This window comes from Phoenix dactylifera, chromosome 4 (assembly GCF_009389715.1).
Source record: "Phoenix dactylifera cultivar Barhee BC4 chromosome 4, palm_55x_up_171113_PBpolish2nd_filt_p, whole genome shotgun sequence".
NCBI lineage: Eukaryota > Viridiplantae > Streptophyta > Magnoliopsida > Arecales > Arecaceae > Phoenix > Phoenix dactylifera.
The window spans coordinates 21,822,252-21,894,340 of NC_052395.1; the positions used below are offsets into that span (position 1 = coordinate 21,822,252).

Genomic DNA, 72,089 nt, shown 5'->3' on the forward strand with positions numbered 1-72,089 from the left:
ATTCTTTCATACTTTTCTCACATGCTAACCAGTTGTCTGCATCTCAAGGTGGAAGGAAATCAAGCTTAGTTTAGCATCCACTTGCATTGCACCTGTCCACATAGAAGCTGACCCAAAGCCCGTCATTTTCGTTTTTATTTTTTTTTTGTTTTCTCTATTGCTTGACTATAACATTACTGAAAAATTCGTACAAAAATTAAAGCCAAGCACAACCGAGCCTCTTTTAATTCCAAGTATCCATATCTATTCAGGCTCAAAAATTGTGTGGGCTCATTTTATTTTCCAACGAGCCGAAGCCTGTCTCAATTAAGCTGATTTGAAGCCATTCATAAGCAGATTGAATCATTTGCAACCTTGATGACTCGGGCATTTTCAAGGGCAAATGTATGTCAATTCCAGACAATAAATTTAACATTCATTAACAATTGTGTCACTTCCAATAAGTCTAATGGAATAATGTATGTGGAGAGAGATATTTTAAGGATAAGAGTATGGGATCAGTTAAGACCGGTCAAAGTATCGACGGCTCAGTCTATTGGGCCCCATCCCAGCTGTGATGGGACCCGAGACTGCTGGGCGTGCAGACCTCATAGTAAACTGGATTTGGACGATACTAATGTGGCCTATTAGTTGACGGGCTCGCCAAAGACCAGGTCGACCAGTCCGTTTCAACAATACTTGGCCCGAAGTGTAAAGTAAGTGCAGTTATAATGGTTTTTGGAGGCCTTTCTTAGTGTATTTATAACAACGAAGAATGTAAATAACAACCGTTTCTTGGCCGCTTCTGTCATGTACCAGCTAGATAAAGAAATATCTCTAAACTTCAAACTCAATACCAGCCATAAAAATATATTTTTAATGTCCCTAGTAGTGTCTTCAATAACATTGTTTTACCAAAAAAATGAATAACATTGTTGTATTTATATAGTAATCAATTATTATACATTAAAATGATTACTATTACTGTTCCAAGAAAAAATATATATAGCCTGCCGTTGAGCTAGGTAAATAACAACAATTGTTTCCTTTATAACTATTACTTTGGATATTAGAATGGTTTGATGCTTCTTCATAAAACTTTGCTGTTTTAAATGAGACCTGAGGGCTTTTATATGGAGGTTTGGTATTGGGTAAGTTCAGAAGGTGAAAAAATGAGCAGGGAGAGGGAGCAATGGATACGGTGTGCAGTATGGGCACTGTGGTTTGGTGAATAGCAAGGTTGTATAGGAGAATGTATCATGAGTGATATTGAAGCCTGGACCGGGTGTTAAAAGTTCCAGTCCACACGACTAGAAGTTGTAATCCAGTCTACCAAAGCGCGGGCTATCAATTTCTGCAAAATACTTACACTTGGAACTACATTGAGGCGACAACATACGGAAAGAGAGTTCGATAATGACATTTCCACTGTTAGAGTAGAGGAAGATGAACCGTCAGATCATGACCTTAATTTCAATCTGGGACAAGAACTGCTTTAAATGAGCCGTTGGTAGTACGGCCATGTCATCTTCCGGATCTGGAGCATGACATTTCACACCTAGCTATCATTGAACAGGAAGTTTTGCACCCTCGGAGAGCACAAACAAAAGATCTATCGTGGGGACGAACCAGCCATATATTTTGTGCGAACATGGGCAAGCCACAATTTGCATCATTTGGTATGTGTGCATTACTAGGATCTTCTTGAGGGCAATTAGCCACAAGTTAGGAATAATTGATTGTTCAGTTAGAGAATCTCTCTTCCTGCCTATTTTCTCTCTCTTTCTCTCTCCTCTCTCTACTTTTTCTCTTTATTTTCTCTCTCTAGAAAATCTAAGGAATCCAGAATTGGGTCCTGTCGACCTGACCAACGAACCCGAGTTTACTCTTGAAAAGAGGCCTTAAACTGTCCTAGTATTTTGGTTGCCTATTGGACCGATCATACGGTCTTGTCAAGTGTCCATAGAATCCACTAATAATGAACTATGTTAAATGACCTTAGCTGTGATCGAGTCCATGTCCTATAATTTATTGATCAAATCGCTCGGGCCTGACCCACTCAAAATTGTCGAACGCTCGTCCCTATTTCTTATCATTTTAATTCAATTAAAATTGTTAAACAGAAATTAATTTTCTCTTTAATATTTTTATAGGGTTAACTGGATTTTCTAGTAATGTATGATAATCTAAGACGAAAGAGATAAGTAATCTTATACTCCTTACTAGTTTTTGAACTTGCAAGCAAATCTTGCACTTCTTATTATCTTTCAGATGATCATGTTTTCTATGCATCACTAGAGTGTGTTTTGTACTGTAATCATTTTGGGCGTACTCACAACTGATGTAGTGAGTTGCCGGTACAACAAAAAAAAAGAAAAATATCATGCTTTTCTTAAAATTATGGATTAATATGTGTTATGAAAATCGTGCTTTTTTATGAAAAATAGATTCAGCAATGATTTGATGAACATAGCTTTGTTATGAAATATGAATCTGATCATGCCATTCAGTATTTTTTATGTATATGTATATGTGTATGTTTGAAAGAAAAAAATTATAAGTTTTCTAAAGGCTCTCAGATTGCTATGACCGCCCCTAGAAATGGGGGTCAATCGATACCCTAAGCTAGCATCCAATGAAAATGGCCCTCTGCCAACGAGTTAAAGTTGGTAACGAATACAAACTATGATATCTTGTGGATTACGAAGATGGCCCTATCACGAATTATAGTGACCATAGCAAGAATATTTGTGAGCAATGTTTTGATCCATGATAGGATTAAATGACATGAAGAACGATTTACGAATTTATTTGCAATAATAAACTTGGTACTATGTTTATGAAAGGCGGATGTTTTGTCCATGCATGATTTGCTTTGACTTGTACTATGAAATACTTATTTTGGCATATCTAATATTTTTCTTAAATGATGCATTGATATAAAAAAACTTATGCTTGATCCGGTATGGGGACTGTGGTTTGGTGAATAACAAGGTTGTATGGGAGAATGTATCATGGGTGATATTGAAGCCTGGACCGGGTGTTAAAGTTCCAGTCAACACGACTAGAAGTTGTAATCCTGTCTACCAAAGGGCGAGCTATCAATTTCTGCAAAATACTTACACATGGAACTACATTGAGGCGACAACATACAGAAAGGGAGTTCGATGATGACATTTCCACAAAAGCACAATGATGAACCGTCAGATCATGACCTTAATTTCAATCTGGGACGAGAACTGCTTTAAATGAGCCGTTAGTCTATGCACATGGAACAGGAAGTTTTGCAGCCTTGGAGAGCACAAGCAAAAGATCGATCGTGGCGACGAACCAGCCATATATTTTGTGTGAACATGGGCAAGCCACAATTTGCATTATTTTGTATTTGTGTATTACTAGGATCTTCTTGAGGGCAATTAGAAGCCACAAGTTAGGGATAATTTATTGTTCAGTTTACACACCTATAGCTGATAAAACAAAGACAGTCCCCTCTAGAATCTAGCCTTCGTGGTCTGGGACTCTTTTGTTAGAAATATTAAGGATCTTGGGTTTATCTTTATAAACCATAAATAATGTAAAATATCTTGAGCCATCGACAAAGCAAGTCAATGCTGACAAGAACCTCCAATCGTCAAACAAAAAACTTTTAATGATGAGTATAGAATCTACAATATTGAACTGAAACCTTAAGATCACGCATAAATAGTGCTACTTGATCTTCTCTCTCCTGCCTTTCTTTCTTTATGCTTATGGCTGTGATGGGAAACCTTACAAGCTTCTATCAAGTGGAGAGAGGAACCAAGAGCCTCCCTTTTTTTTATAGTACCTTAGGTGATTCTTTCCATCATAAGTCACAATGTTTGGCTCTTCATCTTCCTCTTAGATTCAATGTATTACATTGAATATCTTAATTGATTCCAATTAAAACCATTCTTTATATCACAAAAAACTCTTTATGTACCTCATAGAGTTTTGTGATGATATTAATGTGTGGTCATGAAGGCCACTAATTCTAATATTAAAATTATTCTTTATATCACAAAAAACTCTTCATATACCTTATAGAGTTTTATGATGACATTAATGTGTTGTCATAAAGGCCACTAATTCTAATATTAAAATTATTCTTTATATCACAAAAACTCTTCATGTATCTTATAGAGTTTTGTGATGACATTAATGTGTGGCCATGAAAGCCACTGATTCTAATATTAGAATTATTCTTTATATCACAAAAACTCTTCATGTAGCTTATAGAGTTTTGTAATGACATTAATGTGGTCATGAAGGCCACTAATTCTAATATTCTCCCATGTAGCCAAATGACCACTTGATGAGTCATTAACCTTCATTGGATTCAACAAGTGGCCACAAATAAACTTTACACACTCAATCTAAATAACTTACTAACATGGATCATGGCGGTATCACACCATTTGGCGGTATAATTCCTTCCATGCATCACAACATTAGCAACCTATAAAGATAAGTCTTAAATGAGGAAGATTATGGACTATAGAATTGCTAGCATGCCCATATGCAAAATAGTCTCACTGTATGTCAAATTGATGATTCGTTATGTCAAAATGATGATCTTTATGTTAAGTTGACGAAACTTGATGTCAATTAACAATCGGTACCGAATTTCTTTATCCTTCAAAAAATGTGCACATAGGATAAATAGAAAACAAAATACTAAAAGTATATTTATGTATATTCGTATACATCAATTACAATCACTCAAGCAATATTAGTAAGACCCATGGAAAATACATGATCCATATGTATCTTAGGCGCCAAAGTTTTAGTCATTGGGTTTGCAAGCATCACTTTAGCACTAATATATTCAATTGATACTTGGAGATTGTGAACTCTTTCTCTAACAGCAAGATACTTTAACTCAATATGCTTTGACTTACTTGAGTACTTGTTGTTCTTAGAGAAGAAAATAGCAGCAAAATTGTCGCAGTACACCTTTAATGGCTTAGATATAGAATCTACAAGTCCAAGCCCTAAAATAAAATTTCTTAACCAAATAACTTGTGAGGTAGCCTCATAGCATGCCACAAATTCTGCTTCTATAGTAGAAGAAGATGTGAGTGTCTGCTTTACACTATTTCATGATACAGCTCCTCCTGCTAGCAAGAAAATATAACCTGAAGTGAATTTCAGACTATCAACGCAACCCATGAAATCTGAATCCGAGTATCCGACAACCTCAAGGTGATCATTGTATTTATATGTGAGCATATAATCTTTGGTACCTTGAAGATACCTCATCACCTTTTTGGCTGCTTTCTAATGTTCCATACCCGGATTACTTTGATATCTCCCAAGCATTCCAATTGCAAAGCTAAAATAAGGTCATGTGCAAGTTTAAGCATACATTAAACTTCCAACAGTGGATGCATAAGGAACATTTTCCATTTCTTTCCTTTCAATGTCATTTTTAGGACATTGGTCTTTGCTAAATTTGTCACCCTTAACAATTGGGGTTGGACTTGGTGAACAATTCTGCATTTGAAATCTTTCAAGAACCTTGGTAATATAAGCCTCTTAAGATAAGCCTAGCAGCCTCTTATGCCTATCTCGATAAATTTCAATACCAAGAACAAAGGATGCTTCTCCCATTTCCTTCATTTCAAAGTTCTTGAAAAGAAAATCCTTAGTTTCATGCAATAGACTAAGAGCATTACTAGCAAATAAGATATCATCCACATATAGGACCAACAATATAAACTTGCTCTCACTAACCTTCAGATATATGCATTCATCAAAATTGTTTTCTACAAATCTGAAGGACTTAATGGTATCATGAAACTTGATATACCATTGTCTGAAAGCTTGTTTAAGCCCATATATGGATTTTCTTAATTTACATACTAGTTGCTCCTTGCCCTTTTCAATAAAACTTTCTAGTTGTTGCATATAAATCTTTTCATCTAGATTTTCATTCAAAAAAGCTGTTTTTACATCCATTTGATGCAACTCCAAGTCATAATGAGCTACTAATGCCATGAAAATCCGAAATGAGTCTTTCTTTGAAACTGAAGAGAAGGTTTCATTGTAATCAATTCCTTCCCTTTGGGTTAATCCTTTAGCAACGAGTCTAGCCTTATATCAGTCTATATTACCTTTCCCATTCCATTTGGTTTTATAAACCCATTTATCCTTAATCAGGATAACTCCTTTAGGTAGTTCAACCAATTCCCAAACATCATTTTTCTCATGGATGCCATTTCTTCTTTCATTGCATCCTTCCATTGTTGTAGACTCATGACTTTCCATGGCTTGTAAAAATGTTATTGGATCATTGTTTATTCCAATATCAAATTTTTGTTCCTGTAAGTACACAATATAGTCATCCGTAATAGAAGATTTTCTTTGTCTTTTAGATCTTCTTAAATCAACTATATTTCTCTCATGTGTACTTTCTTTATTGGAATCAACAAGTGCATGGTCATGTTCTTTATGAAGTGGTACCTCTTCACTAGATTGCTCCATTTTTGGAACCAATACCACCTCTTTTGTATCATGACTCGCACTATCAATTCCATTTTTAGAAACTTAGCCGTACCCGTTTCTATTATCCTAGTGTAATGATTAGGATAATAAAACTATATCCTTTGGATCTCTCTGAATAACCAACAAAGAAACAACTGATGATTCTTGGATCCAATTTTCTTTTATGTGGATTGTAAAGCCTTGCTTTAGCTGGACAATCCCATATATGTATACGATTTAAACTCGGTTTGCTTCCCACCCATAATTCATAAGGGGTTTTGGGAACAACCTTAATAGGAACTCGGTTTAAAATATATATCGCAGTCTTTATGGCTTCACCCCACAAGAATTCAGGCAATGTAGAGTCACTAATCATACACTTTGTCATATCTAATATAGTACGGTTATGCCTTTCAGCCACACCATTTTGCTAAGATATTCTAGGTATTGTATATTGAGCCACAATACCATGTTCCTGAAGGAATCTAGCAAATGGTCCCATGTTGCAGCCATTCTCATCATATTTTTCATAATATTCACCACCTCTATCTGACCTTACAACTTTTATTTGTTTATCTAGTTGTTTCTCAACCTCTGCTTTGAAAACCTTAAAAGCATCCAAGACTTGAGATTTTTTTCTTAATTAGATAAACATAACCATAATGTGAGCAGTCATCAATAAAGGTGATGAAATATTTGTCTTCGAATATGGATTGAGGGAAAAATGGTCCACATATATATGTATGTATCACTTCAAGTAGTCTTGAACTTCTTGTGGCATTTTTCTCGGTACTTTTAGTTTGCTTTCCCTTAATGCAATCTATACAAGTACCAAAGTACGCAAAGTTAAGAGTTTGTAAAACTCCATCCTTTACTAATCTTTCAAGCCTCTCTTTCAAGATATGGCCTAACCTTTTATGCCACAACCTCGATGAAGTTCCACTTTTATGACTACGCTTGGTGCCAATATTCATATTTACATGCAGGGTAAGAAGAAAATGAAAAAATGATGTATCAAGATTCATTTTGTACAAACCATCATATAAAATTCTATTGCCAATGGATACATTGTTTTTCATGATAGAGAAGGTTTTATTCTTGAATTCAAAAGTGTATCCTTCTACATCAAGGTGAGACAAGGAAATCAAGTTTCTAGAGATAGAAGGAATATAAAATATGTTTGGTAAATCTAAACAAAAACCAGAACAAGAACAAGTTTGTAGGTTCCAATAGCCTTTACTTTAGCTTCCAATTTATTCCCCATGAAAATGGTTTTCTCATTTCTATGTGGGCTATGGGTTGTTAGAAATCCCTGCATAGAATTACACATATGAATTGTGGCACCAGAATCTAACCACCAAGTATTAGAAGGAACGTCAGCTATATTGGCTTCAAAACACGCTAATGAAAGGAAATTATCTTTCTTTCCAAGCCATGCCATATGCTTTTGACAATCTTTCTCATATGTCCCTTCTTTTTACAAAAGAAACATACCACAGTTTTCTTATTTGCACTGTTAGATGCAGTAGACTATGTACCGTTATTTGGTGGCCCTTTTCTTTTAGATTTTCCTTTGCCAGGTCGTTTACCTTTATGACCTTGTGATACCATGTGGACAGATTGCAATCCTTCTCTTTTTAATCTCTTTTCCTCTTGCACACACATCGTAGTAAGTTCATTCATGGTCCACTTATCCTTTTGTGTGTTATAATTGATCTTAAATGGACCAAACTGTGGAGGAAGAGAGTTGAGAACGAATTGCACCAAAAAAGGCTCTGAAATAGTCATATTCATAGAATTAAGTTGTTCAGCCAAGTCATGTATTTCCATAATGTGCACATGCACACTACTTACCCCATCATACCTTTTAGTTATTAAGGTAGCCATAAGAGTCCTTGCAACTGCCTTGTCAGAAGCCTCGAATTGTTGCTCAATAGATGTCAAGAATCCACGAGCCTTAATATTAGCAGAAACTGATTTGCGAATATTCTTCGTAATTTTGCTTTTCATGATCATAAGGCTTAGGTGGTTGGAATGCTCCCAATTTTCATAAAGAGTTTTCTCTTCAGGAGAACTTTCTGCAGTGGGTTTGGTAGGCTCATCAATTCGTAGGCACAGGTCCAGATCTAAACATCCCAGTGTAATTAGTATTTGCTCATGTCATTTAGAAAAATTGGAACCATTCAACTCCAAAATGTTGGAAATGTTTCCTGAAAGTGCTTGAGCCACAACTGATATCACACAAAAATCATGCTATAATTTATCCTTAATTCAGACTTATTATATATAAAGCGCTATTGAGCAATCTAATGCATCATCGCATCCCACCTTTGGGTCAAGAAAACGACATGTGATCGATTCACTCTATAAGCAATCGTATAAGCAATCTATTGCATCGCCACATCCCACCTTTGGGTAAGAGATTATGACATGCTAGTGATTCACTTAATAAGTCTGATGAGTAATCTAGTGCATCGTCATATCCTACCTTTGGGTTAGGATAATGACCCGCTAGTGATTCACTCACTAAGTGATGTTCCTTTATTCACTTATATAGCCTTCATATTACTAATATTGAATGGACATCTACCTTTGGGTATAATGAACAATACAATATAGTAGCCTTTATTTTGAATACATCACCTTTGGGCTAATTTATCACCTTATGATGGCAAACCTTAATGCTTAATCAACTCTGCCATAATATCATCATGATTGGGCCACTTTGGTAACTACCAAATCAATTTGATATATATATATATATATATATATATATATATATATATATATATATATATATATATATATATCCTTTATAGTTCATAAGCAATAAGAATATTTCAATATCAAGCAATTCAAACAACATTAAATAATTGATATAACAGAGTCTCAAAATAATTTTAATCAATTCTTTAAATAAACCAATATGAAATGCTCAATAATTGAAAATTGGTATATAATGTTTAAGAAAGTTATCAACAATTAGTTAGTTTCAAGTAATCACCATATAAGCATATAACATGTCTCCATAAAAATCAATGGCAAACTTGATTGGTTTTATAAAAGTACACCAAAAATCTGGCTCTGTTACTGGATGTTAGAAATATTAAGGATCTTGGGTTTACCTTTATAAACCATAAATAATGTAACATATTGCCTTGAGCCATTGACAAAGCAAGTGAATGCTGACAAGAACCTCCAATCGTCAGACCAAAAACTTTTGTTGATGAGTATAGAATCTACAATATCGAACTAAAAAAAAACTTTTGATGATGAGTATAGAATCTACAATATTGAACTGAAACGTTGAGATCACGAATACATAGTGCAACTTGATCTTCTCTCTCCTGCCTTTTTTTCTTTATGCTTATGGTTGTGATGGGACACCTCACAAGCTCCTATCAAGTGGAGAGAGGGACCAAGAGCCCCCCTTTTTTTATAGTACCTTAGGTAACTCTTTCCATCATGAGTCACAATGTTTGGCTTTTCATCTTCCTCTTAGATTTAATGTGGTATATTGAATATCTTAATTGAATCCAATTAAAACCATTCTTTATATTACAAAAAACTCTTCATGTACTTTATAGAATTTTGTGATGACATTAATGTGTGGTCATGAAGGCCACTAATTCTAATATTAAAATTATTCTTTATATCACAAAAAACTCTTCATGTACTTTATAGGATTTTGTGATGACATTAATGTGTAGTCATAAAGGCCACTAATTCTAATATTAAAATAATTCTTTATATCACAAAAATTCTTCATGTACCTTATAGAGTTTTGTGATGACATTAATGTGTGGTCATGAAGGCCACTAATTCTAATATTAGAATTATTCTTTATATCACAAAAACTCTTCATGTACCTTATAGAGTTTTGTAATGACATTAATGTAGTCATGAAGGCCACTAATTCTAATATCTTTCGCTTACAAACTTGGCACGAACTCAAGGATTGGCATCACCCCTTCTTCAAAGGTACTAATAGTGTTTATACCTAATACACTGCAAAATCTCTGGGCCCAGGCTCAGTAAGGTGGGTTCTTACAATTAATGACCTCAATCAGTCCAATTAGCCGAAGTCACAAGCCTGAAGGCCTGTTTCTGCCATCCCTTAACCATTAGATTTGCCCAGTGGATACAAATAGGATGCAAGAACCAGATGCCGTGGGTACTGCACTCTCAATATTTAACAACACTGAAAAATGCAGCTGGTAACGAGAATGCTCCAGCACGGTTCGTCCCGTAGCCCGTAGGGATGCATCTTCAGTGCAAGGTTGCACACCTCTCATCCAGTGCGCAGCCATGCGTGCATGCTTGATGCCTGGGCTCCGAGCCTCGTGTCACAAAGCATACACAATCTTTTGTCCCATGTTTGGTTAGGGCCATGAGAGGGAGGATAGATCCATCCTCGCGGTAAGGAAGGATGGATGGAGCATGTGAGGAGTAGATTGCTACATTAACAAAATTATCCCTCATTAATTTCTTTTAACAAAACCCTATCACTTCTTCACTTTTTCATTATATATATATACACATGCGCGCAATACATACATATACATATATACATATACATACATGTATATACATATACACACACACATAACCTATACTATTAATCCTCTACTCTTAAATTTTATTACTATTTATTTTGATTTTAGAACATAATTTCCATAATTATAAGTAAATAATTATAATTATCTTATATTTTTTATTTATATTCAATTTTTTTAGTTAACTATTTTATATAAAATTAATTAAATATTTAAATGAAGTTAGAAAATAATTTATTGATTAAACTAAATATTTACATAATTTTTTATATAATTATAAGTTATAAAGATTATAAGTTTATATAAGATCCTACTTTTTTAGTATAAATAAGTGTTATAAATTGATAATTATAATACTTTTTTATTGAAAGATGGTTTAGTAAAAATGTCATCCAAATATCACCCATACTCTCTTTTATTTCTCCTACATCAAACAAGGGAGGGAATCATTCCCATTCATTCTTCCATGTTTCACCAAATAAATGGGAGGATAGATGGAAGACCATCCATCCTCTCTCTCATCCATCCTTCCTCCTTTATCCATCCTTCATCCAATCCATCCTTCATATCAACTAAAAGGGCTAACTCGGTTGCATAATACAGCTAATCTTTATCTAAAGATCTTCTTGAGGTGATTACAAACCACAGTAAAAGCCACAATCTCACCTTTCATCTTTCTAATGCCGGAAACAAAAAAGTCAACCCTGAGGACTGGATGTACTGGAAAATGCAAAACACCAATCGAAACTCTTCAAATGAGTATAAAAAATACCAAGAGTCCTAAAAAGTTCTGACAAGGTCATATTTATCGATCCTGGAATCAGCCCTTCTTGTTCTATATTCACCCAATTTTTACCAATGATTTATTCAAACACAAATAAACAATTTTTTTCTTTTGCTGTTTTCCTTTTTGCACTAGAATTACCTTAAGAAATCATCTTTCATGACTACAAGCAGCAAAGCGGCCGGGCAATTCCTTCATTGAACTACATATACCACGCATGGAGGATTTATTTTCGTTTTACACCATCTTAATTGATGCGCTAACATAAGGTCTCTAGTAGATACTCATTAATCATACTCCTATACAGAGGAAAGGTTCGTTCTAAACCATTACTCACCAATGAGAAGCAACTTGCCATATATGTACCTTGATCTGCAAAACGAGTGCTTATTACATAGTATCTACCAACCCTAGAGAAAAGGCCACTGTACCATGAATCCTACAAAAGAGAGAGTTCACCTCTACTCAACATTTCTGTAGGTTGATGAACTGGATGAATTTCCAGACAAGGAAAATCACTTGCAGATAGCTCTAGCAACCTCCAATTGTAACTGTTATTTTGTTGGTCAAAGGTCAATCTCCTCCAACTGAAGGACTTGCTACGCAGAAACCACGTCATTGAGGCCGAAGTAGCATTCCACCTTCCCGGCCTTGCTTGAGAACCACATCTGCCATTGCTGGTCTAAGACTGACTTCCTGCACGGACAACAGAAACAAAGATACTTTATGATACTCCAGACACAGCATATGAGCATCTCATTGCTTCATCAAGTAGCTCCAAGTATTTACTTTCCATCCACAGTCTCTATAACTAAAATGATTCATATACATGTCACGAAACATTGAATTAAAAATAGTTTTAGACAAATTTAATAGCATTCATTTGACTACCCACATGTCCTAATTTAAAGATTTAAGCAGAGTTCTGTTTGACTGACCATTCTAGTTTGTTGCAACTTTAAATTTCCAATACTAAAAGAACAAAGCTGAAGACTATCAGGTTGCACTGAAATGGCACCATTCATTGCATACTCTGGCTACATATGTACACTGCATGTATAGATATGCACGTATCTCTAACTAGAAGATATAAGTGGAACAATATTACAAGGTTCTAGAACATAAAATACAGATGGAAGAGGCCACTGTATTTGGAATTTTAAGACTTGACATTCAAGATGATTATAGAGAACATAATTACAAGTCACGAAACATCCGAGACAGCTCTTCCTCACATGATTTGCCACACACAAAAAATCACCCAGTCTATAGGTCCATTGGCATTTCTATAGATATGCTTTGCCGTGAGAGTAATGCCACGACTAGTCAAGATATTTGATGTCGCTACCATGCATGGAGCCTGCGGTTGGACGCACGCTTCAGAAGAATATGATATGATTGGAATATTCTTTCATACTTTTCTCAGTTTAAGGAAATCAAGCTTAGTTTAGTATGCATTTGCAGTGCACCTGTCCACATGGAAGCTGACCCAAAGCCCGTCTTTTTCCTTTTTATTTTCTTTTGTTTTCTCTATTGCTTGACTATAACATTAGGCTTTTCCCTTCAATTTTCCCACAAAAGAGTGAATGTATTCCAACACCAAACTCTTCTCTTGAGAATGCAAAGCATTATTAGAAAGATCACAAAGAATTATTCATGCATCAAACTAATTGTAGGTCATCCACATATAGAAAAAGATAATTCTGCTAATCAGCATTCATGCACTAGAACTTAGGAAACATTCTTGAAGGTTTCTTACGAAGTTTGTTGGTTTCAGAAGTTTCGGATAACTTGCTAATAAAAAATGTAGGTACCCAATTCCAAAGCAGTATGGATAGCTTCATCCAACATAAGCATTAGTGAATAAGCTAGTATTCTCTATGTGAACAAGTTGTGCATTCATGCACTAGAACTTAGGAAACATTCTTGAAGGTTTCTTACGAAGTTTGTTGGTTTCAGAAGTTTCGGATAACTTGCTAATAAAAAATGTAGGCACCCAATTCCAAAGCAGTATAGATAGCTTCATCCAACATAAGCATTAGTGAATAAGCTAGTATTCTCTATGTGAACAAGTTGTGGTTAGGAAAAAGGGGGGGAAAAATCTCAAGAGGTTTTTTATTTTTAAATATACCGTGAGATCTGGGCTGAGGGATTAGGTAGATTTGGTTTGGACACAACCAAATCTATCAGCCCACAAATTCGTGCAGGATCGAACCCAAACAGGTCTTAAAAATGACTTGAGGCAGATCCCTGTTTACCAGCGTAGATAATGTAAAGAAAACTCTTTTCTTTCTTCACCTTTTCTTGAGGAGTACCCCCTCTTTAGGACCCGAACCAGCGCTACGTTTACCGAATAGAAAGCTTTCCATGCGTGGCTAAGTGCTGTCAACTCTACATCATCCAAGCTCTGCAATTATTAGAATAAGGATTTCCGTCCAAAAAAAAAATTATTACAATAGCTATATGGATTACGTATTCAACTGATCTCCTTCGATTTTGAAGGATGGAACAAGGGGATACCACCATCAGGGCACAGACTGAAGGCCCAACTGAAGTTGTAAAGCCATCACCTGACCATGAAGATGAAGGATTATTTGAGAAGTAAACGAGGCATTACTTCAAGACAAAATCTATATTAAGGCATCTACTCCAAAAACAAAAGAAAAATCTATATTAGAGCAGAAATGCCTTAGGGTAATTGCTAAAAATTATTTTATATTTGTTCAAATGCTGTACTGGACAGTGTTGCAAAATCTATGTTTTCTGGTTCTTTCTGATCTTATGCATTTGCTACAGTGATCTCCTCAAGGGGTTCAACATTAAATTAAAAAATTAGTTGTTTTTCTATTGCAAAGTTTTGCGGTAATCAGCTGAGAAACTTCTGCTCCATCTAATTACCATAGTTCCTTGTTCTAATCAACCAAAGCTCCTCTATTTTGTAATTGGCACTGCTACAAATTTTAAGTTGCTTGATATGCCAAGATATTGGAATCCTTGGATTTCAAAGAACAAAAATAACTCTAATGCTTAAGAGTATTGCTATCTGGTCCAAGGCAGTTCCCCAATGTTTGTAAATCGCATGGATTCTCCTTTGAATTGCAGAAATCCCTTTCATGCCATATCAGATTGGAAACTAGGTTGGAAGCTGCCCTCTCTGCACGGCTATGCGCTCTTTTTGTTTATTATTATTGTTCAAGGGGTGGGGTAGTTGATGTAACAACAATCATATTGTAGAATTAAACTAGTAATAAGAATTAGTACCTGGCGACTTGGATAAACAAAGTCTATTTCTAATTCCTACCACTGTTATTAGTTATTAAAAGGTCTACTTCGGCTTCTTGTTAAAGATAGAGACCTTCTAGGCATTTGGGTATAAAAATTCCTAGCTAATCGGAAAACGATGTAAAGGTTCTGCAGCTTCTTATTGTTCCGTAGGAAAGCAGCTGGCTTATCACAAGACAAATGGTACAACTAGATGAGACTTTCTGGGTGCCAGGAAGCAAAAGAGAAATGGCGTTGGTGGAATGGGTTCTAGTGCTTGGAATCTCGGCAGCTGCAGTCCTGGTTCATGGCCAGCCAGGTATGAATGCTAGTGTGTATGCAGAGCTTACTGTTCCCCTGCTTCCTTTGATACAGAAAGCACAGTTTTTTTTCCCTTTTTTTTTTTGATGTAAAGAAAGCACAGTGTATACTGGTATGGCATCATGCCAACCGATCAATTTCTTTGGTTAGATGCTCCATATAGTTGATAGAACGATTTTCCAAGGGCAATAGATAAAAGTGCATCCGATGATGTATGTGCCCAATTATAGTTGCCTGTCTTACCTTTTCATTTATTCTTTCCTTCTTTCATCAATTCATTTTTAAATTCCCAGAGTAAGCCTGTTGAACGATTTTGAAAGCATTATTATTTGCATACAGTTATCTTTATGTGATCCACGAGAATCCTTACACTCAATATAGACCATTTTGGTTGCTACGGATAGGGTTGAACAGAATTTAGAAGCAACATCCACCATATCGAGAAACCAAATCGCAAGCTAAATTTCCGAAGATCATAAATTGATCATACGATGCCTGATTAAGATCTTTTTTATTTTAAATCGGATAACTTTTCAAGATCTATGACGTAATGCCCATCCTTTTAAGAGGTAGTGCCCTTAACTATTAAACCCAAATTCCATCATATAAACCTAAAATAGGTTGGTCAAACCAAAAGTTTTCTTTTCTGATAAGATTTTGATCGAGCATATTTCTCAATTCGAGAAAAATTAGGCAGAGCGACATAAGCAAAGATGATGTAAAAATCGAGATCTACCTTCTAAAAATTTAGCTTTTTTAAGTTTATTTCTACTAGTCATATATATTTTTAGGAAAGAGAGTCCAATTAGAACTAGAAAGAGAAATCCGATCCAAACTCTGCAAGAGCTAAAGCTGCAAATGGGTTTGGTTGACCCGTGACCCGACCCTACCCGACCCGAATTGGAGGACCTGCGGGGCTGAGTTGGGTCCTAAAATTGGACTTGTTCTATTTTTCGAGTCGGATCTAGATTTACTGAATCTCGACCCGACTCGGACAGGATCCGTTGTTTTTGGGGTCAATTTTGAATCGTTTACCTATCGACCCGACCGGAGCCCAAATTACCCATTTGGGCCTGCAGGCTCACAGGCTGCAGCCGCAGCAGGGGAACTGGATTACCCATTTGGCCATTCATCGCCTTGAGCTCGGCCTCACGTCCTCCGCTCTGTCCTTCGTCAAGGGGAACCTGCAACAGGGGATTACCCGTTCGTGTCCGATGGCTATCGGCATCACGTCCTCCACCGTTCTTCATCGGGACATTATCTAAAGGAAGAAGAATGGATCGAATGAATCAGAACGGTTGAATCCTCGCCAAGAAAAAGGAAATCGAAAGAGAATGAAGAGGAGAAGGACCAACTAGATTCCGAGGAGAGGAGCAGGGAGGTCTTTCCGAACGGCGAGGTGGTGATGGAGGTGAGGGCCCGGCTCTACTAGTATCTTGGGTAGAGCGGCGGGGGAGCTTGGGGACGGATCACCGCCATGGGGCCACGAGGGTTTGGAGGTGGGAAGTAGCCCTCCGTCACATCATCTCTCACCGCCGTCGTAGGAATTCTCAGGTCACTCCGTATGTATGCTCTCTTTCTCGCTCGCTCTCGGGGAGCGCTTTATGTCGACCAAGAAAGGGAGAGGCGTCGCCGATCTCACGAGAGGGGACCGAGGGGTTGAGGGTGTTTCTTTCGCACGAAAGAAATTTAGAGTGCTTCGAGGGCTACCAGCAAAGGACTTTTTTAGCCAAAAAAAAACATAAGAGTTCAGAGTTCTTGGAGATTTGTGCGGACTAAGATCCAACGGTCCATATCACAAAATGAGATCATCATTCTTTCATGCGATCCGGACCTGACCCGGACCGGAACCGTATTGGATTCGAATTTTTTGAATTGGGTCCATGTTATACATGGACCGATTCGACCCGAATGATCCGTTGGGTCAAAAATTGTAGCTATGGACCCGATCTTTAATCGGGTCAGGTCTAGGTCCAAAATTAGAATCCGAACAAGAAACTAGGTCGAATTGTGGTCACTTAAGATCCGACCCGACCCGACCCGTTTGCACCCCTAGCAAGAGCGGATCTCACTACTATAAATAAAGACTGTGTATCTCGGTTTTAGATCATCAATGAAAGAAAAGGGGATTTAAATCCTACTTTCACAATTCTTCTATCTTCTTCTCGTTTTTTTTTTTGTGAGATTCCAGTTGAGTAGATTAAGAAGATTTTTCCTTCTCCTCGATCGGATCATTGCAGAAAAATCATTATAAGCTGTTATAAAAATAATATAATCTAAAATACAATCGTAATTATTTAAGAGATGTTAATCATTTGCAGGATCCTTATTCCTTAGCTAGTGTTGAATGAAGTCCTGATTTTCAAGTCTTGGTGAAGAAATTCCTTATTCTCAAGGACTCCACAGTCACGGTAATTGAGTTGTGCTTCTCTGGCCATTTGGACTCCTTCGTTTTGTGGAGAGAAAAAAATCACTATAATATTTTTTTTTGAAAAAATAATTTCTAAGAATATAATGACTGAGAAAGTAGTTTTAGCATATTTAGTTAATCATAAAAAAGTAACACATTCCATAGTGGCTTATGTTTAGTTGAGTATCTACTTTTCTAAAAAAATTATATAAAATATTTATTATACTCTTAATAAAAAAAGAGACACTACCCATGAGTTTTGATGGCTTAAGAATACCTTTAGGAAGAAAAAAAAAACTCAATTCTTAACCCATGAGAAACTTGCTTCCTCCTGTCCTCTATGAATATTTCTTTTTCATAAAACATTAGAATCTTAGTTCCATAAAAATACTATTTTTTTCATTTTTTTTCTTTGAAAACTCCAATCAAATAAAACATATTTTTTTTATTTTCTCGTTGAACATACTTTTTTTTTTTTTCTCGCAAACCAAATGAGTCCTTTACATAAAATCTAAAGCAAATATGTTGAGGAACTAGACCCATTCGATTATTCTTTGAGGACTTTCTTAGCAACATTGGAGTCTTGGAGTCCTAGAGACTACAATTGTAACTAGAGATCAGGTTTCTTGAGCAAACTGCCTCAAGATCAGTCAAGTGATTAAACTCCTCTGTTTTAGTAAATGTAGCATCTTTTGGTAGATTACCAAGCCTCAAATACCCATATTTTCGTTCTGGTTTCATTTTCTAAATCACATGGTTAAATTTATCTTTTTATTTCTTTCCTTTAATCTCTTCACTGTGTCCATTGCAGGAGACACAATGACGCCGACCAAATCCATTGGAGATGGACAAACCTTAGTCTCGTCAGGTGGGACCTTCGAACTGGGCTTCTTCAGCCCTGGTGACTCGAAGAATCGGTACTTGGGGATATATTACACTCCAGATAAAATAGTTGTGTGGGTTGCCAATAGAATCTCTCCCCTCAGTGGCTCCACGGGGGTTCTCAATCTCACAGGTGATGGAACTCTGGAAATTGTAAATAGCACCGGATATATTTTTTGGTCCGCAGGCACATCAAATGCAATCAATCCCGTTGTACAGCTCCTGGACTCGGGAAATCTCGTCCTGCTTGAAGGAACTTCGAAGACTTTATTGTGGCAGAGCTTCGATCATCCAACTGACACACTTCTGCCAGGTATGAAGCTTGTACGAGACTTCAGAACCAATCTTGACACGTATCTCACATCATGGAAGAGCTCCTCCGACCCTTCACCAGGGGACTACTCCTACAAGATAAATAGCAATGCAGCACCAGAGCTTTTCTTATGGAGAGGATCTGACCTAATATATCGCACTGGACCCTGGAACGGACGTGGATTCAATGGCATTCCAGAGATGAAAATAACTAATCTGTTCAGGTTTCATCTAACTTCCAATAAGTCTGAGGCCACCTACAGCTTCGAAATACTGGACAATTCTATTCTATCTCGTCTTGTGTTGAACGAGACTGGAGTGGTTCAGCGTTTCGTACGGTCTAAACCAAACCTTGGATGGGACCCTTTCTGGTGGCATCCAAAAGACCCGTGCGACGAGCATGCTAACTGTGGAGCTAATGGCATATGCAGCACAAACTACTCACCCGACTGCGATTGTTTGAAGGGATTCAGTCCCAAGTCTCCTCAAAATTGGAGAGTGAGAGACAATGCTGATGGTTGTGTGCGCAGAACAGCTCTAAATTGTTCGTCAGGTGATGGTTTCTTCGGGCTGCAGCAAGTGAAGTTGCCAGATACATCAAATGCCACCGTGCACAGCAACGTAAGTCTGGAAGAGTGCAAAGACTGGTGCCTGAAGAACTGCTCTTGCAGTGCCTATGCCATCAATGAATGGAGTGGATGTATCACGTGGACCGGAGATCTGGTAGATATCAGAGTGTTCACTGAAGGAGGGAAGGATCTATACCTTCGGCTTGCATCTTCTGAATTAGGTAACGATTATTTCCTGAGAGGGGAATTTAAACCAGTAAATATATAGACCACAATTGCAACTCCTGAAGGACCTGGATTTGGCTGTTGGGTTGCATCGGATGACTAGAGAGAGTATCGCAGACCTCTTAACATCAATTTTCTTTTCGCAACTTTTCTCCTTTTTTAGCCCCATTTAGCTTAGCGTGCTTATCAGAGAACTGATGGTCCAGGTTCCAATTGTAGTACCTACATAAGCTTAGGTGGGAAACGATTAGAATAACAATGTGGCTTTTCTCTGTTCAAAATAGATGGAGTCCCAAACCAGAGTCATGTTGAGAAGTTCCTCCATTTTGCTTGAGTATTGCAGTCTTTCATGGTAAAATTTCCTCCCTTTTGCTGACGAGGTCATGATGAAGTTTATTTGCTTTAGATAAATATGTTGTACGTTACCAATTAATCAAAATAATATCTAAGTTATATAAGTGCAATGACAACTCCGTGATATTAAACTTTTCCTGTGATTGGCAGTAAGGTCCATGTCCTCCCTATTACTCATCTTATTCTTATGCAATGCTAGGACTTTCTACAATTGGTTTTAACACGCCAGTATTATGAACGCACTCTTTTCAATTAAAATTTATGGTAGCCTCCCTCTTTTTCCAAACAAACATCCAATATTTGTAAGGTAAAAGAAAGTAATTTTGCTAACATAATGTCTAATGAGGAGGATTTATCTTAAAATCATTGAAATAAACAATAAATTAATAGTTAATAACTAATCCTTTTGCCGAATCACATCCCTTTCTCACTGAAGGGAACACCAAGAGATACTTTTCTACATTTTTTGAGAGAACATATTTTTCTACAATTAATATTGCCGTACATTTCTTTGTTGCTTTATATGGTTCTAAGTGAACCTGACTTGGTGATATAGTTCTGTTAAGTTTGTAATTGTCCGCACATGCTGAATCTAGGAACATTTTCTCATGCAGAAATATAATTATATACCAGTTCTAACATACATGTCACAAAACACATTTATATGATAGGTTAGCGTAGAACAAAACATATAACTGATATTCCATATCATAAAAAATGTACCCAAGTCAAAGTCCTAATTCCAAAATATTGTTGTGCAGATCATATAAGCGGTAATTATGGTAAAAAGAAGCCTGTGATAGCCATAATCATTTCTTCATTGGTAGCGTTTCTTCTGTTTGTGTGCTTGCTTCAACTCCTGTGGAGGAAGAACAGAAAAAGAAAGCAAGGTACTTACCCCTTTACCTACACAAACAGACATGATCTATCACTTATACCAGCTATTATATAAAATGATGAATTGTACTTCTAGTATTAGCATTGATTTCTTTAACATTTCTCAGAACAGATTTCATCAACATTTGGCACTAAGAATCCATCAAATAATTTTATGCCTACTAGCAACATACAATAGTATTCAATGCTCAAGCTAACAAGTACTATGATTTCATTCAGGTTGTGCAATACATAGAATAATTAAGTTGACATCTCTCATGAGTCCATTAGAAGTGCAACGTATTGGTCCTGTGCACCAAATAGCATTCTTTAGATAACTTAAGGCACAAACGACCACTTCATCTATGTCAAAGAATTTTGGTCAAATTACAAGCATTTCACTCCTATCTTTATTCTCTAGTTTATTTCTATAGAGCTAGTTTGTGGATGCCTTGATACATCACAATCCTTCTTGGAATTGATGTCTAAGAAAAGCTAGACAAGGAATGAAAATTCTCTTCAGAACCAAAACATATGAGCAAATGTCAAGCTCATTGTAATTAGAGGTGGCAATCGGGCCGGATCAGCCCAATTACGGGTCTGGTCGGATACAAAATAGATCAAAAATCTGTCTATTCAAACCCGACTTATTTATTAAACAGGTCAAAAATCCAGACCCATGCTTAACCGTTTTATTAAACAAGTAATCCAAGCCAACCTACAACAGATTGAATCAAGTTAGATAGGTTAAGGATTGCCACCACTAATATTTGCAATGGAAGTGTTTTTTAATGTTCTACAAAAAGGTTCAGTTGAGCATTTCCCTTCTAGAAAAAGTTGTGGCCAAGAAATAACAATCAGTGAACATATTGATTAGTAAATGATCCCTAGGGATGAAAAATGATGCAATAAAGACCAATATGGTGGAAAGATGCTAATTCTCTTGTTCTCTTCCTCCATCCATTTAACACCTTAATGTTGAGTCTGACTTGGCTCAATTTTAGTTAAATAAGGACTAATTTCTCCCATGATTCTCCATCTACATTTACATTCTGTAGATATTTTTTTTGGTTTAGCTTTTGTGTTTATTGTGTCTCAAGGGGAGAAAGCTGTAGCTGCGAATGGTCGTTGGGTATCCTCTAACATGTTTTTGGTATCCAAAAGCTTGTCTAAGACAAGTCGTGTGCATATCGCTTTCTAGAGCTGCCAAAGCTCTATGGCCATTACGGATGGAAGATGCAAGATCTTTAGGCGTCACCTATATTCAGATAACAGTTTAGAAGTAACTCTAAGAAGAATTTTATGTAAATAAAAAATCAATACAATATATATTCTCAAAAACCAAAAAGAAATCTATTAGAAAACTTTCAAAATTGTTTTAAGCAAAAAAGGAAAGCAATATTATACAAGGATACATATGGTATGACGTACTAGAAAAGACACATAAAAGAAATCATGACCTGGACCGAACCATGTGAATCCAATGCCCCAAAAACTGCATCACCACAGCACAACCCAATGCCTCCCCAATGAATATGGTTCTGGTGGAGAAAATAAAGCCCCTCATTTCACACCATGCCCAAGATAGAGAATAATACAGTGGTTATTCAACACTAACAGCTGGTAACTGAGCTAGCTGGCATCCATCTCTCCAAGTGAGAGGTCTCGTATTCAAACCTGAGTAGTGGCAAATAACTATCTTATTCTCAAAAAAGATAAGGGAAAGATAAAAAAAATCCAAAGTAGAACAATCAAGAGAGAAGCTCGTACTGCTATTAACAACAGAGAAAACAGACTTGAGAATGTGGAGGCTCTAAACAAGAATGGAAATGAGAGAGCCAGAAGCTCACAAAGCCATCGATCAAATGACCAACAACTCCTTAACAAAAACAATACCAACGGCTAATTAAATCATGTTCATAGTTGTCCCATGATCCAGTATTCACCCCATATACAAAATATGCATATATTAGTAGTTGGTAGTATAATATTATAAGCTCCAGAAAAATCACAGAAAATATATTATAGTCAGTCTGGTTGTAAGAAATAACTAACATGTCCCAATTGACGAGCATTTTCAATTGTATTAAATGCCTTTGTCTTGAATATATGTATTCACATATGATATTCTGATATATTTCTTCACAAGTTGCCCTTGGTAGTTGCAACTCTATCCATCTACATTTGTTGCCCTTGGTAGTTGGTAACTCTACCCATCTATATTTCCTTGGCATATTATTTGAAAACAAACTTGCATGGCTTGTTGCATTTGTTTTTATTATGTTCTGCAGGCTTGTTCTACATTGATAATGACTACATTATTACCTCAATATTGTTTAACATTAATATGCTAATTAGGTACATGTACATGTGTGTGTGTAATGAGGAAAGACAAGGACAGGGCCCCCATAATCTATTAGTATAAATGACATTTGCAGGCTAATAAAGGAAGAAATTACAATATATTCGATAATCTCTACTGAACCATGGCATGACTTTCAGCTTTCTTTCCAGTGCAGAGTGACCCCCAAGGTTAAAACGATCTAAGCATGGTTTCTAGAACAGACCTTGCTGAGCCCTGATTGTTACCTAGTAGATTCTTTAGCTCTTGATACCTAGCACTCTGTCAACCATAAATTCCACATTTGTACCCATGTGAATACATACTTGTAAATCAATTAAAATAATTGCTGTCTTGAATGAAATTTTACAAGTATTATTTTTGTTTACAAGTATTATTTTTTTGGGATGGAGATGCAAGTACAGTTGAATTCAAGAATCTCACATAATTGATTTTGTTATACTAAACTTTCATGCTAGGTAAAACAATTAGTACCCACTACAAGGAAAGCAGAGGAAATGAGCCAGAGTTACCTTTATTTGATATACATACAATAAGAACTGCCACCAATAACTTTTCTGATGATAATAAACTTGGAGAGGGTGGATTTGGCCCCGTTTACAAGGTAATTTTTTTGATTATACGGCATACTACTATTTGATCCTACAGTTATGCAAGATATAAACTCTTTGAAAAAAGAGCATTGTGGAACTCACCTAAATATAGCAATTAGCAGGGTCAGTTGGAAGATGGAGAAAATATTGCTGTCAAGAGGTTGTCCAAAGATTCTGTGCAGGGCATACACGAATTCACAAATGAGGTGGTGCTGATAGCCAAACTTCAGCACAGAAATCTTGTTCGCCTTCTCGGCTGCTGCATTGAAGGAGAGGAACGATTGCTGGTGTATGAGTACTTGCAAAATACAAGTTTGGACTGTTTCATATTCGGTTTGGTCTTTATCCTTGCACCATTTGACTACTTTATGCTCTATATACAATGCAATGTCTGATGGACATCTAGCAAGCTTAGTGACTATATTTGATTTAGTTGATCATCATGCATTCTCAGACTTCTGCTTAGCTCTTCTAAGTAGGTAAACTATGCAGGATTTTAGAAAACTAAGACTGGATTATGAGGCAATGATTAACAATTAAGATGGATATATTTTTCTTCCATATCAGGTTAAATTATTTCAAACATAATAATTGCTAATTAAGCTTAGACCACCATGAAGAATATCTATCTAACTTTTCAGACACTATATAGATTTTTATCATTCAAAAAAAAAGGGTATATGGCATGAATTTGTAGGGACTGAAATTATCACAGAATGCATTTTAGTTAATCAAGTTGGTTATTTTAAAAGATCAAAAGAGGTGGTGGTGATGGTGGCTGTAGATAATCTGACTCGTCTAACTTGGCACTTACTTTACGCTTAATCTCACCACCACGTATTAGATCTCCTATTGAAATGAAATGGGCAGAATCTCAACCTCACATCATTGCTAATAAACTAAGGTGCAAAATTATTTTATTTCATCTAGTATAACGATTAGCATATAAGGCATTCTTCCTGGTGCTAAATATAAGTTCAACTTATGATTATAAGGTTAATCAAGGATTTAAAGAGTATAATATTTCTAAATGATAAATTATGTTTATTTGAAATATGTAGTGGACTTATCTCAAAGGGGAAAAGGTAAAGAACAAGTAGCTAAGTTGAATTTCAGACTACATTTGTCAAACTAATAAGAAGTGTAACTTTGGACCAGATAGGACAAGAAGTGCACTTTTGAATTGGCAAAAGCGCCTCGACATCATCTTAGGAATTGCTCGAGGACTTCTTTACCTTCACCGAGACTCTAGGTTGAAAATTATTCACAGAGATCTGAAGACCAGTAATATTCTTCTTGATGAGGAGCTGAACCCAAAAATCTCAGACTTCGGCACTGCAAGAATTTTTAAGGTTGACCAAATTGAAGAGAATACAATCAGAGTTGTTGGGACATAGTAAGTACATAAGTGTATCAATTCATAAAGTATAAACCTGAGTGCAATATCCTAGATGCATAAACTAATTTTGTTAATGACATGCAGTGGATATATGTCACCGGAGTATGCAATGGATGGTATCTTTTCAGTGAAATCAGATGTCTTCAGCTTTGGTGTTCTAGTGTTAGAAATCTTAAGTGGTAAGAAGAACAGAATGATCAATCAAGCAAAAGCTCGTTTAAACCTTTTAGGACATGTGAGTACTCGAATGCAATAATGTCATCATTCTAAATATAACTTCTAGTTGTTCATTCTAAACATACATGGGTTATCACAGGCATGGGGACTATGGACAGAAGGTAGATGCTTGGAAATACTTGATGAAGCAGTGGGATGTGCATATCCAGAGTCTAAAGTATTACGGTGTATCCAAGTGGCTCTCTTGTGTGTGCAAGAAGGGAGTGAAGATAGACCGACAATGGCAGAGGTAGTGCTCATGTTAGGCACTGAAAGTGCACTGCTACCTCAGCCTAAAAGGCCAGGCTTCTGCATAGCTGCTCCTTTGATGGAAAGAGATTGGTCTTCCAGCAATAAACTTACAGTTACAATTGAAGGTCGATAGAAATCTCTGACATGAGTTTTTTTTTTTGTGTGTGTGTGTTTGTGTGGGGGATTCTACAAATATATTAGTCAGGCACGGTTCAAAGTATCTTACTATGATTTTAATTGTTCGTATGCCTTTTCATTATCTCTATAAATCCAACTAGGGATTTCATTGAAAAAATGTTCAAAGTAGCAAATTCTCCTCAGTTTCACGGAGATAAGATTAAGAGATTCAGGTGTAAGAAAGAAAAAACAGTGCTTCCAGATACAAACATAGTTCGCACTACCAATGCATTTAAAGAACATAATATATGCAAAAACTGTTCCTACACAAACAAGAATAATAAGTGAAGAAGAGCAAAAACCAAAATCGATTTTGCGATTTTAGGTGACAGTGAGTGAATAGGAATAAAACTTCAAAAATATTATCCAGAACATTATCGCAAATGCAGTAGTGATATTAAAACTAGTTCACTGGCATCAAAAACATTATCTTTGGATTTTCTAACTATAAAATATTAGAACAGAATACATTTTCACCTGAGGTATTCCAACAGAGTCCCCTGAGTTGGAGAATTTGTCATTAGATAATGCTAAAATAAACAATATATAAACAAATGAAATTTTCACACATCTTATATATCTTCTTACAATATACTATTCCTTACTTCCTTCCCATCATCTCTTTCCACCACCACACCCCAGATCCTCTCATCATCAGTTCCGTCAGAGTCCCCCCCATGCATCTAAGCCACCATGGTCCCTACTACCTTCACCCTTTGCCCTCCTTTTGATTAGAATTTTCATTCATATTTGGTTAAAGGAAGCAACGCTGCACCATATTTTCAGTAGCACTGTGAAAATTTTAAAAAAATAAACACCGAACATGGTCCAACCTACCGTTATGTCCATTGGCACTGCACCAAGATCCTCTCTTTCTTCATCATCTACTCGGTTAAGTTACCGCCCTTCTGTCACTTCCCTTAGTTTCAGTTTTTGAAACTAAAACAGAAAATATTAATGATAATACGAATCAAGAAATAGAAGAAACTAACGATGAATCAAAACCCCACAAGCTCAAACCCTCTAAGAATTGATGAAAACCCCCACTGGAACAAGAACCAGTTAATTTCCTCTGGAACTCAAAAAAACAAGTGAAGCAAAAATCGAAACCCTAGGTCAGAAACACTCGGCATTTGTTCAAAACCCTGAAAGGACCAAGGATCTCATGAAAGGAAGAACAAGAAGAGTGAAGGGGAGAAGAAAGAGAGGAGAGATGAGAGATAGAATGCCGAAAGCACCGGTGAAGATTCGTAGTGGATAGGGGATCATGAACTTCCAATGGCCACACCTCCCGTCCACACGAGGGGGCTCCATTGCTTCGACTCTCTCTCTCTCTCTCTCCCCCTCTCCCTCTCCCCGTCGTGTTCTGGAGTGGAAGGGGAACCATTGAGTTGGAAAGGTGGGGCCCAATCTATAAGGCAGGAGATGCGGTGGGTCCCATTCGGGATCCATGTAATGCCAGCCGTTAGAAGACAACCTGCATAAACATTACGTATAATACCGCACGCGTGTATGGCATTCTTTTAGCAGATCTACAGTAATCAAACATAGCATACTTGTGCGGTGTTGCCTATTTAAATCTGAGTATGCATTTCTCTTTTCAGAAAGGAAAACACAATGCGGAGACTTCTTGGCTAGCACAACAGTTGCACTTGAGTGATTCTTAGAATGTGTTTTCTAGGATATATGACCAACAATTCTCTAGTGGAATCAATGTGTTGTTTTTTTGTCCATGTAATGTTTTTTTGAGAAACAGATGTAAGAATCTATGTGTGCATGTATTTAATTCCACATCAGCTATGTATTGAGTAAATCTGAAGTACTTATAAAAGATCATGAAATTCAAATAATATTTTTTGGCTAGTCTTTTTAGATGATGTCCAGAATTATTTTAAATTGTATCAAAAGGGACCCAGAACATAGCCCATGTGGTCTAGAAGACACTGCAGTATGAGTTTTTTTAGACCGATCATAGGTTGATTGTAGTACTTATGATTGGATTTGACTAGATGTAACCCTTGTCTGGTGTCTAATGATAATACTAAAGCTTAAATAGGAAGAGTATGTGAGGACCCATACTACTATATATTTAATCTCATATCGCTATATATTGTATAGATTTAGATATTTATACATAGTCAAAGAATATAAATAATATCTTTCGACTATTTTTTTTTAAGTGAGATCCTGAAAATAAGATAGAAAATTTTAACTGAAATTGAGCTGACAATGGGTCTCTAACCCAAATCCTTCATGCTAACTTTCAAAGATTTTACCGAAAATCTACATACATGTCAACTATGCCATCAAAAGATTCAAAAGAAATACTAAAATCGATTTTTAGTTTGCCCTTTTCTCTTCGGACAAGGATTGGATTTAATAGGTTATTTTTTGTAGGGTCTCCTTATTCGCTATTAGATCAGTAGTGAGGCATTTTTAATTTTCTTTTATTTTTCCATGAAGCCAAAACCAAAATGGCAAGTTATTAGAGTGTCCTTTTTCACGACCTTGGGGAACTCCTTGGCTCCTAAACCCTGTTGTGTGGTTTTTATTCATTTCTCCCTCAAATCATATACAATATACAGTATGCAATGATCCCCAACCACGCACCCTCTCCTTAGCTGACTGATATGATGGGAAAGTGTTCGGTTTGTCTGTTCTAAAATTTGGGTGTACAAGCATTGAATTTTTTCATCTACATCGACCTTTCTCTGCGTGGTGAGAATCTACCTCCCATATAATCATGACAAAAGACAGAGGCTTTCGTCTTAACAAGAATGCATGAAATATATAGTTATTCTGGATTTTCATGGGATGCCATGACTAGGAGTGTAACATCAATTGGCCTGAATCAAAAGGGATGGTTCAACGTATAAGACTCCCACCATTGCGGGGTTTGAAAGGGTGAAATATGGCGACTTACCTACATGTATAAAGAAGTTCTTTCTATGTTTCAAACCTATGTCCTTCGGGTTGCAATGAAGCAACTTTATTGTTGCGTCAAAATTCATCCTCGGCTGAGTCCAACAATATGCATGTTTTGTTAGATTGCTACAGAGTTTTTATAAATTTAAGTTGGGCTAGGCTTGAAAATCTCAACCCTATCCCAATTAAAAACGGGTTAGGATCGTGCTTAAAACCAAAACCCAATCCAATCCAATCCCATTTATAAATAATTAAGTTTATATCATATTTTGAATAAATATTTATATGTTTCATTTAACCACATCTTCGATTCTATTAGGTTATAAACCTAGATAATGCATATAAGATTTCAACCACTCCAACATTAACGTAATACGAATCTTAAAATTGTTTTGCCATTCCTGAATTACCTATATGACTTGACCTAACTCAATAAATCTAATCCAAACCAATTCAACTAAATACTAACCCATTCAATCAGCTTAAGGTGTGACCAGGTTGTATTGGATTGGAGAAATCAAGACACAAGATTGTGTTGGCTTTGAATAGAGTTGGGAGATATATTTTGGTTGAGCTAGAGTTAGTTCTCAACTCATGAGATATTTCAGTGGCCTCAATTCAAAATTTAAATCCAAAGTACTTCTAAATGCAAATAAAATTGGGTTTTATTGTGCTTAAGTTTTTGCCGTCATTTTACAAAAATATCTAAAATATCCTAGACTTTTTGATAAATGCCTTTAGCTCTTCCATTCAAATATTTTGATCATTCTTGTATAATTAACTTGTATTTTTAATTAATTAAACTATTAAAGTATGTGTTAGTTATACACACCATGTCATCTTCTTTCCCCTCACCTATTTCCCTTCCTCTTATTTCTCTCTGTAATTAAGTCACATACTAATTAAGAATATGGATGTAATTTTATTTTCAACATCCATCATTTAGAGATTGCAGAGAATAGTCTATAAATAGTTGAAGGCCCATTCATGGATTTTCAAGTAATTTTTGTGACTCTATTCTTCATAAAGAAACTATTAATTCGAGTTAGGGACTTATAAAATGTTGAAGACGTCCATGGATAAATATTTTTAAAATCATAGTTGAAATATCTATATAAAATGAACATGGGCCTTACAAAAATTGTTATTTTTCATTAAAACGGTCATAATAACCATTATGTGTTGTAAAACAACCTTTTAGTATTAAAATAAGCACCAAAATAATGATTATTACTATAAAATAATACTATTTTTTGGATCATAAAATTCTTATTGGAGGGAATTTTGAGATAAAAAATTGAATTTCGGAAAAAACATTTTACTTGTAAGAACTTAGAAGTGAAAAGAATAGTTGTTATTAATATTATGACAATTTATTGTAACAAAAAATAATGAAAGATAATAACTAATATTTATTTCTTTATTATTTATCTTAAATATTTATTAGGGGTGGCTAAAACCATGGTCTTTGTATTGGGAAACATCAACATCCGTCGTGACAGTTTTTATAGGGTTCCACCGGTTATTAAAATAATGTTGTTCAAAAATCGATATTTTTTATTAAAAAATTATTATTTTAATTTATTTTAAGTAACATGAAGGTGAAGCTGACGTCGCCTAGGACCCTTTTTCGCAACTTTTATCTTCCCTCTCACTCTCCCGTTCTATCCCAACGATCCATCAGGATTCGGCGATCGAGAACCTGAGATTATTTCGGCGTTCGCGCGAGAGGCTTGAAGGGTTATGTGGGGACTTTTATCCTCCCTCCGACGGTCTCCCCTTCTCTCCCAACCAGGATCTGGCGATCGGACCGCCTTGATATGGAGAACATGAGCTCTCTTTCGCGCGAGTGGCTTGAAAGGATGGCGAGCCGGGCAGTCACAACCCTGGAGTCGGCCTTTTTCTTTGCGCCCCTGCAGCGGCGATCCCGCTATCAGCCTCGGCCACCTCCGGAAGACGAGAACGGCGACGTGGAGGCAAGCGATCCGTTCCCATTTCGTATCTTTTCGCCTCTCTTGCATTCTTGATTCGGCTACTGATTACTTGTTTCTTGTTTTCAAGTTTGGTTTCGGCGTTCTTTGTTTTGCTGAGATGGTTCTTGGTTTCCGGTTCGGTTTTAGTTGGTTCTTGATTGCTAGTCTGGTTTTAGGGTTATATCTTCTTGTTTTCTAGTTTGGTCTCGGTGTTCTTAGGATTCCAGTGATTGTTCTTGGTTTCGAGTTCGGGTTTGGTCGGTTCTTGATTTCTAATATGGTTTTAGGGTTAGGCGGTGATCTCCGTGTTATTTCGTGTCCTAGCTATGATTTGTTGGGTTCTAGTTTTGTGATGATCATCTAGTTCTAGTTTTGATGATTTATTTTCGTTCTTGGGGTTTGTTTTTATGCCAATTTCAATAGATTTTGCTGAACATGGTGTTAGATCATTTTCCTTATGAATAGGTTGATAGAACTAATTGTTCCTATGATTTTATAAAAATTCCTTGTTTAGTTTCGATTGAATTGTTAACATGTCTGATGATGTTTGCATTCTTGTGGAGTTTCTAGTCTCTGTGAGATATTTTTTAGTGATTGAAGTGGGTTTACTTTATTGTTGATATATCTTTCATATTATTCTCTGTTTTCCCCTTGATTTGCATCTGGCATTCAAAAGGATATTTCTTTTTGATCTTTTGACAGTTTTTGATTTTAATCTTCTACACTATCACGTGATGATTGGGATGAATTCTCAATGTCTTTGCTGCTTTTGCTTTTCTTGGCTTGAGTGGGATTTGGAGTTTAATTTATGTGTTTGAGTGGGGTTTTGTCTATTTGTTCTGTTGTTATGCAATCATTTGGTTCACGCAGAGGTGTAAGCAGTGTGGTTAACTGGGGAATTTCTATATGCTAGTGTCTGTAAGCATTTTTGTTTTGTTAATTGTCTGCTTCCATTTGTTTGCTGATACTTCTTTGAAACATTTGGTACTTGGGTTGGTGAATGAAGTAAATACTTCTTATTTGTGTTCAGATGGCTTCATCTGTGTATTTATCTTTGTTTGCTTCACCTAGCTTGCTTGTGAATGCAGTTATTGTAATTTTTATTATCTGCTTTATTTTTCTGGCCGATATACATGTGCAGTCTCTTACAATAGTTTGATTTCATATTTCTAATTAGTATCCAAGGAAAAGATTCTGTAATTCATGTATCATGAGGTCTGCCTTTGTTATTAACTTTATTTAATGCAGATGTTCAATGTGATTTTCGTCGTTGAATCACTACACTTTTGGATGAGCGGTGCTCTCTTATTGCACTTGTTGCTCCATGAAATCCCACTTATTTTTTTCCAAGATGCTGAAGTTATGTGTTTGTGTTTGAATAGGAAAAATTAGATTCATCCATTTTACATCAATGCTTGTCTCTCATACACACACACTTAATGCAGATGGCAAATTAGGACTTCTGTAGAGAATTTTGATGATTTGTTGCTACAAGAATCACTGGCAATCTTATTCAATGAAGGTGGCTGCAGCTTTTGATGTTGTAGAATCCATATCTCTTTCGAAAACGTGGCAAGTGGGATTCAAATATGATGTGACTTAGTTTTAGTAATTTGGATAATAATCATATTTAGATGCTTAAAATATTTTTTTATTAATATATTGGTGGGTGATGAGGTTGTGTTATTTGTATTTTTGGTACCTATGCATATCTGCCAACTTTATGTTATTGTAAATGGTGTCTACTCCTTGATAGGCATATTTAATGCACCATGCTTTTAAATACAGAAAAAAAGAGAGATACTATAAAAAACAGAGGGGAAAAGGACCGAACATATATTGTTGAACATATTTAAGCCTAGAAACACAAATCAAGACAAATTATTTATTTTACTAAATTTTTAGTGCTCCTTCATATTTTTACTCTTAGGAGTCCAGCTTTCTTTATTTCCACTTTTTTAAATCAATTAGTTTTTCATCTTTTCATGTGTGAATCAGTTTTAAGTTTATTTTATTTTATTTCTGATCTGTTCTCTAATAGGGCTTCAGCAATCTGGTCTTTTATGCTTTTCTTAAATATTATTCTATTTTGTTTACTAAAATTTGATTTATTTCTCTTTTATAGTATAATATTTTCTGTTTTTTGCATCTTTTTTTTTCACTTTTGAAAACTCAGTTTTTTTTTTTGAGCTTATGTTCTCTCATGTTTATTCTATATTTCATTTTACTTTTATATATTTTTTATGTTTTCACTTTATCTTAATTTATTTTTAATCTTTTTTATAACTAGTTTCTGAATATTCCATTTTGTATGTTTGTAGAGGGATATAGAGAACTGAAGTTATGATCTTGTAGGAGTCATTTTGCTCTTGTAGTTTGAGTTTGTCACATGACACATGATGGTTAGAGGAGTGAAATCTATGAATTCATATTGTTAGAAATGCTCTTTTTTTTTATAAAAAAAATGGCTTGTTTGTTGCGACACTGTGCTCAAATCATCCTTTCTTGGGATGGCTGCTATGTGCTGATGTATTATTGAATGCTATTTTTACTGGGGATATTTTGTGGAAGATAAAAAGCCATTTTTCTCTACCATATTATGATTTCATCATTATGTCACATATTGTTAGATTCTTCTTGCAGGGATGTTTGATAATTAAAAAATGTGCCAATATATCAGTATTCACTGGATGGCATGATTACCGAACTTTCGGTCATTTATTAATCCAGTCACTCAAAGGTAACCTCTTGATGATGCAAGTCGTTTTCTCTACCATATTATAATTTTACTATTATTCTGACCTGTCTTTTGTGATATGTTATGTTATTCCAAAAGCATGATCAGTGGTAGTTTTGATTATCTTATAATCTTGTTTATGTCCAGCAGAGATTATGAATTATGCCACTTGGACTCTTGGTATATAGGATTCACATTACGCAATTTCTTTGAAAATAATATCCTCTTCTTGTTTGAGCTATCTTTCTCAAGTCTGTGTATCAATCTTAAGGAGTAGAATGTGTGGAAGAATGAGTAAGGGAGACCCTTGCTAAGCAATTGGAGATTATATTCAAAATAATGACTCTGATGGGATCATTCATGAAGCTAATCTGTTATGTCTATTACTTGGTCAAGTAAGCATACTCATCGAGCAGCAAGACTTGGCCCTTCTGTCAGATTCTTGTGTGGGCATTGAAAGAAATATGATCTGCCAATAAACTGTGGATAAATGATTTAATGCATTTTCTTCTGTTGATATTGTCATTCATACAGACTAGTGCTTGAGACAAATCACTAGCATACATTTTGGTCTTCTAGCAAGACAAAATGTGAAACATATACTTAATAGAGGCAGTCATGTGCAATTATAAGTTCAACCAAGCATGATGTGGAGAGATAGGCTTTTACCAAGCAAAGCAATGTAGTAGTAGAGGAGGAGATATGCCAACAACAATATCTGCAAGTCTTATGAATGTAATCTTTGAAAGATAACCATTTTTCTGTAGTTCTGTCTGTGCCTTGAGATGCCGTTGAAGTTGTCGAAAGGTTTTCCCTTTCTCTTAAGTACTAGAAAAAATTGGCGCTTGTGTTGTGATTGCACCTCACATTTTTTGGCTGGTGAGTTCCTTTCAACTTGTAGGAGTTGCTTTCCTTTTTGTATTTTTTTGGGGGAAACTTTGGTTGCTGATGACAATGAATTTTTGCAATCCGTAAGTTCTAGCAGAGAACTATCAATGTTAACACTTCACTTTTTTTGGCTGGTGAGTTCCTTTCAACTTGTAGGAGTTGCTTCCCTTTTTGTATTTTTTGGGGGAAACTTTGGCTGCTGATGACAATGAATTTTTGCAATCTGTAAGTTCTAGCAGAGAACTATCAATGTTATTACATGTATGCAAACTCTGATCTAGCTATTACCATTGAATTATTAAACTTGTGCTTTCATGGGTGTTTGCTAACCGAGCTATTCTTCTTCTTCTAGCTGTATGTGTTTCTATGGATAGGTTTCCTTCCGATTTTTTGAAATATAACAATACAAGAATCTTTGCTGCTTTGCTCTCAGATAGAAGCCAATAATTGTGGTACAATTTTTGCTGATATCTGAAATTTTTAATCATATATTTTTTTTGAGTAAATTACAAAAACTCCCTTGAGATTAGGGATAAGTTACACTTACACCCAATAGTTTGGAAAACCTAAGCTTACCCCCCCTGAGGTTTATTTTTATCCAACACTTTAACTCATGACTTAACAGAACATTAGTCAAACCTTTAATATTATGGGACCCAAATGCCTTGCCAGAAAAAAAATAAGAATTGACTAAAATAATCTTAAGTGACGTAACAATCATCCAAGAATATAAGTAAACGGGTGCACCCTCATTCCCACCCAAGAGCAACTATGAGTTTTTATATGAGGTTAACGGTTTCACTAATACCATTAATTTAACTGGGTGTAAGTGTAGGTTCTGCAAACTATTGGGCGTAAATGTAATGAACATAAACCTTGGGGGGGGGGGGGGGAGGGGGTGAGGGGGGCGGTTTGTAATTTACTCTCTTTTTTCTTTCATTTCCTTAATAGTTCTCGATGGTTCAGGCCATGAAGCCTATGGTTCATGTAACTTTGTTTTTTCAGGGGAAGGTTCTTGAAGCTTTTAATTGCTAAAAGCCTATATTTATAAATGATTGTAAATATCTAATAGATCCCACTCTTATGATCTAACTGTGGTATTAATCAAACTTCTTCCTAATCGATGACCGGTTTTCACTTCACGTTACATGATGCATCTGTTTCTTTGCCTTTTTTATTCCTGCAAAAAAATAGTGATGTTTGGCCACAGATCACAACAAAAATCAGCTTTTTGTGCTTTTAGGAGCTTATTTACCTTTCATTTTGTGATCATGATTCATATGAAATCTGAACTTTTCCAAGCTGTTAACATCTTGCTATATGATGAACAGAGGTAACTGAAGTTATTAATCTCATAATAATAGTCTGATCATTTGATTTTAAAAATAAATGGCATTTAATATTTTTCTTGTAGGAGTTAGTTCTGTTGACATGTGGATCTTGTTTGCTCATTCCCTAGTGGGTTTCTGAGATGTTTTTGAGGGCGACACGCAAAATTGGTCTTCTGCTCCTGTAAAGAGTCATCTAGTTTCTTTTTCCCCTCCATTTGTTGTCACGTGTCATTTTTTACTTTCTTGTAGTGCTTTCTAAGATGAGTAGTGTAAAAGTTACATGGCTTTATTTGTTAACACGGTTGCAAATTATACAACATGTGAATTTTCCTGCAGGGTTTGTAAAATGGATGGAAGGAAGTTCGCTATGAGCTAATTTTCACTTCAGTGGGTGCATATGAATTTTGATCATTCCTTCTAGGCTTTTATCCTCCTCCAGATCTTTTCTTGATTTTTTACTAACATCTGTCTTTCATGTTTTAGAACCCTTTTTTTTTTTGGGTCAGGGGTGGGGTGGGGTGGGGTGGGGGGTGGGATATCCGGTGGCCTTTACAAGGTTATAAAGGAAGACGATGTATTTGTTGCTCTTCTGGCAGCAGAATATCTTATTTCTTTTATATGGCATGATTTGTGGTAATTTCTAAGTTCTCATATTCTTGTTCACGTCCATTCAGAGATTATGGATGATGATGGTTGCTGTTGCTTTCCTGGTACTTCTCTATTTTGTGGTGGTCAAGGTTGTGGTGTATTATATGTTTTCAAACAGCATTATGTGTGGTAATCTTGAATGATAACTATCCTACTGTGCTCTGCCTTTCCGGTTATTTTGTGTTTCTTGAATTTGTCTGTGCCATGATATTTGATTTTTTCCCTTTTTTTCTGTGCAGACAATTTAGGTTCAGTATTTTGGTAAAATGTTTTGATATCTAATTTATAATAGTTATAATAATATGTATGATGTACTATAAAAATGGTCTTTGCTTTTGGCATGCAATATTTGTGTGCTGGTTTACTAATAATAAAAGAAAGTAATAAATATATTATAAAAATGACACTGTTTTGGCGTTAATGTAGTATTTATTTGAACTTGTTACATTTTATGGGGTATTGGATCTTGTCTGCTAGGCATTTCTCTGATTGATCGAGACAACCAGTCTATGATTAAGAATTATCTTGTTGTTTTTGTTTGCGTCAATTTCTATGCTACTTGGTGTGCGATCTCTTCCTGTGGTAATGTCTGAGATGGATGGAGGGAATGGAGCTAAAACCTTTATGCATAATCATCTGGATTTTCTTTTCTCAATTATATACTGATTACATATACTTGATGTTTGATGTTAAATTTTTCTCTATGGGCTTTTGAGATGAATAGTGGGAATCAAAGTAGACACCTTTCAAGAATTGATTGGCTCTATTTGTTTTTGTCTCTGTTCGAACTTGTCAACAAGAGTTTCTCAAAATGTATGGGAACTAATTGATTAAAGCCTTTTTGCAAGGTTGTTTCATATTGAATTTTGTGGTCACTGGATGGTAAGTTTACTGGACTTTACTATATCATACTTGTACTGCTATTAAGCTGACCTGTCTTTTGTTGTTCAGGTGTTTAAAAGTATTCTTTTTCTCTGCGAAGTTGCAACTGATGTTCTTGAGGTATTTACTTTGATGTCTTCACGGTTTTCAGATTTTGATTATTTCTATGCAAGTGGTTAGTCTTTTAAATTATTCTTTTATTTGAACTTTATCTTTTTGTTATTTTAAGCTGTTATGAGCACGGAGTTTCTATCACCATGTTATATACCAAATTATTTGATTCTATATGTTGGAGCATTGGGTGAGCAAAAAACATGGCATTCATGTATTTGAGTAGGAATAGTTTGGCATCTCTATTCAAAGTTCAAACTCCCTAAACAGGAATATGTCGTGTCTGATGGCCATCTAATTGCCTCATGTGGGGTGATCAGTCTCCTTAAGAAAGGATCACATTGAATTCAGAATTGGAGGCCACATTTTGCACTTTTGTACTTTATCTGGAATAGTTAGAGGTTTCCTAATTTGTTAAAGAATTATTTGGTTTATATTTTAGAACCATTTATATGAATTGCAAAATGCATGTAGTAATACTGCTTTAAAAATATTATAGTGTCATTAAAATTAAATATTTTGATATTCTGTAATACTTCGATATGCTGCTATAAAACCTTTGGTTACTATTAATGTTCGCCGGGTACCGAGACTCGTACCGGTCGACATCCGGTATGGGTCGGTACCGGTTCAAACCGAGTCGAACTGGACGAAACCGTCCGATTCCATCCGATTTCGGTCAGAGCCAATCAGGTTCCAGCCTCTTAGGGGCCGAAACCGTTTTCTACTGTCGAACTGACCCGGTTCGACTGGGTTAGCTCGATTCGGGCTGAACTGACTAGTTCAGCTTGGTTTAGCTTTTCTTGGTTACTATTGAAAATTACTATAAATTTTGAGTAGTTGTATCACTTATGTAGATTCACTGGGAAATAGAAACAAGGAAAAATAAACAAAATCTTTGGAGCTCACATGGAAAACATCTTAGTATAAAAAGATAATCCTAAATGATCCATTATAACCAACATGGGTGCGGACACTAGTGCTAGGTCACCGGTTACTCGGGTCTACGGGCGTCACAGGACGATGGTCCAGCCAGTTTGATTTTCTTTTGGAGTGATTTTATATTATTTGGGTTTATTAGGGTATTTTGTTATTTGACAGTCTTTAGGGCTTATTTTGGTATTTTGTTATTTTTGAGGGTCTTTGTGAGATTAATTTCTTTTTAGGGGCCTTTTTGCATTTTCTGGGCTTTATAAATATGTTGGATCATACACCGTTTAGGATATGCTATGAATGAAATTGTGATTCCTTTCTTTTAGTTCTGGTGTGAAGCCCTGAGCAGGATTAGGTACGAAGCCTAGTTCTAACTTCCTCCTCCCTCCTCTCTCCTTTATTTCTTATTCTCTCTTTCTTCCCTCCCCTGCTGTCCGACATCTGCATTGGTATCAGAGAAGGGCATCAAAAGAATTTTTCTAGGCTCTTGTGACGTTCTTCATGTGAGGGCTCAGACTTTACACGTTTGGGCGACTTCTTCCTCAGCTGAGAAAGGGTTTTGATCCCTCCTTCGTTTGAAGCGTACTGCCACGTCCTCCTCAGTGGTCGTCTCGTGGGGATCAAGCCTCACAAGGAAGCAACACCAAAACAATAACAACAAAAAAAAGAAATCCTTCCTTCCTGTGGACAACCCCTGTTCCTCCCCCCATCGCCTCATCCGTTGCCCCAACGCCGTTGCGAGGTTCGCTGCCGAGAGCTTCAACCGCGCGCCCCACGATCTGACGGAGGAGACCTCCTCGAGCCACTGGCCAACTGTGGTCATGCCTGAGTAAGGAGGATGTGCTCGGCCCCGGCCACATCCCTGTCCCATGGCCGGATCCGGAAGAGGAGCCCCACCACCTCCAACCGCCGCCTTGCCCCACGTGCCGATCACCGCGGAAGCCGGCGTGGCCGACAGCTGCAACCTGTGAAGGAGAAGACCTAGCGGGTCCGTATTGGGTTAGCGAAGCGGGTCGCGCCCGTTAATCGGAACCCACTCAGCAAAAAAAAAAGGAAAAGAAAAAAAAAAGAAAAAAGAGACGTGCGTGACTTGCATGTGACGGGCCCGTAACGGGTTATCGGAGCGGGTCACGCCCGATAACCCAAATTCTAACGGATCCTAGTTAAAAAAAAACCCTTACCTGTTCATCTTCTTCCTCCGATCGCTCGCAGCACCATCGCCACCTCCGCCTTCTTTTTTCGATTGCACGCAGCACCACTGCCACCTACGCCCTCGCCGCGTCCGCCTCCACCGACGCTGCTTTCGCCTTCGACGCTTCTGCCTTTGCCTTACCGCCGTCGTGAAGCTTCCCGGAACCCTTGACCCGTCACGGGTTCCCACTGCCAAACTCTGCTGACTTGAGCTCTTCCGCCGAAAAGCTCTGCTCCTCCCTCACCTTCCTCCTTCTGCCGCTTCCTCTTTTTTGGAGGGATTTTCTTCCCTTCCTCACATATCTCAGCGTCCTCTCCGAACCTTCCCCTCTTCAACAACAAGGGTCGGCACCTAAGACCACCGCCTGCAACTATCCACCCCCACCGTGCCCTCTTCCCCTCTCTCTTTGAAACCAGAGGGATCGACACCCTCTTCCCTCTTCACGGTTTTGTCCCCACCGCATACCACCATCGCCGCTTCCATCTCTGCCCTGCTGCCCCTCGCAGAACCGCCCCCTTCCGCCGCGCTCCGCCCCCTCCTTCGTCTTCCCCGATCGGCCCTCCCAACCCCTCTTTCATCCCACTCCTTGTCATCAGGCCACCGCACATCACCCTCCCCCCTAGTTATTTCTCATGGGCCCAAGTCCTCGGGCCCGCGCCACCATTGCAAAGCCCAATCCAACCCCCCTGCAACCCCTTCCCCCTTCTTCATTTCACGGGCCCAACTACACCACATCCCCCTTTATTTTTCAGTCCCGACAAGCTCTTTTTCACATCAGCCCAAACGCTCCCCCCCTAAAAGCCTCTCATCCGCAGGCCCACAGCCCGCAGGCCCGTTTCTCCCCCCCCTTTTTTTAGTTCGCAGGCCACATAGGCCCTAAGAGTTGCTGAGCTCCAGCCAGCCGAGATGCTGCGATCATTCCCGATTTGAGCCATTTGACGAGCCTACTTACTGTGACCGCGCTTCTAATTGTCGTCCCCAACCCAGGTCAGGATTATTCTCTTATTGGAAAAAAGCTATTTGCTCGTCTAAATTCTGCATCGATAAATTCTTGTGTGCTCTGTTGACTTATTTTACTGTGAATTTCACACATACACCCCAAACAACCTGAGAAACCCTTGTAGTAGTGGCCCATTTTCACCATTAACTGTAGGGCTGCCTAATCTTTGGGAGTTCTTCGAGGCTCCGTGCTACCCAGCAACACACGGAAGACTGGCACTATTTGACTGCAATTACTTGCTTGCACTTATTACATGATTTTTCTACATGATTTCATTTGCTAAAATTAGCTTTCCGTTTATATTGAACATATACATTGAGCTCTAGGTATCACTTTCATGCAGCATGTCTGCCTAGGAACCACCACTGTCTTAGCATTGTAAGGCCACACACAACTTTTCACACTCATTATATGCACCTTCATAGTGGTCGTATTGTCTCTCAGTTAGAATCCCAACTTGCTATGGATCCCAACATTGAAGCCTTGCTAAAGGCTGTCCAAGACTTGATCATAGTGTCCACCCAAGCTCACACCCGATTAGACTCAGTTGAGGCTTTCCTTCAGAGAATTATGGGATCCAAAGAAGGTAGTGCCTCCCATTTGGAAGGCCTAGAGATCGAAGATGAAACCCTAGACTACTTAGGATCTGTTCGACAGGCCCACTTTGACACTAATCTTTTCTTAGGCTGTCCACCAACCTACCCTCGTCACAGAGGACCGGGTCCAGTCCATAATGTCAATAGGGGTATCGCCCTAATGTAGAACCTAGATGATGCGGGGAAGCATGAGATTCAACCTCCTGTGGCCCGCTGCAAATTTCAGCAATAAAAAACATGGATGATTATGGGGTAGATCTGCTACAATCCCTTTTAATTCAAGGCGTTGTAACAGGGGTGTTTCTCTACTGTGAATCACGCTCCAAACCCTGTGGGTGAAGCCCAAAAACAGAGTTGGAAACAGAGAGGAAGATGATGAACTTCCCTCGATGAACCTGGTTGTAATCTCAGGAAAATGGGGGAAGCGTTGGGGCTCAAAACAGAGCTTCTGCAGATTTTGTTCATTCACGGAAAAACAATGGAAAAGAAGAAGAACAGCGGCCCCTTTACATCCTTTTTTATAGGGCCACAAACTCACTCTAAATTCCTAACAAAAGGACTCAATTCGTAATCAAATCCTAATCAAAACAGACTCCTAATTAAGTCTGAATTCAGAACTAAAACATAACTAAATTCAGAAACATAACATAAGAAAGACTCTTGACTTGACTAAACCAGAATTCAAATGCAAAAGAACTCTTAATCCAGCACTCCACGGTTGGGTTTCAATCACGATCAACCCCCAGGATCAACATCTTCATCCTTATCGCTTCCATCTTCATCGCGGCTGATTCCCTGTCCTGCATCAGTCCCCTCCACTTGAAAACAACTCGCCTTCGAGTTAATGTTTGGATATAGCTGCTTCTTAATCAATTCATCTATCTCCTTTGGTACAATGAGAAAAGACTTCCCCTCCACTTTAGAAGCTTTGGGGGTAGTACTTTCATTCCTTGGCACTAGTAGGATCTTCTTACCTTGCCAATGAAACAAATAGGTATTATCTCGACCCTGTATGTAACATTCGTATTATGCTGCTATGGACGCCCAAGTAGAACATGGCATGCGTCCATGTCCACCACATCAAACAAAATGTCGTCTCTGTAGGACCGCCCGATTGATAGTGGCACTCTGCAAATCTTGTCCACTCTCATTTCCGCACCTTTTTTAATCCAACCAATCTTGTAGGAAGACGGATGCCTCTCTGTCTTCAATCCGATCGCATGAACCAATGCGGAAGAAACAATTTTCTCGCTGCTACTGATGTCAATAATTACATGACACATTTTTGTTGATGGTACAGCGGGTTTTGAAGATGTTGTAGCGTAGCGACTCTTCTTCACTCTTCAGGACAAAACTGAATACGCTGAACCACAAAATAAGCTAGAGGCCCCTGATTAGGCATCGTCATCACGATGTCGTCGTCGTCAGTCGGCGCCTCCTCTTGTTCTTCCTCAAAAGGTGCCCATTCTTCTGCAGCTTCGACCACATTGACTGGTCGCCTCTTTGGACATTCATTGGATCGATGCCCAACCTTCTGACACTTGTAATATTTTATGGGCATTAGCTTTTGATAGGGATTCCTGTTACCTTTCGGGGTTGTCGACTGCTTGCTGAAATTTTCATTTCCTCTGGTCGTGGACGTTGGTGGCGGTTGGCCCGAAGTGGTGGCGACATCAACGGCCTTCTGCTTTGCCATGGGGGAGTCTGAGGAAACTGTCTGACTCGTGGGCTGGTTCGCCCTTCGTGCTGCCTGTGCCTCGAGCTTTAGGGCCAAACTTGTGGCTTCCGATAGGCTCCACACCGGATGTAAATCCACCTGATCTCGGATTGCCGGCTTCAATCCACCGATGTACCTTGCCACTTGCTGATTTTCTATTTCCGACAGGTTGTTGTAGGCATTGGGATGGTTGATTCATCAGTGTATTCGGTCACCGTCCGTCCGGGGGCCCTGTCGGCAATTCTGGTACTGATGGTAGAGTGCCTGCTCATGGTCAAGCAGGAGGAAACGACCCCACGGGTGCTGCTTCATCTTGCGCCAGGTGGAAATCTGCATCTTTTTCTGTCACAGGAGATTGTGCTATAGTTTTTCCATCATGCGGAGGCTCCACCCTTTAACTTGTATGCAACCAACTTTGCCTTTTTCTAATCTAGGATCTCTATGTAATCGAAAAATTTCTCTACCTCGGCTAGCCAATCAAAAAATTCCTCAATGTGAAGGTTGCTGCTGAATGCAGGGAGGGGTTCGCTTTCAATCTGAAATCAGGGGAGCTTCTGTTCCGAGTGCCCCAATTGGGCCTGTAGCCCACAGGTTCTGTGTTCCACTTGGGACGAAACTCGTGGAACTCGTCGAACACCCTTCTTTCATCTGGGATTCTTCGATCAAAGGCCATTCCTCCATTTGGGGATCTACGGTTTCGTTCGCCCCTCCCGCGTCTGCGATCGGCTGGGTTGACGTTCCACCTTGGGCGTGGTCCGTCGAACACGTTGAAGGCCACTGCTTGCTCTTCTTCCTCGTCGGACGACTCCGGAAGGGTTGGTTGCCTATGCAGGTGGGGAAAATCTCGTGCCGGTACCGAAGGACCTCGAGGGAAGTCCTCGTTGTTCTGCACACGGTCCCGATTGGGGTCGATCCGCATGCTTTGGAGCACTTGTTGGATGTTACGGACGTCTGCCCACAAGGCTGGCACCCCAGGTTTGCCGTCGCCGGGGTACACACTCGCCACACTATCATTTGCCATTGAACTAGGGGAATCCTCGCTCTAATACCAAATGATGCGGGGAAGTGTGAGATTCAACCTCCTGTGGCCCGCTGCAAATTTCAGCAACAGAAAATAGGGATGATTTTGGGGCAGATCTGCTGCAATTCCTTTTAATTCAAGGCGCCGTAACAGGGGTGTTTCTTCACTGTGAATCACGCTCCAAACCCTATGGGTGAAGCCCAAAAAACAGAGTTGGAAACGGAGAGGAAGATGATGAACTTCCCTCGATGAACCTGGCTGTAATCTCAGGAAAACAGGGGAAGCATTGGGGCTCAAAATAGAGCTTCTGCAGATTTTGTTCATTCACGGAAAAACAATGGAAAAGAAGAACGTTGGCCCCTTGACATCCCTTTTTATAGGGCCACGAACTCACTCTAAATCCCTAACAGAAGGACTCAATTCGTAATCAAATTCTTATTAAAACAGACTCCTAATTAAGTCTGAATTCAGAACTAAAACATGACTAAATTTAGAAACATAACATAAGAAAGACTCTTGACTTGACTAAACCAGAATTCAAATGCAAAAGGACTCTTAATCCAGCACTCCACAGTTGGGTTTCAATCACGATCAACCCCCAGGATTAGTGTCTTCATCCTTATCGCTTCCATCTTCATCGCGGCTGATTTCCTGTCCTGCATCACCAGAGAGCCTCGTGACCATGATGAAGATGTGATAAAAAGCATTTAGGTTGAAGCCCTCACCTTTGATGGTTGCCTTGACCCAAAGGTCTTCTCAAACTGGTTGCATGAAATGGACTACTTTTTTGAGTGGTATAATTTATCTGAAGAAAAAGTCCGGTTTGCCAGAATGAAGCTTATTCGTCGAGCTAAGTTCTTCTGGCAAAACACTGAACAACTCCTAGCTAGGAGACGTCAACCTGCCATAACTGACTGGATAGAAATGAAAAAAAAATTAGAAAAAATACTTGCCCTTTAGCTACCAAGATGATCTGCTTGACTGATGGAATAACTTGAGACAAGGCACCTGTTCAGCTACTGACTATATTGCCCAATTTGATGAATACATGATACGATGTAATGTGATCAAGGATGAGAGGATGGTCCTGAGCCGGTTCCGAAGAGGTCTGAATGATGAATTTAGGAAGAAACTTGTCCTCCGAGAGGTGTCGACTTTAGACCAAGCATATACATTCGTGCAGAACTATGAGCAGGTCTCCAAATTCATGTTTGTGAGGCGCTCTGACGATCGGGACACTTCCACTAATCCTCATTCTTCGGGGTCCAGACCTTCTATAGAGTCCTTTGCCCCTAAAACTTGTACCGCCTCTGTCCCAAGCCGAGACACTAAAGGCAAGAAAATTCTTGGTGAGCCTTCCAAACCACATTCTAGACTTCAGTGCTATAAATGCCAAGATTTTGGTCACGTTGCCTTCCAATGTGCTAACAAATCTCTCGTCATTGCTCAACAAGAGCAGAGAGGTGACATAGATGACTTGGAGGAGCAAGTCTATGAACCAAACATCGATGACATTCAGGACATTGATGAGAAAGCGTATGATGAAGGACCTGATATCCTAGGATGCATCTGCACTACACTAATATCATTTGCACTTTTAGAGAGAGTCTGACTAGTCCATCATGAGTGTAGTCAGATGTGCCCTCGCACAACCCAAAGAAATTGATGACTGGAGAAGAACCTCAATTTTTCATACTTATATTAAGTGCGGAGAGAAAGATTGTAAGGTCATCATCAATAGCGGGAGTTGCATTAATGTAATATCCTCCAGCATCATCTTCTGCCTAGGTTTGACTCTCGTTCTCCAACCACAACACTATAAGGTCTCTTGGATTGACAACTTCTATTCACATCAAAGAAAGATGTCTTGTGCCCATTCACATCCTTTCTTACAAAGACACCATATGGTGTAATGTAATCTCGAAGGATGTAGGACACCTAATTTTAGGGAGATCTTGGTTATTTGACCTTGATGTCACCATCTATGGTCGATCCAACTCTTGTTCTTTTGTGTTCGAGGGCAAAAAGATTAAGCTCAATCCTTTGCCGCCCAAGGCACCTAACAAGAATAAAAAAAATGAAGTGTCAAAGGATAAGAATCTCCACATCCTGCGTCCTGCTGAATTTGAGCGGAAAGTGTTCAGTGACTTTTTGGTGTTCGCTCTACTTGTCAGAGAAGTTCACCCGTACAATCATAGTGAACACACCTGTAATTGGGATTCAATCCTACCTGTAGCACAATTTGCATACAATAATTCAGTCAACAGGTCCGTAGGCATGAGTTCATTTAAGGTAGTGCATGGTTACACAGCTAGAAAACCTTTTGATCTCTTACCCATGTCACCACATGTTAAAATGTTTGAGTCTGCACATGCATTTGCACAACACATTCATGAGTTGCATCAGAAAATCCACAAGTGCATTAATGCAAGTAATGCTCAATATAAGATGCAAGCTGATTCCCATGCTAAGAAATTTCAAACTAGGGATTATGTAATGATCCGTATTTGACCTGAACAGTTTTTTTTTGGAACCGTTAAGAACTTGCAGGCTCATAGTGCTGGGCCATTCAGGGTGTTGCACAGGGTTGGCACCAATGCCTATGTCCTTGGCCTCCCCTCTGATTTTGGTATTAGCTCGACTTTTAATGTTGAAGATTTGGTTGCTTACAACAAGATTTGGTATTAACCCACCAACAATCCCTGATGACCCTTTTGTTGAGCCATCTCCTGAGCCCGATGATTTCCTTATTATTGATCCATACTTGCTTCGATTCATTTACCTCTTCACCGAGCACAACAAGAGCACATGGATACTATTTTAGACGATCAAACGATTTTTACTAGTGATGGAGGATCCAACGCTTTTTGGTTCATTGGCGAGGACAACTAGAATCCAACTCCACTTGGATCACACGCGAGTAGCTTTAGCGGGTTGACCCAGACCTATTGGAGTACTACCAGAGCTATACCGAGCCGCTTTCGCTGAGTCACCCATCACTCGGGTCTACAGGCGCCGCAGGATGGTCCAGCCAGTTTATTTTTATTTTGGAGTGATTTTATGTTATTTTGGCTTATTAGGGTATTTTGTTATTTGACAGCCTTTAGGGCTTATTTTGGTATTTTGTTATCTTCGAGGGTCTTTATGAGATTAATTTTTTTTAGGGGTCTTTTTGCATTTTTCGGGTCTTATAAATATGTTGGACCATACACCGGTTAGGGTATGCTATGAATGAAATTGTGATTCTTTTCTTTTGGCATGAAGCTCTGGGCAGGGCTAGGTATGAAGCCTAGTTCTTTCTTTCTCCTCCCTCCTCTCTTCTTCTCTATTTCTTCTTCTCTCTTTCTTCCCTCCCCTGCTGTCCGGCATCAAACATGGTAAATTTCAATAGTCCTCTAAGATATCTTGTCACCAGGTGCTATCTTGGGAGTCATAGGTGTTGATGCTAGGTGCCTAAAATGGAAGATACCATTCAAAAGTGGCCCAAGGCACTAATGATAAGGAGTGCATATACAACCATTCAAATACATGTAGCTCGAAGATGAAGTGTTGATATGGTGCTGGCCACAAACTTAGAGCACCACATTCATTTACTCATGCCAAATGCTAGTGCAGTTAATGCCCTTAAAAAGGGTTGCTGATTTTGGTACCATAACAATTTCTTTTATATGTCATCTTTTCATCTATAATCTTACATTAGCTGCAATGCATGCGAGATCTATTTTACTTGTGTGTATGTTTGTGTGCATTTACTAGAAAACTATATTTAAGTGGTATAAACTTGGAGCAGGTCACATGTTTGACAATGGCAAGTTTGGTGCTCTTGAGAAAACTAGAAGTGTGACTTCTTGTGCTTATTGGTGTAGATTTTGAGACTTCTTTTTGTGGAAGTTGTAGGGGCTTGTGCCTAAGTCTAGCGTGAGGCCTTTTTCTCCAATTTTCATCATCAGTTATCAAGATTCTTATAAGCCCATTGCAGTCATGAACCTCATGGAATCCCTGATTCTCATTCCATAATATATGGGGTTCCATATAGAGGGATTCACTTGTAAGGCACCAACAATGAGAAAGTATATAACATGTATGAGACACTAACCAACCAATTAGGATAAGACTCAGCCATATTTTAGTGTTGCTCGTCGTCATGGTATGTATAGGTAGCAGACCTTTAGCCTATGGTGTGAATGTTTTCATCGTACAAGTTGATAACAGGAAGTTTCACTTTCTTTGAGCTTGTAAGTGTGACTTTTCTCCCTCTCCCTTCATCTGTAATTTTCCAATTATGCTGCTCCACTTTGCAAAATCAATTGCGGGAAGAAGAAGAGAATGAATTTCTTAGTTGGAAACTGACGAAAACAAACCAGCTTAATAGAAACCGAGATATGATGTCACAGAAAACTGATGCCAATCTAAGAAATTTATGTTCTAAACTTAATATTCCCAAATAAAGAAAGCATATTTTTACAAAGTATCTTGATCGTTACTAGCAAATGATAATCTTTATTATATGCATTCAAACACCTGCGTTGCTTCCAAATTTATATGATCAATAATGGCTAGAAGCCACAAATCTTAATGGTTTGAGCTACATTTTTTTCCGTAGGGTACAGAAGAAGATCTCCAGAAAATAGTTTCCTAGCTGCGGCATGGTTACAAGAGCTTCTAGGGATCATGGATGTAAGGCATGCTTTTCTAGTAATCTGTTGTACCCCATTTCGACCAAGTTCCGGAACTGGAAAAAAGAAGCGGTTTTTCGCACAGCTTGCTCATAGGCTAGTAGCTTAATTTTTTTTCACGATGTTCTTATTTGAAATCTTTTTGTGCCCGAATAGAACTGCACCTTTGCTGATAAACCATTTATTAACTCATTGGTGGACTCACATGCACCACCATTTTAAGGAGTTAAGGATTCATGCAGTTCATGCAAGCTTTTCTTCATTGGTGTGGTATTCTCACTTGCATTTACATTGATGTTCTGTTCTGTATAATTGATAAATCTAAATATAAATAGTACTACCGACCATCTGGAAGTGTGATGGTCACATCTTCTGGACAAAAGCTTCTATTCATTTTTTATGTTTAATATCCTTCAGTTGAAATTCTAGCAGTGAAGAAACCAGGCTGCTTTGGATCTGGCAATGCTGCACTTTAACCAGTAAGCATAGGAATAACATTTGCCTTGGTGGGTCAATCAGTGGCATGCTCTTGCACACGCATTAGTGCCATGTGAATACATCTTGCTTCCGCATGTCTGGGACATTCATCAGCTAATTATGAATCTATAAGCTCCGACCACTTACCATCTTCCATGCCTGACAATTCCGTCACACTATTGGCTGATAAGTTATAACTAGATTTTGTTTTAGGAAGAAAAGGTAATAAAAAGGTGTCGATCAGCTCTGACACTCACACAGCCTAGGAAGTTAAGAGAGTTGCCATGCTGATGAAAGCCGGCATCTCTTTCCACTTATAATCTCTTCAAGCAACACACGAAAGCTAAAGACATCAGACATCATCCAAGAGAATGTTGCTGGCTTTCAGATCCTTATGGACAATTCACAGCTGAGAGTGCTTGTGAAGATAAAGAAGTTCTTGCTATTCATTCAATGATGTGGAAGCGCTTACCCCAGTCTAAAAGTGCTCCTCTGGTTGAGTCCAGGCAACATCAAGATAATGTGGGACAGAATTTACACAAATTGATGAAGAGGAATACAGAAAGTTGAAGAGCTGAAGTAGTTTGTTTATCTGATAACAAACCATGGAGGAAGAAAGAAAACCAAGCTTTTGTTTGGCATGTATTTATAGATGAGTATCTTCTCTTCTCCTTGAATGCAGCAACTCAAAAGTATTACCAAATTTCTGTGCTTGGCTATAAGCTGAATTTCATTCTCAAACCTAGTAGTCCTTATCCTGAATGGAATGAAAGCCTTTTAACTGCTATCTCCTGCCCCTCTGGCAACCAGACCTGGAATAGGTTATGGAAAGCAACCCAATGTAACAACTACATCAAAAGAAAATATTTGGCCACACATTGAGAAGTATAATTCAATTATGTGCTTTGTTCCTTCTTCTTATCAATATCATTTACCTGCACTTTGAAGTGCTTTACTTGGTGACTTCATCTATCACCTGGATCCCCATCTGATTTCTTCATATTGTTAGTAGATCATTACACATTGCTGTTCATTTTACATTAGTGGCTAAAAAAAGTTCCTTTAAATGCAGCTCAAAAGTCATAGAAACTACTTGCACTCTGTAGAGGTCTGTGATTGCTTTAGAGCAGTCGTAAGTAGTCTGCATCTTGAAAAAAGCGACACTAAAGAATTCCTGAACAAACTCTATGTGGAAACTATGAAGCCATAAACCAAGGTACTCCCCTTAGCAGTTATAACGATATAATTGCTAATTTTAGGGTGGAAAACTTGTTTTAATTCTTCATTTGCTTAGACATGGTTAATTGATGCAGATAATGAAGAGAAGAAGGTGGTAATTATAGTAATTTCGGTGGAAGCTGCATTCATGGCACTTCTATTAGGTGCCTTGATATGTTACCATTCATGGAGAAAGGCCAGTGTTCAATGTTCTCCCTAATATTTGTTAATTAACAATTGTAGGAAGAGAAAGGACATGCTCGAAGAAAGGCTCAGATTGTTCTTCCTTCAACATCACTATCATAGCACAACAGCAACAAAAAATTTCTCTGCTTCAAATAAACTAGGAGTGGGTGGTTTTGGGCCAGTTTATAAGGTAACTGACTTCCTTCCAGACCAACAGGGCTAGATTTGTAAATTTGTTGGCTTCTTTTTTGATGCAACAGGTTTGAAACTATGTAAGCTAAAAAAAAATCATAATTATGTGATCCCATTTTTTTCAGGTCGCACAGCATATAAGGTTTTAAGGATATAGCTCTCTGTACCACTAGATTACAGGCAGTTAGTGTCAGATGCCTAATAAGGTAGAGTTTTAGTGTGGATAATATGAAAATTTTAACTGTTAATGGATGATTTTTTTTCTTTTTCTTTTTTTTCTTTTTTTTTTTGGGGGGGGTGGGGGGGGGGAGGGGGGAGGGGAAGCATATAAGGGGTCGGTAGAGGTAAATTGATCCCTCAAATTGCATATAGTAACTAAATCCACTTGTAATTGACATTGGAGAGAAATAGAGGCTACCAGTTGTAGTCATTTATTGAACTTGGTGTGAGCCAGGAGATCCATGGCAGGTTTACTTGAGAAATGCAGTCAAAGGGTTTTTGGCATTTCAAATGCATACATATGTAATTTTTTCAACTAATGACGATTTTATTATAGTACTTTAGAAAGGCAAGTTATGCAGCAGCACTGTCTGATTGAGTGAATAAAAAAAGTCGAAAATTTGGTTATGTTAAGAAACAAAAGCAGGAAGCAGAAAGGGGAAAGTTCTTATAGAAGGATTATGTCTCTCTCGTAGAAGATGATGTGGTGAAATGCATTAACAATAGGGAAATTTAATCATAACCATGGTTAGGATCATGAGAAACAGAAAAATAGAACATCCATTGGTTGGTTATCCTTTTGCGGCAAGTGATTAGCTTGACAGGGGCCAGGTTTGCTATTTTCTATTGTGTTCCTGAAGCTAAAGGAGCATGCTGTTTCAGCCCTGGTCCATGGTGCCCTGGAACTTGAGGTTGGAAATCTAAAGAGCTCGGCAAAGAAATCTTGGCCACAGAAGGAACATACGAAGTATAATGTTCAATGCACCTATATGCATTCAAACACCTTTCTAATGCCAAGTGTCCGCACATCCCTGATGATTTGAACTATGATTTCATTCTTTGTTTGACTATTTGTTTTTTTTTTCTTTTCTCTTTTGTAGGTAGGCTATTAGGCAAAGATCTCCAGCAGATTGTTTCCAAGATATAACACACATATTTGAAATCTGTGCCTACATTGAACTGAAACCTTCAATGATGAACCATGGACTCACTTGCGACTCGCACAATTACACAGGCACCATCATTATCAGGAATTTACGATTTTGCAACTCATTCAAGCTTTTCTTCGTTGGTGGTGTTCCCACTTGCATTTAGGTTGATGTAATAGAATTACAAAACTGAAATCGTACTACCGACCATCTGGAAACGTGATGGTTAGATTATTTGGAGAACAGCTTCCGTCCATTTTTGATGGTAAATCTCCTTCGGTTGCAATTCTAACAGTGAAGAAACCAGGCTGTTTAGGATCTGGAAAGGCTGAACTTTCTCTAGCAAGCATAGCAACCACATCCGACATAGTGGGTCGGTCAGTGGCGTTATCTTGCACGGACATTAGTGCCACATGAATGCATCTTGATATCTCATGTCTGGGACACTCATCAGCTAATGTTGGATCTATAAGCTCCAACCATTTACCCTCTTTCCATAACTCCCATGCCTGACACAATTCCACTAATTAGCTGATGAGAGAACAACTTGATGTTTTTGAGATAGGAGAACAAATGGATGTTGCTCTAAATAAAAAAAAAAGAGGCAATGATGATAGTATTTATAGGCTTGGATACTTACAAATCCTAGGAGGTTAAGAGAGTTGCCATATTGATGAAATCCAGCGTTTCTCTTTCCACTTACAATCTCTAAAAGCAAGACTCCAAAGCTAAAGACATCAGACTTGATAGAGAAAAGACCCTCTGCAGCATACTCTGGAGACATGTAGCCGCTGAAAAACAAAATTAAGCCATATATATCTCATTTGTCAGTAACAACATTGCAACCCTGCTGTCTTATGCATTCGTAGAACTGGAATATACTTACTATGTGCCAACTATTCTGTTTGTGTTTGCTTGGGTTTCATTTGAGGCAAAAATTCTAGCCAGGCCAAAATCAGATATTTTAGGGTTCATATCCGCGTCCAGGAGAATGTTGCTGGCTTTCATATCCCTATGGATGATTCGCAGTCTAGAATGCTTGTGAAGATAAAGAAGGCCTTGAGCAATCCCTTCAATGATCTGCAAGCGCCTGCCCCAGTCCAATAGTGCTCCTCTGGCCGCATCTAAGTAAAACATGATTCAGAACAGTCATACATTTCCCAAGAGAGGAACACAGAAAAGTTAACATAGCGAGTTACTAGCGATAACAAACCAAAAAGGAAGAAGTCCAAGCTTTTGTTTGGCATGTACTCATAGATCAATATCTTCTCTTCTCCTTGCATGCAGCAACCCAAAAGCCTCACTAAATTTCTATGCTGAAGCTTGGCTATAAGAAGAACTTCGTTCTTAAACTCCACCAGTCCCTGTCCTGAGTGTGCAGCTAGCCTTTTTACTGCTATCTCATGCCCCTCTGGCAGTTGGCCCTGAAATAAGGCATCTCTTAACTAGATAGATATACATAGAGCGAACTTGCAAAGTTGTTTTCATATTTCAAGGCTAAGAGGACAAGACTAAAGAAACACTTGGAGACAATTATGGTTTTTACCAATTAGTTTAACGCAAACCAGTGATACAACAGGTCCTGAGTTCAAAATGAGCTCAGTTTGAAACAGGGATGTGCATATTTACCTGTCACCTACTTCTGTTAACTGATATCGTTCATCCTTAATTAGGATGAAGACTAGTAAATTCTGGGTGATCCTACACGGATGATGCAAATAATGGTAGAAAGCAAGATAATAACAAAGGTACGGTGATGCGGAAAATATATGGTCTTTAGGAATTCCTATTTTCTTATGGTAATGAGACTGCTTCATAAATCTTACCTTATACACGGGTCCAAACCCGCCCTCTCCAAGTTTATTTTCAGCTGAGAAGTTGTTCGTGGCATCTGCTATGCGAGAGAAATGGAACAACGAGAACTCTGGACCACCCTTGTCCTCAGTTTCCCCAAGCTATGCCATTGCTCATTGTGAATAAAGATTGCTTCTCATACGGTCTCTTGATTCCTAATTTGTATGCCCGAAAAAGTATTTTTGTTTTAGCTATATGTGCCTAAGTAATGTAACCCATAATTTTGTGCAAACGTTACCTCTTCGCCGCCTTTTTATCCTCAGAAAACAAACCAGCAAGCATACAATGAACAATGTGAAAGATGCTGTTACAGTGATAATAATCAAGAGATGCCTCTTCGCCGTTTTTTGCCATGCATTTGAAAGAAAGACTATTTTATCTGTTTATATCATTTATTTCAATAATGTTCAAAATCAAACCAAGCTTGAATTAGCTACCATAAATGATCAATCTAAATAACATTTTATTTTGAAGTAAAAAATTTGGTTGAAGCCGATTGTTCAAGTCAACCTTGTGCTATGTGTCCATGTCCAAGCAAACCTTGAAGATCTAGTTTAGCGACAGCTAATTTATAATTTAAAGCATTAGGCATTTGCTTTGCACCTCCAGATGCAGCAAGGCGAAGATAAAGAGTTCCAACTCCAATGTCCGTGCCATTTTCCCGCAGATTTTTAAGGTCCCCGTACCACAAGTAACAGTCTTTGGAAAAAGCATATGCATTACATGAGCAGTTATTCAAACAGGCCATTTTACATTCTTCAGGCTTTCCAATATCCAAATTAACTGGATCTGCGGGAAACTTCACATGAGTCATGTCAAGAAACGCATCCTTCTCTCCTCCAGCCTTGTTGCATTGCAAGCTGGTTTTTCTGATGCACCCTTGGCTCCAATCTGCATTGGTCCAATCTGCCAAAGACGCTGGCTCAAAGCCCTCCAAGCAGTGACAGAAGGGCGAGCTTTGGTCATTGCAGACTCCAAAAGAGCCGCATAGATTGTACACATCACACTGGGGTCTTGGCTCCGACCAGAACAGGATCCATTCTTGAGATTCCTCTAGCCAAGTCAGTTGCTCGATTAGCCCTGAAATATCCATTCTAAACCTTGAAATGATGCCTTCATGTTTGACATGGTATGTGAAGTATGATTCATCGTTGCTGGTAACAAATTCAAAATTCATTGTGCCGGCCAACTTTGGAGCAAGGCTGAATTCCCGGCCGTTCCAAACCCCACTTGTCCAGTAGATATTCCCCTTCTGCCAGTACAAGAGTTGTGCCGTGCCATTGGGATCGATCCCAAAAGAAAAATTCCCAGGGGCAGGGTCATCGAAGCTTTTCCATGAGGTCAGCAACCGGTTTAGCCCATCCCTACAAACAAGCTTCATGCCAGGGAGGAGAGTGTCGGTAGGATAATCAAAACTCTGCCAGAAGATCCGTGATAAATTATTGGCGTCCCTCAGAACAAGATTGCCTGAATCCAAGATGGTGAGTGCCTTGTTATTTGTTCCAGAACCAGAAGCTACTGTTGATGAACTCCCTCTGCTATCGAAGATCATCAGATCCCCGTTATCGCTGAACGTAAGCAAACCGGAGGTATCGGTGACCGGACTGTCTCTATTTGCAGTCCATACTATAGTCTGTTCCGGAATCTGGTGATACCATATGCCAAGATAGCGGGTGCTCGAATTGGCGGGGCTGAAGAAACCGAGTTCGAAGGTGTTGCCGGCAGACACAAGTGTCTGTCCATCTCTTATGGATTGGGTTGGCAGTAGAGTGTCTGTTGAGTGAGAGAATTCAGCTGAAAACATGGTAATAAACATGAGAAAAAGAAGCACGGCACAGCTTCTTTTGCAGGCCATGATTGGATAAACGAAGATGAGGCTCCGATACGAAGAGTAGATATGCCTCTCACCGAAGATGGTGGGACGAAATGGGTTAGCGATAGGGAAATTTGATCATGAAAGTTGATAGGATCAAGAAGATGAGAAAAACAGAACAAGGAAAAAGACTTTTCAGGAATAAGGCAGAGTCAACGCGCTATCTTGGTCACGGTCCATGGTGTCCCACAACCCAGAGGTAGGTTTGGTAATGCATGACCATTGGCCGATGATCTTAGATTTGGAAGGGGAGTCGGCTCCAACAGCCAAGGCGGACGACAAGGAGGCCCTCTCATGAGACCGGGAGCACCAGTGACAAATAGGCGCGAATTGTTTGGATAGCAACTTCGCTTTTCCTTCCGGTAAAGATGACACCAGTTATAGTTCTCGGGGACCGAAAAAGGAGTATAGAAATGCTTTCCTCCCAGTTATAGTTTTCCTCCCACCTTTTACTCTTTGCTTTCCTTTGATATGGCTGGATGTACTCAAGTTAGAGTTATATGAAATGCCGTTTCTACAAAAAAAAAAAAAAAAAAAAAAGAAAAAAAGTATAGAAATAATAAATCGGAGCAAATTTATCATGAGAAAGGACTTTATTTCTGGTCGGCAAGATTTAAATAACTCACTTTTATATAATTTACACAATTACACCTTCGGTCTAGAGGGAGTACATGATTAACAAACATGAGTGCACTTATCAACCGGAAGGACTCATCATATATCTACCATATTTTCAATAAATACACCCTTGCTTTGATAATTCTGTTTTTGAAGGATAGAAACATAAGGACTATATAACTAATATAGCCGCCTCAGATGCGACGAAGACTCCAGACTCGAGCGGTGGAAATTGTAGACCACCGTCAAGGGCGGAAAGCCTCGAATCTTTTTCCATATTTCAAAGGTCCATCTCTCGGCACTTGCATAGTTGCATGTGACCGACCATTAGAAAAGTTCAACTGAGGAAGCATGATGGAAATTATGCTATCCATGAAAACAGCTGTGGCGTGGGCCCAAGTTGCTAATGAGCTTCAGTTGATTTTAAAACTAGGATCTAGAGTTTCGTTGACCCTCTGTATGTAATTTTCTGATCAAGAACTCATTTATTATAACTATAATCAACCAGCTTTTTCTCAGATACTTGGGATCGGTAAGGAACTTCAGACAATTATTTGAGGCAAACCAACAAGTTCATAGAGGGAAAAAAAAACCTAGAAAATGGATGCCAAATATTAGGTCCTAAACTTATCATTACTTGTGACAGTTATGAGCAAATGACAATCAGATTCCTGGTTTTTATTGTTCTCCCTCGAGGAAAGAAAGGATAATCATATTTGATAAGAGTGGTAACGAGAGGCACCAAAGAAGAGAAGTTTTATGTTGATTATTCATGTTGCATGAACAATAGTATATAATACAAATTAAGGGACAAATTAAGAGGAGCGTGACACAGTGGATTGCTTCTTGGTGCAACAAGAGATAGGACTGGTGCCAAGTTGAATGAAAAAATCAGTGGTCGAATGCCAAGTTAAGGGACAACTAGACCAATCAGAATCAGAGTATGCAGAAACTTGGAGAGTGTTGGTGGCAGAAAAGAAAACCTCTTGTCCTGGTGAGGACTTGATGTAGCGCAACATGCAGATGGCAGCATTGTAGTGCGGATGTCTGGGTTGATGCATGAATTGACTAAGAATGTTCATTGGAAAGACAATGCCAGGGCGGGTGATGGTAAGGTAAATCAATCAACACATTAGAAAACGATAAAAACTTGGATTGGAAAGGAGAGCACCATCAATGTCATTGAGCTTGAGATGTTGTTCCATCGAAAAGTGAACAGGACGAGCACTCGAATGTCCACCATCAGTGAGGATATCTAAGGCATACTTGCACTGATTAAGAAAAATACCAACTAGGGAGAGAGCAACCTAAAGATCAAGGAAATACTTCAATGTGCCAAGGTCCTTGATTTTGAATTGGCAGGCAAGTAAAGTCTTGAACTTGGTGATAAGGAAAATATCATTGCCTGTAAGAAGGAGATCATCGACATAAACTAGAACAAGAATAAAAGAGGAACCATGCGAGAGAGTAAATAATGAGTGATCAGCCTGAGAATGGCGAAACCTAGTAGAAATTAAACTGAAGAAAACTTGGAGAACCAATTGCGAGACGCCTGCTTGAGACTGTAAAGAGACTTGCGAAGGCAACAAACATGGGTCTCCCCTTGCCTGCAATAACTCGGTGGAGGAAGCATATAGACCTCTTCAGTCAAATCGCCATGGAGAAAGGAGTTATTGACATCTAATTGATGAAAAAACTAATTGCGGGTAGTAGCGACGGCAAGAACACAACGTACTATAACTAATTTTGCAACGGGAGCAAAAGTGTCTTGATAATCAAGTCCTTCAACCTGAGTGTAGCCCTTAGCGACCAAGCGAGCTTTATAACGCTCAATGGGTCCATCAGCCTTAAGCTTAGTTTTGAATACCCACTTGCAACCAATGGGCCTTTTGCCAGGAGGAAGGGATTGAAGGGTCCGTGTGTGATTAGCTTTTAAGGCTTGAATTTTAGCAGCCATACGTCCGTCACTCCAACGAGGGTGACACACGGCTTGAGAGTAAGTGGTAGAATCAGTGTGACGAGAGAGAGCAGATAGAAAAGCCAAATGATTGTTAGAGAAACGATGATACGAAAGGAAAGAAGACAAAGAACAAATCGTACCTGAGGAGTGCTGATGAGTTGGTAAAGCCGTAGAGGATGTGGATGGGAGAGTGGGACATATGTAGTCTTGAAGGTAGGTGGGATGCTTATGGGTACGTTGAGGGCGAGATTGAGGGACGGGAGGAACCTGTGGTGCAGGAGCAAGGGCGAGAGGAGGCAGGGATGAGTTGGTATGGTTGGAAGACGTGGATGAAGTTGTTGAAAGGGAATCAAGTGGAGGCATATGTTCAGGAACGAAAAAGGGTAGAACAGAAGTAGGTGAATTGGACAGGTTCATGTGTTGAAAAGGAAAAATGTTTTCATGGAAGGTGATGTCTCATGAAATAAGGATATGTTTGTTTTCCAAGTCATATACCCGATATGCTTTGTGGTGAAACATTTATCCTAAGAAGACACAATGGAAGGCACGAGGGGAGAATTTATCACGATGAGTGCGAAGAGTTTGAGTGTAATATAAGCAGCCAAAAATACGTAGGTTCATGTAAGATGGTGGTTTATTGAAGAGGAGGTCATAAGGTGTTTGATGGTTAAGACTAGGTGACAGTGTGCAGTTGATGAGGTAAGTAGCATGTAAGATGCATTCGCCCCAAAAAGAAATTGGGAAGATGTGCCTAAAAACCTAAACAATGCACCACATTAAGATGATGATGATGTTTTCGTTCGGCAACACTATTTTTTGGGGTGTTTCAACACATGTGCGCTCATGAAAGATCCCATGTTCATGAAAAAAAGTTTTGGATTTTAGTGGATAAAAATTCCTGACCATTGTCTATGCAAATATTTTGAATAAGACATTGAAAATGATTTCTAACATGAGCTTGAAAGTGTTGAAGGCAACTGTAAGTATCGGATTTCAGGCGCATTAAGTAAACCAATGTAGCCCGTGAATAATCATCCACAATAGTGAAAAAATAGTGAGCGCCAGAATTAGATGGTGTGGAATAACCCCCCCAAATATCACAATAAATTCGATGAAAAATAAAAGGACTGCAAAATTTATTCAATGAAAAAGATAAACGTGTGTGTTTGGCTCGAGCACATACTATCACGCCCCGAACCCAGCACCCGGGTCCGGTACGCGACCGGCCGCATGAGCCCTAGAGCAGTGCCCTAAAGATCATGCAAGGCCTATTATTAACAAAAATTTCAATAAATCCACAACAAATTTAGTAATTCAAATAGACAAGTTCGACATGTCCAAATAAACAAATTAGTTCAATTACAAGATCTTCAAATATTCATCGACATCGACATCAAAGAAAGATAAACTAACTAGCTAATAACTTTGATACTCGCGCTCCGCGCCCAACCCATCTATGTTTATGCATCCTGCAATTCTGAAAAGAGAAAATAAAAAGAAGGAGGGTGAGCTTTACAGCCCTGTAAGAACCCCTACACATCCACACCAACACAATAATAATATAGATTTAAAAAACCACGATAAATCGATGCACATTTCATGAAAACATAAACAGTTTCCAAAAGACTCAAATAATCAATATAAGTATGTACATCAAACATCAATAAAAGTCCAGTCACACAAGAATGATATAGCATATCATAGCTCATAAACCTTCATTACTGTTTTCAATGCTTTTTCTTTTCATTCTATATTAACTTGATCCGGATCAATTATCTTTCCGACTTTGGGCTACATCCCGGTCACGTTTTCGGCCCGTGACGGGGCAATCGATAGTATCATATTTCCGGCCTGTGATGGGGCAATCGATAGTGTCACATTTCCAGCCTGTGACGGGGCAATCGATAGTATCACATTTCCAGCCTGTGATGGGGTAATCGATAATATCACATTTCCAGCCTGTGATGGGGCAATCAATAATAACGAGATAAGCCCAAAGTTCCTGTTCATTTAATCAATTCACACACACACATCAATTCCTTTTTCCATCTTATATCCAGTCTAGACTAACCATGGTCACGTTTCCGGCCCGTGACAGAGCAATCACTATAACATGGTTAGTCCATACCACCACATCCATAAATTCAATTATGCAGGTATAAGTTATACACATACATGCATCCATAACACTACCAACCACAAGCCAACACGATCAAAATATAATTAAATATAAAACTATTTTGGTTTGTCTGGATCATAGCATATCAAACATATATAGTGCAAAAATATGTGTATCATGTAGGATTAGCATACAAGGATTCTTACTGAAATTGTAGACTGACACAAATACAGATCCGGATCACAATCTACGAGCTGGGGTGCTGAGTCCCCTAATCAAAACCTCCTGGCACCGCTGACTCTTCCCCTACAACATCAATTATAAATCACAAACTAAATTATTTAATATTTAAATATTCTAAACCATAATTCATATCTACTATGGGGTCCATCACCAGGTCCCCAAACATCTCAATCCCTCAAATTTAGGGCAGTCGGGGTGGCCCGACTCCCATCCTGTACCACCGGTCTATGTCGTCGCCAGCCGTGGCCGCTGCCACGCCAGCGATGATGGCCGGTCCCGATGAAGAGACCAAAAGAAAGGGATGATCCCTCTCTCTTCATGGTTGGGAATACATCTCCCTCCCTCAAATCCTTTTTGATCCAAGGGCAACAACCATGGTGGCTGTGCCCTCTCCTTCCCCAACCCGACATCACCACTGGCCGAACCATCGCCGGCCGCCACTGTTGCAGTCGCCGGCGATGGTGGCCGACCAAGAGAGGGAGAGAAGAAGAAGTTTCTTCTCCTTCTTCTTCTTCTTCTGTTGCCCAGATAGACAACCCAAGAGGGGGGGGGGGTGAATTGGGTTTTAAAATAATTATTACAATTAAATGATTTATGAAATACTAATTAACACCTTTTGCAAGTTGATTAATTAGATGCTATGTGCTGTGAATGAAATGAAGATAAGAAACAACAGAGCAATCACAAACACAAGAAATTTATAGTGGTTCGGAGCTAACCCTTGCTCCTACGTCCACTCCCCAAGCCTCACTTGGGAATTCACTATAATCCCTCGGATTACAGCCGGTTGTTTTACAAGCTCACAACCCAACTTGTTGTTTTACGAGGTCACAACGAACTCGGTCGGTTTTTCCAGGCTCACCGACTAGAACCTCCCGATTGTTTTTCCGGGATCACAATCGAACCCTTACACGTTGGTTTCAACCTAGGCTCACCAACAAACCTATACACCCTTGATTCAATCCCCTGATTGAATCAAGTAAATACCAAACGGTTTGAACAAAGACAAACAGAAAAATTGAGCTTCTAAAAAGCAGATATACAGCGATATAAATAAGAGAAAAGTTAAGAGTCCTCAAACAAGTTTATGATGAAGTAGAGGAGGACTTCTTGAACTCTGGGTCTCCTCTTGAATGTCTTGAAGACTTGAAGGCTGAAGGAGACTTCTTTTAATGCTGGGAAGAGTTGGTTGAATGGAGTTAATGGTCCTCTTCCTTCTTTTCGTTGAAATTCCTTTGGCAGATGAAGTTATTGTGTTTTCTTTAAAAGGAATGTTTCTTCTATGCTTTGCTACAGTCCTCTGTGGCTATTTAAGCCATTCCCCACGGAAACTAGCCGTTAGACACACTTTACTAGCCGTTCTGCACATTCTGCACATCCTGACAATGTGTCCGTTGGGATCGGAGTCGACTCGCGCGATCTGGAGTCGACTCGGCTGTAGCAGGAGTCGACTCATGCTTTTCTGGAGTCGGCTCGGCAACTGTTCCGGATTTGAATTAAAGTGGTCTTCTCGACTGGGAGTCGACTCGTCTTAACCCGGAGTCGACTCTCCAAAATCTGGAGCTGACCTGGCCCTTTTGGAGTCGACTCATTCCAAGGAATCCATAGAGGTATTCTTCAACTTTGCTCACTCGAGTCGACTCGGAAATTCTGGGAGTCGACTCGGCGCTCAGAGCCCGAACTCCCGATCTTCTGTCTTTTGGCTCGTGCAGTCTTGGAGTCGACTCGAACTGTTCCGGAGTCGACTCGGCTCTTAGTATCCGAAAAACAGTCTTCTGTCTTTTTGGAGTAGCGCTGCCTTGGAGTCGACTCGAACTGTCTTGGAGTCGACTCGCGTCTCAGAGACAGCAATACTGTTTTCTGTCTTTTTGGGGTCGCGCTGTCTCAGAGTCGACTCGGGCTTTGCGGGAGTCGACTCGGCTCTCAGTGTCCGAAAGTAGCTCTCTGACTTTTGCCTTGTATAACATTGAGAGTCGACTCTCGCTTTCTTTGGAGTCGACCTGCCAACCATCGGAGTCGACTCGCGTTCCTCAGGAGTCGACTCGGCTCTCAGGGTCCAAAATGACTTCTCTGTCTTTCTGTCTGTAACTCACTGGAGTCGACTCATACTACTCCGGAGTCGACTCGGCAAGTATCGGAGTCGACTCGCGCTCTTCAGGAGTCGACTCACTGACAGGTTTTGAGTTGGGTCTTTCTGTTCGTCTGTCTGTTCTCAGTCGGAGTCGACTCATAACGTTCCGGAGTCGACTCGAGCCTGTGCCAGTGCTTCTGATACGCTTGGAGTCGACTCGTAATATCCCGGAGTCGACTCGAGTCTCAGACTTTGGTTCAACTTGACTTCTTAACTTATCCAAAATATCTTGAACCAAATCTAGATGCACTTAACCATAAATATATAAGATTTTCACTGAAACACTAGATCGAATTCATTAGTAAACATAAGATATACTCAAATGCTTTGAGCTCATCAAAATCAAATAGGGTTATAATCAATCACTCCACAATCTTTCCCTTTTTGATGATGACAAAACATTGAGTATATGTAAAGTGAATTGCTCAACAAACAAGGAACTTTATAATGAAATTTTAAAATGAATTCAAGTGTCTGGTTATTTAATTTATCCAAACTTGAAAGGTGTGAAACAATAAATTTTGGAGTTAAAGCTCCCCCTTTCATTTGGAATTATATAAGCCTTCATGTCATGCAATCAATTGTTTGGCTTATATATATTTAATGATTTTGCTTTCTTAAAAATTCAGATTCTCCCCCTCAACACATGCATTCAACTTTGTTTTGATTCTCTGAATTTTCTTTTAGTGCATTGAAGCTTTTGAACTTAAATTTTTGGTTTTTAGAAGAAAAATCTGCCAATTTGTTCTTGAGTGTGACTCAACTAATCTCCGAATATCCCTTGAATAGATTCTGGAGATTACTCCATTAGGAGCCCCAACAGAGAGATAATGAGCCTCGAGGTATCGAATCCACTAAGAACAAATTATTGTGTGTTTTAAAAGTTTTTCTTTTTATTGATTTTCATTGATTCCTTTTACATATCTATTAAATATATTTCTCCTCCTTTTTGTCATCGTATCAAAAAGGAAGTGAGTAGAACACACAAGCAAGTAGAGATCAATGTGCACAAAATTGAAGAGAATTGTCTACTCATTGTATTGATGTATATGTAAGTACATTTGTGAATACAATAAGTAAAGCAGTAAATACATATCAAAGTAAACAGAATAAGCTAGGGCTTCCTCGAGGATGTGGCTCCTCTGCTCAGTCTCGATTGTTCCATTAGGAGATTGACCCCATCCGTGACGTTCCCTAGCTGGGTGATAATGGCCGAGGTGGCCCGACTGTGCGTCGTGGAGAGCTCAGTCAGAGTCTCCTGAAGTGTATCCAGCTTGGCGATCAACACATTCGCCAAGCGCTCGGCCCCCTGATTCAGGCTGCCCATGTCGTGTCGGATGTCATCTCGCATTTGTCTTGTGTTGCTTGTGACATCGCTCATGTTGGAGAATTGGGCTTGTATCAGGCTCCTGACGTTGAAGATCTCCTCCCTCAGATGAGCCGTCATCTCGGTCACGGCTGATAAGGAGGGAACTAACGCAGAAGAAGGGGCAGTGGCTGGACCTCGGAGCTCCCTCAGCAGGTCGTCCCGAAGATCCTGTACAATCTCCTGCCGCAACTCCCGGAGCTGCTCAGGAGAAATTCGGACCTCCATCGGCTGAGTGGGTGGAGCTGAGGAGGAGGGTCCGGCTGAGGTGGATGGTACTGAGGTGGAGGGAAAGGTGGGATAGTCAGAATCTGGATCAGGACTGGGGGAGCGTCTAGTGGTAGGTGTGGAGGAGGATGGTTTCCTTACCCAGTTTCCCTCTACCTTATGAAATCCCATCCTGTGTAGGGTTCCCTCACCCATGCGATCTGTCCATCGCAGTGCGCGAGAGGGTTCCCCCTCAGGAATGGGGATCTCGGACTCCCTAAAGATCAGGGTGTACAACATCCCATAAGGAAGGGTGAGCCTAGGTCTGTCTAGTGGCTTACATAGGTATTTGTAAATGAGTTTTGGGAAGTTAATAGGGGTGTCCTGAAGGATGTAAAACATAAGGGCTAGGTCCCTCTCAAATACAAAATCAAAGCGGCCGGTCTTAGGAAAAAGGGTCCTAGAGATGATACTCAAGAGGAGCCGCATTTCAACTGACAGTGAACTAGCGGACACCTCATCGAGTGGGGACTGGGGTGGACTCCCTAAAATGGCCGTAAGGGCCTCAGTCCTATCCTCTGGATGAGTAGGAGATACCCCTACTTGGGGAAGATGGAGGATTTGAGCAATGACATCCTCCGAAATGAATAGAGGGACACCCGCTACGGTTCCCTGTATCCCCCCATTGCCCCTATGCACTGTTCCATAGAACTCCCTAACTAGACCTGGGTATGTGGGGAGATCTAATGAACAAAAGAACTCTAAACCTTGGGCCCTCAACCTATCTCCTATGGTGAAGCCCTCCCAGGAGAGATAGTCGAAGTTGACGTATCTCCCGGTGGAGACCGCCTTCCCGGCGCACGGTCGCGAGGGAACCGGCCTCGGCGGGGAACGAACCGGAGGTTGTGGCCTCACGGGATCGTTCCGAGCCTTGGACCGTCGCTCGGCACCGGTCGGGGGTTGGGGCCTCTTCCGGCTTGGGACAACCGTTTTCCGAGGCATCCTTGACCTAGGTATTGGGTAAAAATCTAAGGGATGGAAGAAGGTCGACGAAAAAGCCCTAACGACGGTCGGAGACGATGTAGGAGACGGCTCTAGGGTTTGTGAACAATGGAGGCGGTGAATAGAAGTGTTGATTAAACGCTTGGATTAGGGTTAAAACCTCGGATTCCGACCTCGAGTCGACTCTAGTAAGTCGCGAGTCGACTCGACCTTGAGTCGACTCCAAAATATGCGCGAGTCGACTCCTCCTATACTGTCATCGACCTCGAGTCGACTCCCGTCTATGTGCGAGTCGACTCCCCTTATGCTGCCATTGACCTCGAGTCGACTCCCGTCTATGTGCGAGTCGACTCCCCTTATGCTGCCATTGACCTCGAGTCGACTCCCGTCTATGTGCGAGTCGACTCCCCCGTATGACCCGACTCTGAAACTTACTCGAGTCGACTCGAACTCTGGCACGCACCTAAAAATCAGGCTATTTTCGTACCAACCAAGGGACAATCACTAACTTATGATCTGATTTGATGATTATAGATGAGAAACTTTATATTTAGCACAATCTAATCATCAAAATCAATGAACTAGAAGAGAATGTTACTAGGATGGATCAATCACTCCTAATCCTCTCCTAAGCACACTAAACCTCTCTTCACTCAAGGGTTTTGTGAAGATATCAGCTAATTGATCATTAGTGCAAATAAATTGAAGTGTCACATCACCATTCAGTACATGATCTCTTATGAAGTGATGTCTTATCTCAATATGTTTAGTTCTTGAATGCTGAATTGAATTTTTAGTTAGATTAATGGCACTTGTATTATCACAATTAATAGGAATTTTATCTTGTTTAATGCCATAGTCTTCAAGTTGTTGTTTAATCCACATGATTTGAGCACAACAACTTCCGGCAGCAACATACTCAGCTTCAGCAGTAGATAATGCAACCGAGTTTTGTTTCTTGCTAAACCATGAGATTAAATTTTCTCCTAGGAATTGACATGACCCGCTGGTGCTTTTTCTATCAAGTTTACAACCAGCAAAGTCTGAATCTGTGTATCCTATTAAGTTCAGGCTAGATTCTTTAGAATACCATAAACCTATATTTCTAGTTTCTATTAGGTATTTAAAGATTCTCTTGACAACAATTAGACGAGATTCCTTAGGATTAGACTGATATCTAGCACACATGCATACACTAAACATGATATCAGGTCTACTTGCAGTGAGATACAATAAAGATCCTATCATACCTCTATACAACTTTTGATCTACAGATTTACCTGATTCATCTTGGTCTAATTTGCATGATGAGCTCATGGGTGTGCCGATTGACTTGTTTTCCTCCATATCAAACTTCTTAAGCATCTCCTTGATGTATTTAGCTTGATTGATGAAGATCCCTTCTTCAGATTGTTTGATTTGAAGCCCAAGGAAATAGTTCAGCTCTTCCATCATGCTCATCTCAAACTCACTCTGCATCAAGTCAGCAAATTCTTCGCAGAGGCGATTGTTAGTAGCACCGAAAATAATATCATCAACATAAATCTGCACTACTAACATATCTTTGTTTTTCTTCTTTAGAAACAGTGTTGTATCTACATTTTCCCTAGAGAACTCATGTTCTAGTAAAAATTTGCTAAGCCTTTCATACCATGCTCTAGGTGCTTGTTTCAAACCATAAAGTGCTTTGTTCAGTTTATACACATGATTAGGGTATTGATGATTCTCAAAACCAGGAGGTTGTTCTACATACACCTCCTCATTAATATACCCATTTAAAAATGCACTTTTTACATCCATTTGAAATAATTTGAAATCCTTAGAGCATGCAAATGCTAATAATAATCTAATTGCCTCGAGTCTAGCTACAGGAGCAAAGGTTTCATCAAAATCTATACCTTCTTCTTGATTATACCCCTTATCTACTAGTCTAGCCTTATTCCTTATTACAATTCCATTTTCATCAAGTTTGTTTTTATATATCCATTTGGTACCTATAATTGAATATTCAGAAGGTCGTTCAACTAGATTCCATACCTTGTTTCTAGTAAATTGGTTTAATTCTTCTTGCATTGCATTTATCCAATTTACATCTTTTTCAGCTTCTTCTATGTGTTTGGGCTCAAAATGTGAGACAAAAGCTAGATGATTATTTAAGTTCCTAAGGGATGCTCTAGTCCTAACAGGTTGAGATGGATCATCTAAAATTAATTCCTTAGGATGCCCGTGAGCATACTTCCAAGCCTTAGTCAACTCATGATCCACAATAGCCTCTTGGCTTGATGATGCATTTCCAATTAATTTTTGTTCATTATCTTGTAATGTCATCTCATCAATCTTTTCTTCAAGAATTTCAGCATCATCATCAAGATTAACTTTCTTACTAGAAGAGATATCACTAGAATCATCAAAAACAACATGTATAGATTCTTCTATAACTAGGGTTCTTTTATTAAAAACTCTATAGGCTTTACTAGTTGTAGAGTACCCCAAAAATATACCCTCATCAGATTTGGAGTCAAATTTTCCTAGATTATCTTTTCCATTATTATGAACAAAACACCTACATCCAAAGACATGAAAATAGTTCACTTTTGGTTTTCTGTTTTTCCAAAGTTCATAAGGTGTTTTCTTTATAATGGGTCTCAATAAAACTCTATTTAATATATGACATGAGGTATTGATGGCTTCTCCCCAAAAATACTTAGGGAGGTTACTTTCACATAACATGGTTCTAGCCATTTTCTCTAGAGTTCTATTTTTCCTTTCCACAACTCCATTTTGTTGTGGTATCCTAGGTGCAGAAAAATTATGAGTTATCCCCTTTTTACTACAAAACTCATCAAATAAATGATTTTCAAATTCGGTTCCATGGTCACTTCTAATTGCTATGACTGAAGTATCTCTAGCATTTGTTACTTCCTTATGAAATTTCTTAAAAACTGAAAATGCTTGATCCTTATGAGCTAAGAACATGACCCAAGTGTATCTAGAATAATCATCTACAATAACTAGACCATATTTATTTCCACCTAGACTTGTGGTTCTAGTTGGTCCGAATAGATCCATGTGTAGTAGTTCTAGAGGTCTAGAGGTAGAGACACAATTTATGGATTTAAAGGAGTTCCTTGATTGTTTGCCATATTGACAAGCTTCACATATTTTATTCTTTTCAAACTTTAGTTTTGGCAAACCTATAACGGAATCTCTTTTAACTAGTTTTGATATTGTGTCCATGCTTGCATGACCTAACTTACGGTGCCATAACCAACTAGCATCATTATCCTTAGTTTCATTAACAACTAAACATAGGTTATATTTAGCAAGATCCTCAAGGTCTACAACATACACATTCCCACGTCTTATTCCTTTAAAAACTAAACTATTGTCATTTGAGTTAGTAATGATGCATAATGATGGTTTGAACAAAACATCAAAATCTCTATCACACAATTGACTAATGCTAAGTAAATTATGCTTAAGACCATCAACATATCGAACATTATCAATAAAGGTTGAAGGGATAATTTGTACTTTACCTATACCAATGATGTGACCTTGGTTATTGTCTCCAAAAGTCACAGCACCTCTCTTCTTAGCTTCAAGGGTGAAGAATTGATCCTTGTCACCCGTCATGCGTCTTGAGCAGCCACTATCCAAGTACCAATAATTTTTGTCGACCTTGGCTGCAAGACACTCCTACACAAGCAAATCATACAATTTTAGGTACCCAAGTCTTCTTGGGTCCTTCATGGTTAGTAATGTTGGTTCTTTTTGGAACCCAAATCCTTTTAATTTTTCTTTTAGTTTTTTCTTTTCTATAATCACATACATTTGCTTTGTGTCCTAATGTTTCACAGCAAAAACATGTTATTTTCTTAGTTTTGCTTTCTCCTGCTTTAACAAAGAAATTACTAAGGAGTTTTTGCTTATTTTTAGGTTTATACCCTAAACCAGCTCTATTGAACACAGCTCGTTGACTATTAAGTATTATTTCTAATTTTTCTGAACTATAAGTAAATTTTTCTACAAAAGGCTTGTACTTCTCAAGTTCTAGTGCCAACTTTTGTTTTTCTGTTTTTAGTGTATCTAAGTCTTTTGTGAAATTACTTCCAATAGTTTGTTTATCCTTTTTAAGTTCAGAAATTTCCTTGGCTAGTTTTTCGTTATCTTTACTCAAGGTATTAGTTTTTTGAATTAACATTTGGTTGCTTGTCTTAAGTTCTAAATTTTCTTTAGTGATAAAATTCTTATCCTTAACTAATTTATCATATTTATGGAGGTGAGATTGATTGGTTAGTTTTAGCTCTTTATTCTTAAGGCTTATTGTCTTATATTCATCCATTAATTCATTGAACGCATCATATAACTCATCAAAGGTAAAATCTAAATGCGTTTCAGATGTTACCTCATTTTCGTTTGCCATAAAGCATAGATTGGCCTTTTCTTCTTGTTCCTCATCCGATGATGATGAAGATGTATCGGAGTCCGAAAGGGTGGAGACGAGGACCTTCTTTTTCTTGTGCTTGCTGGCCTTCTTGAGCAAAGGACAGTCTGCTCTAAAGTGTCCCAGCTTCTTACATTCGTAGCATCCGATTTCCTCATTTTTCCTTTCCTTACCTTTATCCTTGTGATAGGAACTTGAGGGGCCTCTCCTTTGATGAAAGGTCTTCTTACGGTTGATGAATTTTCTGAACTTACGCACGAGAAGAGCCTCATCATCATCTCCCTCATTGTTTTCCTCTTCACTGCTGCTGCTGCAAGATAAGTCTTTGTTAGCAGAAGCAGATTTGAGAGCTATTACCTTTTTCTTGTGGGAGGACTCTTCTTCGCTGTGTTGTTTCATTGTGAGCTCGTGCGTCATTAGGGATCCAAGAAGCTCCTCAAGTGGAAGCTTGTTCAAGTCCTTGGCTTCTTGGATTGCCGTCACCTTGGCTTTCCATGACCTTGGTAGACAGCGAAGAATCTTCCTGGCAAGCTCACTGTTAGTATAATTTTTGCCAAGGCTTTTTAGGCCATTGACAATGTCAGTAAATCTAGTGAACATGCAAGTGATTGTTTCATTAGAATCCATTTTAAATAATTCATACTTATGTACTAGTATATTTATTTTGGATTCTTTTACTTGATTTGTGCCCTCGTGGGTCACTTCAAGTCTATCCCAAATCTCTTTTGCAGAATTGCAAGTAGAGACTCTATTGAATTCATTTCTATCTAATGCACAGTAAAGCACATTCATTGCTTTGGCATTGAGTTGTGCCTTCCTCATGTCATTGTCATCCCAATCCTTTTCAAGTTTGGGTACAGTGACACCCTCTACATAAATGGATGGGATGTATGGTCCATTTAGTATAATGGTCCACATCTCATAGTCTTGGGCTTGGATAAATATTCTCATCCTAGCCTTCCAATATGAGTAGTCGGATCCATTAAAGAATGGGGGTCTTTGGGTGGACTGGCCCTCAATGTGGGAAGATCCAAATGGGGTTGTCATTTTGATCTTTTACTCTTTGGGTAAAAGAGTTCCGACTCTGATACCACTTGTTGCCCAGATAGACAACCCAAGAGGAGGGGGGGTGAATTGGGTTTTAAAATAATTATTACAATTAAATGATTTATGAAATACTAATTAACACCTTTTGCAAGTTGATTAATTAGATGTTATGTGCTGTGAATGAAATGAAGATAAGAAACAACAGAGCAATCACAAATACAAGGAATTTATAGTGGTTCGGAGCTAACCCTTACTCCTACTTCCACTCCCCAAGCCCCACTTGGGAATTCACTATAACCCCTCGGATTACAGCCGGTTGTTTTACAAACTCACAATCCAACTTGTTGTTTTACGAGGTCACAACGAACTCGGTCGGTTTTCCTAGGCTCACCGACTAGAACCTCCCGATTGTTTTTCCGGGATCACAATCGAACCCTTACACGTTGGTTTCAACCTAGGCTCACCAACAAACCTATACACCCTTGATTCAATCCCCTGATTGAATCAAGTAAATACCAAACGGTTTGAACAAAGACAAACAGAAAAATTGAGCTTCTAAAAAGCAAATATACAACGATATAAATAAGAGAAAAGTTAAGAGTCCTCAAACAAGTTTATGATAAAGTAGAGGAGGACTTCTTGAACTCTGGGTCTCCTCTTGAATGTCTTGAAGACTTGAAGGTTGAAGGAGACTTCTTTTAATGCTGGGAAGAGTTGGTTGAATGGAGTTAATGGCCCTCTTCCTTCTTTTCGTTGAAATTCCTTTGGCAGATGAAGTTATTGTGTTTTCTTTGAAAGGAATGTTTCTTCTATGCTTTGCTACAGTCCTCTGTGGCTATTTAAGCCATTCTCCACGGAAACTAGCCGTTAGACACACTTTACTAGCCGTTCTGCACATCCTGACAATGTGTCCGTTGGGATCGGAGTCGACTCGCGCGATCTGGAGTCGACTCGGCTGTAGCAGGAGTCGACTCATGCTTTTCTGGAGTCGGCTCGGTAACTGTTCCAGATTTGAATTAAAGTGGTCTTCTCGACTGGGAGTCGACTCGTCTTAACCCGGAGTCGACTCCCCAAAATCTGGAGCTGACCTGGCCCTTTTGGAGTCGACTCATTCCAAGGAATCCATAGAGGTATTCTTCAACTTTGCTCACTCGAGTCGACTCGGAAATTCTTGAAGTCGACTGGGCGCTCAGAGCCCGAACTCCCGATCTTCTGTCTTTTGGGTCGTGCAGTCTTGGAGTCGACTCGAACTGTTCCAGAGTCGACTCGGCTCTTAGTATCCGAAAAACAGTCTTCTGTCTTTTTGGAGTAGCGCTGCCTTGGAGTCGACTCGAACTGT

The 72,089-nt window shown here is 38.8% G+C and overlaps 2 protein-coding genes and 1 pseudogene across 3 annotated transcripts; 2 read left to right on the plus strand and 1 right to left on the minus strand.

Annotated features, from left to right (window-relative positions):
- Positions 1-4,719: 4,719 nt before the first annotated feature.
- On the minus strand, positions 4,720-55,725 carry LOC120110661 (annotated as a pseudogene).
- LOC120110556 (receptor-like serine/threonine-protein kinase SD1-8) lies at positions 18,413-24,084 on the plus strand. Of its 2 annotated transcripts, XR_005511678.1 has the most exons (2): positions 18,413-21,047; positions 23,854-24,084. XR_005511678.1 is itself a non-coding variant. In XM_039125861.1 (1 exon), exon 1 carries the CDS (start codon positions 18,569-18,571, stop codon positions 19,844-19,846), a length of 1,278 nt encoding a protein of 425 aa, XP_038981789.1. In that variant the 5' UTR covers positions 18,413-18,568; the 3' UTR covers positions 19,847-22,747. The 2 variants fall into 2 exon arrangements, 1 of the variants encoding a protein (XP_038981789.1); XM_039125861.1 differs by lacking the exon at positions 23,854-24,084 and having other exon boundaries at positions 18,413-22,747.
- LOC120110557 lies at positions 30,595-36,216 on the plus strand. Its single transcript, XM_039125862.1, has 3 exons — positions 30,595-30,933; positions 33,574-33,670; positions 35,970-36,216. The coding sequence occupies exons 1-3, from the start codon at positions 30,778-30,780 to the stop codon at positions 36,023-36,025; spliced, it is 309 nt and encodes a 102-aa protein (XP_038981790.1). The 5' UTR covers positions 30,595-30,777; the 3' UTR covers positions 36,026-36,216.
- Positions 55,726-72,089: the final 16,364 nt, after the last annotated feature.

Bases quoted from the DNA above. Each gene is read 5' to 3' on its own strand.
- LOC120110557 (XM_039125862.1), top strand. From the start codon at position 30,778: ATGGAGAACATGAGCTCTCTTTCGCGCGAGTGGCTTGAAAGGATGGCG. The intron at 30,934-33,573 runs GCAAGCGATCCG...TTCTTCTTGCAG, and splicing joins ACGAGAACGGCGACGTGGAG to GGATGTTTGATAATTAAAAA. The intron at 33,671-35,969 runs GTAACCTCTTGA...TTTTTCTTGTAG, and splicing joins ATTAATCCAGTCACTCAAAG to GAGTTAGTTCTGTTGACATG.
- LOC120110556 (XM_039125861.1), top strand. From the start codon at position 18,569: ATGGTTAAATTTATCTTTTTATTTCTTTCCTTTAATCTCTTCACTGTG.